This window comes from Mus caroli, unplaced genomic scaffold (assembly GCF_978045245.1).
Source record: "Mus caroli unplaced genomic scaffold, Mus_caroli_1 scaffold_5, whole genome shotgun sequence".
Classification (NCBI taxonomy): Eukaryota; Metazoa; Chordata; class Mammalia; order Rodentia; family Muridae; genus Mus; species Mus caroli.
The window spans coordinates 18,364,065-18,436,153 of NW_028227260.1; the positions used below are offsets into that span (position 1 = coordinate 18,364,065).

The window sequence follows — 72,089 nt, forward strand, 5'->3', positions numbered from 1 at the left end:
TGTACTGTACCCAATTCATTCTATGAAGCCACAGTTACTCTGATACCTAAAACACACAAATATCCAACAAAGAAAGACAACTTCAGACCAATTTCCCTTATGAATATAGATGTAAAAACAATCAATAACATCCTCGCACACCAAATCCATCAACACATCAAAATGATCATCCATCCTGAGAAAGTAGTCTTCATCTCAGGGATACAGGGATGGTTTATATTATGGAAATCCATCAATAAAATCCACTATATAAACAAACTCAAATACAAGAAGCACATGATCATCCCATTAGATGCTAAGAAAGCATTTGACAAAATCGAACACCCCTTCATGATAAAAGTCTAGGAAAGATAAGAGATTCAAGGCCCACACTAAACAAAAGAAAAGCAATAAACTGCAAACCAGTAGCCCACATCCATCTAAATGGAGAAAAACTCAAAGCAATCCCACTAAAATCAGGGACTAGGCAGGCTGCTGACTTTGTCCCTACCTATTCAATATAGTACTTTAAGTCCTAGCCAGAGCAATTCAATAAAAAAAGGAGATCAAGGGGATATAAATTGGAAAGGAAGAAGTCAAAATGCCTGGGTTTGCAGATGAGATTATAGCATACAGAAGTGATCCTGAAAATTCCACCAGAGAACTCCTAAACCTGAAAAACAGCTTCATTGCAGTAACAGGATATAAAATTAACTCAAACAAATCAGCGGCCTTTCTCTACACAAAGGATAAATGAACTGAGAAAGAAATTAGGGAAACAACACCCTTCAAAATAGTCACAAGTAATATAAAATACCTTGGTGTGGCTCTAACTAAGGAAGTGAAAGATCTGTAAGATAGGAACTTCAAGTCTCTGAAGAAAGAAATTGAAGAAGATCTCAGAAGTTGGATAGATCTCCCATGCTCATGAATTGGCAGGATTAATATAATAAAAAGGGCATCCTGCTGAAAGCAATCTACAGATTCAATGCAATCCGAATTTAAATTCCAACTGAATTTTTTCACTGAATTAGAAAGGACAATTTGAAATAGGATAGCAAAAACTATTCTCAATAATAAAAGAACATCTGGGGGAAATCACCATTCTTGACCTCAAGGTGTACTATAGAGCAATTGTGATCAAAATTGCATGATACTGGTACAGTGAAAGACAGGTAGATGAATGGAATAGAATTGAAGACCCAAAAATGAACCCACACACCTATGGTCACCTGATGTTTGACAAGGGAGCTAAAACCATCCAGGTGAAAAAAAGACAGCATTTTCAACAAATTGGGAAGGCACAACTGGCAGTTATCATGATGAAGTATGCAAATTGATCCATTCTTATTTCCTTGTACAAAGCACAAGTCTAAGTGGATCAAAGACATCCACATAAAACCAGAGTCACTGAAATTTAGAGAGGAGAAAGTGGGGAAACCCCTCAAAAATATGGGTACAGGAGAAAATATCCTAAACACAACAGGAATGGCCTGTGCTGTAAAATCAAAAATCGACAAATTGGACCTTATAAAATTGCAAATCTTCTGTAGGGCAAAAGATACTGTCAATAAGACAAAAAGGCCACCAACAGATTGAAAAAGGATCTATACCAATGTCCTGCACTTTTGTTTCTCGCCCGCAAAAAACATGCACAGAACAAAAGACCTTTCCGTGGTTACACTTTATTCATAATCGTGAGTTAGAACAAAGAAGGCTCAGAAACGTGTGTGGCTTAAATACCCTAATGTGACATGTCTTAACTAAGGCTGATAGCATCACCCTCGGTCTCTTACACCCCAGGGATTGGTTAATGCCCCAGGGGATGGACTTGTGTCTTGGGAAGTGGACTGGTGACCTTGGCGGGCTTTTGCTTCTGCACATGCACACAATGGAGCTTTAGCGCCATCTAGTGACAGCAAATGTTAGCACGGCTTCCCACCTTTCCCCCTTTTAGTTATAATAAAACAAGGCTTGTCTAGGCCTATGCAGTTACGTCCATCTACTGTGGCTCCTTGTCTTAGGTCGTTCCTCTAATATCACAGCCTTACCCGTTGTTGGAAAACCCTATCGCCACTGGGCCCCATGCCTTAGGTTGGTCTGTGCATGAGGAAAGTTGCCCGTCTTTGGATACCACAGTACTGCTTGACAGTAACTGCTAAATGACCTAGGGCGAATTCTACAAAAGAGGCCAGCCAAAAAATGAATGAGTGGGGAAATCATGCTCATCCCATCGCGTGCAATGAGGAAACCTCAGCGATGTATAAGGGCTGATCAATGATCATTGAGTCTCTCTCATTCCAGTGCAATGGATCCACAGATCCGTGGAATGTAAGAGCAGAGAGCTCAGATGCCAATCAAGTCCTGAGCATGGATAGCCAAATATCAGGAGAGGTGCCTTGCTCTATGGCAGCAAGTGCATGAGCAATTACCACCTTGTCATGTCTCTGTTGAGATCTGAGTTTGCAAACCAGCCATAGTAAAAGCACTAATCCACAACACAGGGTTGTGCCAAACAGGCCCACTCCCACCCACTCTTTAAAATGTGAGAATGCAGAAGACATCCAGGAAGAAAGTCCTTTGATTCCATCAACCAATGATAGGTCCACGCGCGTAGAATTAATCGTCATCACTGCTACACGTAGTGCCTCAAGCTTTTCATCAAATCCTTCAGGACCAGTTTCCTGTAAGAAACAAAGACAATTCTTTAGATAGATTAGCTGCACGCGTCCAATTTTCATATTGGACACTAGTAATACATAAGGCTCCTGATTTCTTATCACAGCCAAGCTGGGCCATTTGTAGCAGAATTTCCAGCCTTTCCTCCACCAGATCAATGCACTGGTTCACTATCATTAGCTCACCCTTTAATTGGGCACTGAGCACTGAATGTTGATCAATCGCCTCTGCCACAGAGGAGGACAACTGCTCGATAGTTGTGCTTGACTGGACTGATGTTGTCATAGCAATTCCAGCAGCTGTAGCTGCCACCGCACTGGCAGCCATTGCCATCACAACGGCTGCAGTGATACCAAAGTCTCGCTTTTGCCTGAGCAAAGATACGGTGGAAGGGGTCTCCAAGGGGACAGGAATCCATCGTGGAATCTTGGCAAGCATTGCACGGCTGGCCCACTTAAGGTTCCAGCATTGTGACATCCAGCAGGTTTCATTAGTACAGGATTCAAAGGAACCGTTAGAAAGAATAAACAAGAAAGGGGTGTACACACAAACTGGAGTAGGTGAATAACTAATCTGATTTATCAGGGTCTTATTAAGTCCAGTGATTTCAGTAGTAGAATTTTGATAAATGGTTCTATCAGGTAACAGAACTTGATGAAACTGAGCAAATTTTGAAATACCAGTAAAAATCGCTTTTCCAGCAGCTCCTCCTTGGAGGAAAACCAAGGGATTAAGATCTGTACAGCTACCATTAATCCCACAAAGTACCCATTTATGAAAAGGATGCATTTTAAAGTCTTGTATGAAAAGTCCCTTTTTCATAGCAAATTTCTTCTCTGGGTCATCCATCATGTTGGGAGAAAAGGAAAAGGTTTTACTCTTATCTGCCCAACGAGTGACGGAGGATTGACAATCAGACCAAGGCAGGATCAGCCCTTCATCTTCTAAGCTACAATGAGGAGCCATTTTTGGTTGATTGGGACGTTCTTTGTCTGAAAAGTTAGGTGGTAGAAATGTACCATTAACCCAAATTGCCTCCTGCCAGAAGATCCGATTTGTAAGGGTTATATCTCTGTTGGAGGTGTCTTGGGTTGTTTCCACCCAACCTCCTCGGTTCTTAATAAACATTCCCAAAGCTCGTCTGGTGAGTCTGATACAGTCTCCCAATTCATTAATTTGGAAACAGAGAGAACCTCGTTCCCTTATAGAACGTTTTTCTCCCAGGGGTGCCCAGATAGGGTCATATGGTAGGTATGGCAGGCCTAAAGTTTTATTGGTCGTAAAAAACTTGGGAAAAACAGCTGTATCATGACGGACAGGCATGGGCTTAGGGAAAGCAGACAGAATTGCCCATCTATATTCTCCAAATATACTAGGAACCCAAATCCACAGAGGCAGCACGAGGGCTAGAGGTAGTTTCCAAGGGATCCATCCCGGAGTCATCTTCAGGTGTCAGAATTCTTCGTGTCAGTTGTTCCGGCAGCCAGAATGGGTTGTCTTCTTCCTGTGGGAAAACACAAACAGCTCCCCTGGATCTTATTAATATAGGATCTGGGCCTTTCCAGAGACCAGTCAAAACATCTTTCCATTTTACCATCTCTTTTGGCCTGTCAGGCTCTGAACAGTGACGTTCAGCCGCAGTATGGCCTTGAGCATCGAGATTTAAAAAATTAAGAGTGAAGAGTGCCATAGAAACAGCTACTCTTGGTACTGGGGGTAGAGCTTCCTCAACTCCCCCCTTTTGTTTAATTAAGTAGGACTTGAGAGTGTGGTGAGCGCGTTCCACAATGCCTTGCCCTTGAGGATTATACGGAAGACCAGTCAGATGAGTCACTTCCATCTGGCGACAGAACTGTTGAAATTTTTGAGAGGTATAAGCTGGTCCATTGTCTGTCTTAAGGAGTTTGGATTTTCCCCAAGCACTCCATGCCTCGAGGCAATGTTGTATAACATGAGAGGCTTTTTCACCTGTTAAAGTTGTGGCAAACATTACACCAGAGCAGGTGTCAATAGAAACATGTAAATATTGATTTCTCCCAAAGGAGGAAATATGCGTGACATCCATTTGCCAGACCTGTAATGGCCTGATGCCATGAGGGTTTATTCCCACATGAGGGACAGGTAAAAAATTCACAGCAATTCTGACATTGAGTAACAATTTCTCTAGCTTCTTTTCTAGTTAATGTAAAGCGGTGACGTAAAGTCTCAGCTGTCACATGAAAGCGCTTATGAAATTCTTTTGCTGCTTTTGCCTGGGAAGACAGAGCAACAGCCATAACCTTAGTGGCTTTGTCTGCCAAGTCATTTCCCAGAGACGTAGGGCCAGGGAGGCCTGAATGTGCCCTGACATGAGTAATATAAACAGGGAATCTTCTATTTAATAAAACATATTGTATTTGTCGAAAAATATTGGCAACTTTGCTGGAGGGTTCTATTACTCCAGCTGTCTCAAGAATGTTGACTGCGTTAACTACATAGGAGGAATCTGATACGATGTTAAGCGGTCCTGGGAATGCCTTAAGAACCTCCAGTACCACAACTTGAGGTGAGATCTCATTATATTGCTTAGTTACTATCTCATTATTAACCACATAAGCTCCTATACCAGTTTTTGATCCATCAGTGTACACCACAATCCCATCTGTGAGTGGGTCCTTAGTTGTTACTTGTGGAAACACTATAGCCTGATTCAGGGCAAACTGTAAAATTGGATGTTTTGGATAATGGTTGTCAATCTGTCCTGAAAAGGAAGTGACTAAAACTGCCCAATCATCAGATGTAGCTGCCAAGGTCTGAACCTGTGCAGCAGTATAAGGTACAATTAGGATTTTAGGATCTTGTCCAAAATAAGTAATTGCTGCTTTTATTCCTAGAAGCACAAGTTGTGCAACTGCATTAGGATACCAATCTATTATTTTAGCAGGAGGTGCATTTAGATGAACCCATAATAAAGGTCCATTTTGCCACAAGACTGCGGTTGGCAACTGGGCTGTCTTAAAGACACACAAATCAAAAGGTTGTGACTCATCAATGCGTTGTAATTGAGCCTTTTGCAAAGCTTTTTCTACTGTCTGCAAGGCCTGATTGGCTGCAGGAGTAAGGGCCCTAGGGGAGGAGATATGAGGGTCCCCTTCAAAAATATCAAATAAAGGTTTTAACTCAGCAGAGGAAATCTTCAAAAATGGTCTCAGCCTATTTATATCTCCCAATAATTTTTGAAAATCATTTAAGGTGTGTAAATGATCTCTGCGAATCTCTAATTTTTGAGGAACAATTTTGTCAGGATAAATGAGTGACCCTAGGAAGGCTCCTATTTGAGCAACTTGCACCTTTTCAGTAGCCACCTGTAGCCCCCATTGCCCTAACGTTTTCATTAATATAGGGTATGCTTCTTGCAATAACTGTAAATTTTTATGGCAAATTAGTATGTCGTCCATATAATTTATTATAAGTATCGATGGAAAATGATTTCTAACTGACTTAAGTGCCAATTGCACATACAGTTGACACATAGTGAGGCTATTTGCCATCCCCTGAGGTAGGACCTTCCATTGGTATCTATGACCAGGTTCTAAATGATTAATGTCTGGGATGGTAAATGCAAATCTTTGCCTATCTTGAGGACATAAACGTATAGAGAAAAAAAACAATCTTTAATATCTATAATTATAATTTCCCAGTTTTTAGGTAGGGCAGAGAGCAATGGGAGCCCTCGCTGAACTGATCCAAACAGGTGCATCTGTGCATTAATTGCTCTAAGATCATGTAATAAACGCCATTTGCCAGATTTTTTCTTAATTACGAAAATAGGTGTATTCCAGGGTGAGGTAGAGGGCTCTAAATGACCTAAGCATAACTGTTCAGAGACCAGTTTTGTGGCTGCTTCTAATTTTTCAGAGGATAGATGCCATTGAGGAACCCATACAACTTCCTCTGTAAGCCATGGTATGGGCATGGAACCCTCAAGAGCTGATCCTAGAAAAAACCCAAGCCTTGTCTTCCCTTATTGCCCTCTTGAGGGATAGGTTCAAGTCTACCCTGCTCTCTTTTCCCTAATCCCTTTCCCTCTTTATAGCCCATTTTCTTCATCATTTGAACAGCTTGTGGTGAGTATTCATTAGTCAAGGTTATTCCTATTGCCTGTAAGATGTCTCTCCCCCAAAGATTAACTGGGAGTGGTAAGACATATGGAGTAAATCTTCCCGTTTGACCTTCAGGTGCCTGCCAGCTCAAGGAACGAGAGCTGATAGTGGGGCAGGACTGATATCCTAACCCTTGTAAAGAATGTGATGACTGAGTAATGGGCTAAGCTTTTGGCCACCAGTGGGAAGAGATGATACTTTTATCTGCTCCTGTATCTAGAATCCCTTTAAATTGTTTCCCTTCTATAACTAACTCTAAGGATGGCCTGGAATCAAGAGGCATTATTAAGTAAGCAGAATCATTACCAGTAGAGCCAATCTCTCTAGCAGCGTGAAGGACACCAGAGGAGGGGGAGTAACCATGTAGGCTTGGCAAGATTATTAGCTGAGCTATTTTTTCTCCTTGAGATATAGAAAAAACACCTTGAGGGCAGGAACAAAGAACTTGAAGTTCCCCCTCATAGTCTTGATTTACAACTCCAGGGTGAACAATGAGGCCTTGTAAAGCCAAGGAGGCCTGACCCAGTATTAGGCCAACACTCCCGGATGGCAGAGGCCCTTTGTAGTCAGTGGGAATGGGCTGCATCCCCATTGGGGGTGTCAGCATGAATCGAATTGTGGAACGGAGATCCACTCCTGCTGAGACTTTTGCAGCTCTGTGGACTGTAGTGTCTGTCTGTTGTGAGCTGGGATCCCATATTTTTGGGGGCCCTGAGACCTGGGGCCCAGAAACTCGTTTTTTGAATTGTCTTCACTTCTTTCTGCCTGAGGAGGTCCAGACTGAATAAGTCTGCCTTTGATGTCTCTAATTGAGACACTCACCGGCTTGATGATAACCTTTCCCACACCTAGTACACGGTCCTAGCACTTTCTTTTTTACTGGGGCCTGGCAGTCCCTTCTTATATGCCCTGGTTTGCCACAGTTATAGCAGACCTTGTGATTACTTGTATCTGAACGCCTTTGGCTCTGCAGGATGGCAGCTGCTAGCCCTGCATTAGTTAAGGGGCCTCCAAGCTCACGACATACCCTTAACCAGTCCTGCAATCCTTTACTCTTTCTGGGTGTAATCGCTGCTCTGCATTCCTGTGTGGCTTGCTCATAAATCAACTGTTCCACTAAAGGCATTGACTGTTCAGGGTCTCCAAAGATTCTGCCTGCTGCCTCTGTCATCCTAGCTACAAAGCCTGAGAATGACTCCTGGGGATTTTGTATAATTTTTGTCAAGTATCCCCCAGCCTCTCCATTTCTGGAAAGTGCTTTCCACGCCTTAATGGCAGCAGCAGAGATTTGACTGTATGCTCCCCAATCATAATTCGTCTGATTATTAACGTACTGCCCTTATCCTGTTAACAATTCATATGTCCAATTTCTCTGATCGCCTTCAGCAGTGGCATTAACTTTTACCAGCGCCTGAGAAGCATCATACCACAGCACCTTCCATTCCATGTACTGCCCCATATTAGGGAGTGCAGCCTTCACTGTTGTCTGCCAGTCTCCTGGAGTCATGGCCAAGGTCATAAATCTTTCAACTTGAGATATGATAAAATTGGCACTAACTCCGTAATTACGTACAGACTCAGCAAGTTCTTTTATACTCCACAGGTGCGTGTACATGCCCTCCATCAGCAACTTCAAAGACAGGGAATGCCTGATATAGTTTTTTCTTTTCCTCCCTTGAGAGGAAAGAATCAGAAAAATTCTCCACATAAGGTGAAGGAGTATTGAGACCAGAAGGCCTAGAGGTGGCCTGCTCTGTGTCCCCAGTAACTTTTCATTTTTTCTCTGATTTTTTCACTCGCTTTTCATCTGGATGATATCTTTCTTTTTTATAGTGAGCTGCCTCATATTCTAACTCCTCTTCCTCAGAGGAGCTAAGCTCTTCTGTTTTTAAACCATCAAGCTTCAAAGCCTCTAGTTCCTTTACCGGATAAAGGCTTTTCTTTTCCTGAACTTTCTCCTTATCTTTTTTCTCTCCCTGGGAATTTATTCCCAAATCTTACACTTCCTCGGATCCAAGGTCTTTGGAAAGGCTTTGCTTTTCACGTGCACATTTCCTTTGTTGAGCTCTTAACCTATGGTCCCGCTCCATTTCTGGCATACTGTCTTGTAATTCTTCTAATATCCCTTGTCTGGTTATTATTACTGGATGACACTTCTCATCCTCCAGGCACGATTTCACCATTTTCCATAATGCCATGGTCCCTATCTTTAATTTCCCATTCTGTTGTTCCCTAACTAAGTCTCCCTTTAATTTCTCCCAAGAGGTAGGGGTTAATGACCTTGAACACGAGTACCAAGGTGCTATACGGTCAATTTCCTTGATGAATGTCTGTAAGGTTTTTGTAGAGATTTTTATCTCACGTTGTTTTAAGACAGACTGCAACGCTGTGATCACAGAATGTGAAGTTCCCATACTGCTCCTTTATGTACAGGAGAGGCTTAAGTACAGGACAAGCACCGCGGCTCATGTACGTCCATCTGACCATGCCTAGCAGCAGTCAAAATTCAGCACCACCTCTGGTGAACGTAAGATAACACCGGGAGGTATAGGGTTACCACAGCCAGGACAAAAACAAAAGCTTTGCCGCCTTAAGGGGAGGGATTAGAGAGATTAGAGCCAAGCATGTCTCTTGGAGCTTACCTTCCACCAAGGTTCCAGTCTTCCCCGCTTGATCGGGGGGTGGGGGGGGTGGGGGTGGGGTTCTCCTCTGGCACTGCGAGATGGTTAGGCGTTTTTTCCCGGGATTTCAGCACCAATATGTCCTGCGCTTTTGTTTCTCGCCAACGAAAAACATGCACAGAACACAAGACTTTCCGTGGTTACACTTTATTCATAATCGTGAGGTAGAACAAAGAAGGCTCAGAAACGAGTGTGGCTTAAATACCCTAATGTGACATGTCTTAACTAAGGCTGATAGCATCACCCACGGTCTCATACACCCCAGGGATTGGTTAATGCCCCAGGGGATGGACTTGTGTCTTGGGAAGTGGAATGGTGACCTTGGCCGGCTTTTGCTCCTGCACATGCGCACAATGGAGCTTTAGCGCCATCTAGTGACGGCAAATGTTATTACGGCTTCCCACACACCAATCCTAAGTCTGATAGGGGATTAGTATCCAATATATACAAAGAGCTCAAGAAGCTGGACTCCAGAAATTCAAATAACCCTATTAAAAATGGGGTACACAAGAGGATTCCAAGCCATGTGAAAATTGTCCTACTTTCTAGAAAGTGGATTGTGGCCCTGCAACATCAGAAGCACAATTGGCCATTGAGTCACAAGTCCGATCTCGTCACATCTGGGAAATGGTGGGCTCTAGGAACTGAGCGGGACTCTTTGTAATACAGAGTGTGATAAATTCTGGGAACCTGTATTTTGGTTTCCTTAATAGTTTAACTGTGTAGGGTTTCTCTCCTCCCAACCCTCACCTCCACCCCCAGTCCCATCATTCCTTCAGTGAAAAGAGCTGGTCACTCTGGGAGCTGTTTCCTGCCCACTGGACCATATGGAGTCCTCACTCACCCATCCATACAGGGAGTTCCAGTGGGCATTTTTTTTCATGAAGCAATATAAATATAAAATACTTATTTTTTCAGAATTTAATGGTTTTCATGAAATCTGTTGACAACTACTTTCCCTGTCCTTATCTAAATTCTTTGTGTTTTGGATGATTTCTGCCTTGTATCCAGAGGACTAAAGATTAGCCTCGGCATTCTGATGTTCACTAAAATAGTATGTCACAGTAGGTGGTAGTGGTCTTGGTTTTCTCTGTTAGTAAGCTGTTAAATAATGTCTAGAGATACTCTTGAATGTACAGTGTTTGAATCCTGCTTTTGTTCATGTGGCTGTGTCTGATGGCAAAAGTTTTTCAGGGAATCAATGTCTAGTGTCATTAGTCCTCACTGCCCTTCCCCTTCAGTGTTGAACCCCAAACCTTCCTTTCCTTTTAAGTTAGGGGGTGAAGGGTTCAAATCAGCAGCAATCATCAACTGACCAATGGGATCTACTTAGTGGCAACTGGATTAGGCCTGATAACTCCACAGTGTGGCCATTTGGGTTCTTGTAGAGATTGTCTCAGTTTCTACTATCCCCCCCAGCAACTGCTTCCAACCTGATCCAGAGGAACCTGGAGACCCCTAGTTGGAGGTCACTGGGTCTTTATGAAGTGAAAGGGTGAGGGACCAAGGGATGTCACTGCTGTGGGAAGTCCTTGTCTCTTAAATCCAGCCTTAATATCTGACATTCCAGGAAGCACAGACCCTGCACAAAGTGGATATCATAGCAATACTGTGAAGAGTAAGTAAGGAGCATAGGTTTACCAAAGAGAATGAGATACCACATCAGGTCTGCCTGTTACACTGATCTGAGTGCACCCTTAGAAAAATGAATGTACCATAAACACAGGAGAGTTTTGGAACTTGTATGCTCACTAGCAACTTTGTGTGAATTTTTATACATGCACTGTTTATTAATTATATAAAATATAAAAATAAAAAAAATGGAGTACATAGCTAAACACAGAATTCTCAAGCGAAGAATAATGAAGGGCTGAGAAGCACTTGAACAAATGTAAAGCATCCCTAACCCTCAGGGAAATGCAAATCAATACAACCCTGAGATTCTACCTCACACCAGTCAGAATGGCTAGGATAAAAAATTCAGGTGACAGCAGATGCTGACTATGATGTGGAGAAAGAGGAACACTCCTCCATTGCTGGTGGAATTGCAAGCTTGTATAATCACTCTGGAAATCAGTCTGGTGTTTCCTCACAAAACTGGACATGGTACTACTAGTAGATCCAGTAATACCTTTCCTGGGTATAAACCCTGACATTGTCCCAACTGGGAATAAGGACACATGCTCCACTATGTTCATATCAGCCCTTATTTATAATAGCCAGAAGCTGGAAGAAACCAGATGACCCACAACAGAGGAATAGATACAGAAAATGTGGTACATTTACACAATGGAGTACTACTCAGCTATTAAAAACAATGAATTTATGAAATTATTGGGCAAATGGATGTATCTGGAGGCTATCATCCTGAGTGTGGTAACTCAATCACAAAAGAAGTCCCTTGATATGCACTCACTGAAAAGTGGATATTAGCCCAGAATCCTAGAACACCCAAAATACAACTTCCCAAACACAAGAAAATCAAGAAGGAAGACCAACTCGTGGATACTTCATTGCTCCCTAGAATAGGGAATAAAATATCCATGGAAGGAGTTGCAGAGACAAAGATTAGAGATAAGACGAAAGGATCGACCATCCAGAGACTGCCCCACCTTGGGTTCCATCCCATAATCAGCCACCAAACACAGACACTATTGCATACACCAGCAAGATTTTGCTCAAAAGACCCTGATATAGCTGTCTCCTTTAAGGCTTTTCCAGTGCCTGGCAAATACAGAAGTAGATGCTCATAGTCATCTATAGGATGGATGTCGGATGCAGGAGCTTGAGAAAGTAGATCTATACTTTCCCTATATGTGGAACAACAATATGAACTAATCAGTTACCCCAGAGCTCATGTCTCTAGCTGCATATGTAGCAGAAGAAGGCCTATTTGGCCATCATTGGGAAAAGAGGACCCTTGGTCTAGCAAACTTTATATGGCCCAGTACAAGGGAAAGCCAGGGCCAAGAAGTGGGAGTGAATGGGTAGGGGAGCAGGGGTGGAGGGTATAGGCGATATTTTGGATAGCATTTGGAATGTAAATGAAGAAAATATCCAAGAAAAAAAGAAAAAAATACAAAAAGAAAACTGATAAGCTAAAAACAAAAAACAAACAAAAAAAAACGACCCCCCCAAACAAAACAAAATTGAATCAAATCTATGAAGTCAATCCCATTCCAATGTGTGTTTCTTGTATGCATTTGAAAGATGGATGCATTTCATGTCCATACTGGAATCTGTGTCTATTTATTGAGGAATTGTGAGATATTAATTGTGATTGATTGTTAATTCCTGGTCCTTTTTGTTCCTGTTTATTTTTGTAATGATAGTATGGTGTCTTCATATGTACATGACTTTCATTCTTTCCTTCAAATTGTCTTCTCTCTCTCTCTCTCTCTCTCTCTCTCTCTCTCTCTCTCTCTCTCTCTCTCTCTCTCTCTCCTCTTCTTCTTCTTCTTCCCATTTAGATATGCAGGTGTGAACTCTTCCTGTGTTATTCATGCATGGAGTTAGTGAGAATGGTACTATAGGATTCTGGAGTAGATAATACAGGATAATTATAACCAGAAAGAATACAGAGATGCAAGTTGTTAGAACTACAGGGACCTTTTTGGATGACACACCCGGGTAAGTTTCACAAATGTTATGGGATTAACATGCAACATTTATACTAAACTCAGGGTCCAATTCAAGTAGTAGTAGTAGTAGTAGATATTATAAATAACCTTGCTTATGTGGACAGGCACCTGATATTAGATACTTCATTGCTATCGGGAAAATCTACTCCTAATATTCAGATCAGGGAACACTGATATTAGTTCACTCTTAATACTATTTTGTCATATATAACTGCCTCACTCAATCGACATTGTATAAGCTTTTATGAGCTGTAGATGATAATTAACAAAGAGACCCTCGACTGAACAACGTGGAGAACATGAGAGACTTTGAAGTATTCAGTCCTAAATGACATGTATCCATTATGCCCTTTCCTGTCATTCAGAAAACTTTGACAGTATGCACACAAGTGCACACCAGACAATGGTAGAACTAACACAAAGTACTGAACACAGTGAATCACCACTAACCTAGAAACTATTTCCAGTTTATGCTTGCTAGTAAAAAGAAAATCATTTTAACCAAAAGTACATCACTCTGTACTTCTACTGCACTCCAGGAAAGAGATCATGACAGGGATAATTGACATCACTTATTTTAAATCTCCTCAGATTTTATTTGGTATAGTTATGGATTTCCTGTTTTTTTTCCTACTATATTTAACAGTATTATATGACTTTTTATGCTTTGGTGTAATGAGTAAATTCATATATAGTTGGATGAGTATGCATGTGTGGAAATATCTTCAAATATCAAATGGGAAATCCATTATCAAGTTATGCTGTATAAGGAATCTTTCTAAATTAAAAATGAAAAATAATATTTCCAGAAACATTCTCACATATGAGAAGAGCATTAGCACCACTGGCCCTTTAAAACTATATGTCAAATCTGAGTCATAATAAGCCATTCAATTTTGGTAGACTTGGAAACATAAAACTTTTTAATGTGAGTCTCTAACACTGGGCAGTCACTAACATTTGCACTTCAATGAAAAGATAAAGGCAAGTATGAGGGAATTAAAAGTGGTCTGGGTAAGGATGGAGAAAGGAGGATATCCCATGTCTAGCCAGAGTTCCTCCTGTCCTCTGGGCAGGCAGATGCAGAAAGGCTGCAGGTCACTTTCTACTAGGTCCTGGGGGGTATCTAAGAAATTGACCCCACTCGACGGGGGATGGACAAGGGGCAGTCCCAAAAACCAGGAGGTCCCCCTGCCAACACCCTGTGCCCTGTAGTTATCGGGAAGAGGGCTGATGGAGAGATGTTATCATGCAGCAAGAGTAAGCACAGATGAACAGATAGTCTATGGTTTTAGAGCTTTAATGTAGAAAGGCAGGGGGAAAGAGCAAAGGTGGAAAGAGAGAGAGTCTGGCCATGGCTAAGAGAAGAGTAGGAGAAAAGGGAGAGAGACAGAGGAAAGGCTAGAGAGAAAGAGAGAGTAAGAGAGCTAGAGGAGAGAAGAGAGGAGAATAAGGGGAGTTAGAGATCAAGAGAGAGAGAGGAGGACCCAAACAGCACCTCTTATGGTGTGCTGTTGCTAGTTAAGTGGGGAGGTGTTTATCCTGAAGGTCATAAGCCTGGAACATTGCCTATGTGACTACTAACCATTTTTCTTTTGTGGGGATATTGGGGGGGGAGCAGTAAATTTAACAGAAGCCAGAGTTCCAGGAGACATGAGAGAACTCCTTCCTTTGCATGTAGGTGAATTATCAGCACCATGTCCCAAGATTCAGACCAAAGTTCAACCTGAAACCAGACTGTCTGTCCATAGCCATATGCCCCACAAAAGTATTTTATATGTAATTTAGTTATTAGTACTAACTGTTAATTTCATAAGACCAAGAAGACAAAAAAGGTACTTGACATAATTTTTTGTAATTTGTTAATAAAAATTTCCATATATGTACATATGAGAATATCAAGTGTGTGGAAACCATGCTTGTGTAAGAGAGCTCTTCAGCTTGTGTTTTTATACCTGTATAATTTCCTGAATATGAGTGGGTGCTGTATATTACAGGGACATAATGATCGTGCAGATCTGACTGGGGGTTTAGGCATATCAGATTGTTTAAACTCTGTGAAGTTTAAAAATGAGGCTCCAACTAATCAAAGTAGGACAGAATTGTAAAGGTTTGTGTGAGTCAGCAGTTGGTTGGTGAGACACTGTTCTGAGTTGAAATTTGTGCCTAACACAATTTCTCTTCCTAAAGGTGATTCACCTTCTTTGTTACTCCATTTCTGTTCAACATTTCCTGTTAATTCAAAGATATTTACCTTCGAAGCATCTTTCAAATGGATCAACTCATCATTTATACACGGAGGTAAAACATTACATAAGTTGGATAGTGGGTTTTAAAACGGGTCTGTATGAAAGAGATAGATCTACTCCATTGGATTCAGACATAGGCAGAACCTGATCCTTCTAGACTAGTTCATCTGTGTGGCATAACAACATTTTCCACCTTTGTCTTGTTGTAAATCAATATTCACTGTTCCTGCAGTTCACTGGCACAGATTTGCCTTGGTAAGTAAGAAGATATGAACAGGGTATTACTGAAGATACCATCAATTTAAATACTATCTCTCGCCCTTTGGTATTGAAAACTTTATATGCCCCAGTACAGGGTAATGACAGGGCCAAGAAGTGGGAGTGGGTGGGTAGGGAAGAATGGCATGGGGAGGGTATAGGGAAATTTCAGGATAGCATTTGAAATATATATAAAGAAAGTATCTTGGGAAAAAAAGAGTTGTTGTAGTCATGGTGTATCTTCATCACAATAAAACCCTAAGACACCCTGGAAAGAATCTTCCTATTGGTTAAACAATATCAATTGATCAGATTTGAAATATAAATACAAGTAACATTCTATACAATGAGAAGATTTTAGATATATACTTAGAAATATATGTGGGTGTGTATAGTTTTTGAAAAATAACATTTTATATAAATAAAGAAAATGTAGCCATCCATTTGGGAGTAAGGGGGTAATATAAATAGGAAAGGCTGGAGGGGAGAAAGAGAAGAAGGAAATTATGTAATTATTTTTTAACTTCAACTAATAAAATATAATGTTTAAAAAAAAAAAAGAAATCCTATCTTTCTGCTTTAACTTGCCAAGTGGTACAGCTACTATCTTCTCCAATTAGGGAAGCACATTCCCTAGTAAGTATTAAAGAGTGGATGCCTGGGAGGGAAGTTTTCCTAGCAACTAGATCCTGATTATAGTACCCTCAACACATATGCATGTACAGAGACAATGAAATATACCACATATCTGGTAGATACAAACATTTCCCCCTGTGGTTTTCTTTTCAAGTACCCCATGGAATGCCTTGGTTCACAGTTTTCTATGAGCATTAACAGTAACTATATCCAAAGTTTTAACATAGTACAGATCTAAATGAATTTGTGCATACATTACAAATGGAGTCTATTTTTTTCTAAAAGATAGACAAAAGATAGTCAGTATAGTATATGTACAACAATCAAATAAAGTTCATAATTGAAAATGGGCATTTGAATACATTATATTTAAATTATGTAAGTTTCAACAAGTCTTCCTGATTTGTGTGTAGAATTCAGAATTTGGCACTGAAGAATAATTTTAGGCCCTTTCACAAGAGCAGCAATCACCCTCTCACTGAGGAGTAGCTGTGGCCTAGATATTTACATATTTTGAAATTCATTGTCACTGTGCCCTTAATGAAAAATTTCTATAGCTTTTGAAAGATTTTCACATTTCAAAAAATATGCCACAAAGACGTGCAACACTGTAAAGTTTTTCCACAAAGAGTTCTGTTTGGCATGTAATTTTGATGTGTTCTTGTTTGCAAGAGTATGGTTTCATGACAATGTGTCTATCAAAGCCTGTATACATATATAAGACTATACATGTTTCATGTATGGAATTTGTACATTCATCATTATGCCATGTCAATTAGTTTTCATTTTACTTGTTCTTTCAGCACACTTCAGTTTATAATAGTCACATGACAGTCCTATAATATAATTTAGAAATGATATTTGAGCATTCCTGTATTTGATGCTTTCATGTATTTATTATATTTGTGAAGTGAATTCACAGGTGATAAACATCATATCATAGATGACAATAAAAATTTATTTTTTATACTATTAATTCCAAGGGCGAGCATTCTTAGTTAATATAAAATTACATTTTAGTAGTTGACAGATACACAAACTTTTGACACAAAATTACTTGAAGACAGTAATCCTCTGAGTGTCATGGATATCCAGGCTTCTTATACAGTTACTTGTAGTATGGTAAACACTATTTCGTGGATATGTAATTATGTGAAATCACAGACTGGGTATGAGATCTTACTGCTCCATGTAATGTGACTATAGTTGTCCCAGATTCTTTTGTGTCATTATTTGACGTTATACTTGTTTAATGTCACTTACAGATTTATCAATGAGAAGGACTGCATCTATAAGCTGAGCAGCCTCCTCAGCAGCTTAGCAGCTTTCATGCTTGAAATACTTATTGCAAGCATCTTATCCTGGCGCCTATGGGAATTTGACAGCAATGTTGTGCAGTTTGTGTCCTTTGGCCTGTGGGAAGCATATTACCCTCAGCAGTTTAACATCTCTGGAACACAAACCAAGATGCTGGTATACACCCCTATTGATTCAACTTGGAGCATTTCAACTGAATTTATGTATGCACAGAACCTGATAATATTGGCCATTTTGATGAAGCCTGTGGTTCTGCTTTTCAGTGTAATGGCCATTAAAATCAGCTGCATGAAAAACCCACTAGTGGAGATGCAGATATATTGCTACAAGATCTCTGCCTTAACTTTGTTAGCAGCATGTTCACATTTGTTTCTGTGATCTGGAACCACGTGGTAGATCTTTATGGCCAAACCACTCTGGACTTTCCATATGATTTTCCTGTTAAGAAAGAAGCTTTAAGAAGCAAACATTTGTACGTGATGTTACCAGTAGGCCTCCTTATAGCATCCATGTCACTCTTTGGTGTGATCATGTTTCTCTCTGAGATAAGCAATTTGAAACTACAGCCTCCTGTGAAGGCCAATGATGATTCCAAAATGGGCCTTCTAGATGCGTGAAGTGATGATTTTGGATTTTCAACATTTGTGAGAATGGTCTTTAAGAAGTTTCCTATTCCTACAGGAAACTCATGTCATTCTCAACTCATTCTAAATATATTTGTTCTACAGCAAGCATCAATTGATTCTCAAGCTGTGTTTATGCTTACTTCTTCCACTATATCCCTTAGCTTTTTCATTTTCAAGCTCTAAAGGCTATGATAATTTGCTCAAATTTTGCCCACAAGCAGTAGTAAGGGAATGCATATCTGTAATGCATATTGCAAAAATAAACAAGGCAAATCCCTGGTGAAATATTTTCATAAGGTAGTTAGTTGATGTTTAAGGAAAACAATGTAAACACATTCCTTTGTGGAGAAACTTCAGGTACAGAAAATACTGAGAGCCTTTTATAAACTCTTGTGGGAATCCATTAAAGAAGCACATTATGAATTATAAACATATGTGCAAGGAATTTAAATAGGTGAAATAACTCCCTACTACACATCTTATGCCTCTAATAAAACACCAGTGGACCAGAATGGGATATATTACTTTAAACCATGGGTGAATAGGGTTCCATCAATGATATGCTTCCTAAAAACAGATTATTTCAATTACATTCAAGTTTCTCTAGAGTTTTACGTAAGTATGACACTATTGGGAAGGAAATAATTTCTTAAGTAATTGAACATGAAGAAATGGAGCTCCTGCCAAATACAAGCTTCATTCCAATTAATATACATGCATATTAATGAAAATTAGACTACTTCCTATTGTCAATATCAAAGAGCTGCAAATCCTGAGAACTACAACAGGGACTTTCTAGCAGATGTATTCATATAAGAGTGTCACAAATGTTATGTGGGTAAAAAACATAATTTAAATGTATTTAAGGCCCATTCCATGAGACAGAACCTAAAACACATGCTGAAGTGGAAAGGAGGTTGAAATTTGATAAGCATAGAAAACCCCTTACATTATTTTGCTCAAGGATGATTTAAATGAAATGAATTATAAAGACATTCTGATAAACTCATAGATTAGTGCCTCCCACACATCAGAGAAGATTATTAAATAATGGTAAAAAAATAAAAGAATACCAAGAATAGACTAATTCAATTCAGTGTATCATCTCCTTATCTTTAAGTAGGCTTGGGCATCAGGGAATGGCTCTAGTGTTTAAGGTCCAGAATTCAGCAGACAAAGTCAGCATTTATCAGTGCTCAAAAATCAAGAGTGTACCAGGTGTTCCTGGTGCACCTGGACTGTTTGGAAGGAACTTACCAGGGATATGTGGACCGGGAACTATGCCTCCTGTTACAGAGATGAAACATGTTGTGTTGTTTTTAGGAAAAACCCATGCATTTATTGAGCTGCAAGCCACTTTAGGGGAGTGAAAATAGTTAAAGAACCTCAGAGAGACAATGATGTTTCATGAGTGCATCCATATTTAGTCTATCTCCATATGTGGAGATAGACTGTGGATATGTACATCTGGGGTTAATGTCAAGAAAATAAAGAACACAATAAAATGTAGTGGTGGTGTTTGGATAATTCTAGCATATATCCTTCCATCTCATTATATTTATCTATCTGCTAACAATGTGTGCTTGCAGAGCAATGTCTTGAAGTGTGATATCCTTGTATCAGTATGAGCATGGAAAAACTCAGTGGAGAAACCCAGTGAAGGAGCGTTCTTCACTAAAAGAAGGCAAGTGACAATTTGCATGGCTGTATATGGAGAAAATTTGGAGTGAATTATAAAGAAAATTTGTGCCTTAGCTATGAAATGAATTTGTGAAGATGGTACTCGTAGGCTTGGTTACAGGAATGACAGAGAATGATGTTGTAAGAGCTTTCTTGTCAAGGAGCCTAGACTGGGTAAAGTAGGAATGGCTATAGTGTGTGAATTTATGTTAAGTTATTGCAGCTCATGATCAGATCTCTGTATCACCTTTTCCTACATAGTGATGCTAGACCAGGCATACATCATAGAGGAATGCTTATTTTCATGGGGGAATTAATCATGAGGGATCTAGCTATATAGGACCTAGGCAATTGGCAGTGAGAATGAATCTAAAATTGATGTTTCCCTTTAAATTATCTGGAAAATTATGGCAAAAAAAATGAATAAGGTCTAGGTTGGCCTGAAGGTAGAGAGGTCAAAATCCTAGGCTTCGCAGATCTAGAATGATGTTAGTGGGGATGTTCCAGGAATGATACAAGGCAAAGAGGTTGTGAGAGCTACAAATCCCGAAATCAAAATGAGAAGTTTGAGATAGCACCAGCAAGACTAATTCTGAAGGCATTCTCCAGGAAATAAAAAAACAGTATGTGTCTTTGCTGACCAGACCTAAGAATGAGAATGAGTGTATTGGCAGCAAAAACTCAATGTTCTTTGAAAATAGGAAAGAAAAATTAATATATGAATTGTGCAAACCAAGTGAAACATTTTAGGGATTTGTGTGTGTCTGTGGGGGGTTGTTTGCCTGCTGGTTTGTGTTTATATGTGAGGTTATGTTTCCAATGACCATTCAGTTCAGTGGTGATTCATCAGGGATAGTTGATATTCTCTGTGCATCCAGATATTAATTGAAAATTGGAAATACAACATGTGTGCTTTCTTTAGGTTACTCACAGCAAAAAATTATTTCAGTAATTCTATGGCCATAGAAAAGTCTTGGCATGATGGGGATGGTGCAGTCATACAAGGATTTCGAAAGCTTCCCAGACAAAGCAGTGTTAAAGACTTGCAAACACTGCTAGAAAGTAAACAATAGGAAAGATATGAAAGGTTTTCTTTGTAAGAACAACATGAAAACTGTTGCAGTAGGATAATGACCACAAGTATGACTTGGAGTGCAGTCATGAGGCTATAGGTTGGCATAATCTGTTAGCAACTAGGCAAAAACAAGAGAATATCTGGCTACAAATGGATAAAGTTTCATTAAAGGGTTGACTTAGCTGAGTTAGCTCTTGGAGAGTAGATAAGGCACTGGCGGAAATATGGGGGATCCCAGGGAAATTTTGATTAACAATGTGTTTATTAAGAAGAAGTCTTGAGAATAGAAAAATTGCACAGTTCTATAAATATTAAAAAGTTCAGTAAGTATTAAAAAGAGAACATTAGGAAATTAAATCTACAAATATGGACAATGTGGAGGTCTAGGGGAAACACAAAAATCCCTTAAAGAGCTACAGGAAAACACAACCAAACAGGTGATAGAATTGAACAAAACCAACAAAGGCCTAAGAAGAGAAGTAGAAACAATAAAGAAAACCCAAAGTTAAACAACTCTGGAGATAGAAACCCTAGGAAAGAAATCAAGAACCATAGATAGGAGCATCAGCAACGGAATACAAGAGATGGAAGAGAGAATCTCAGATGAAGAAGATTCCATAGAGAACAAGGGCACAACAATAAAAGAAAATTCAAAATGAAACAAGATCCTAACTCAAAACATCCAGGGAATTCAGGGCACAATGAGAAGACCAAAAAAGCGTAAAATAGGAGTAGATAGGAATGAAGATTTTCAACACAAAGGGCCAGCAAATACCTTCAACAAAACTATAAAAGAAAACTTCCCCAACCTAAAGAATGAGATTCCCATGAACATACAAGAAGCCTACAGAACTCGAAATAGTTTGGACCAGAAAAGAAATTCCTCTTGACACATAATAATCAAAACAACAAATGCACTAAATAAAGATAGAATAGTAAAAGCAGTAAAGGGAAAAGGTCAAGTAACATATAAAGGTAGACCTATTAGAATTGCACCAGACTTCTCACCAGAGACTATAAAAGCCAGAAGATTCTGGACAGATGCTATACAGACCCTAAGAGAACACAAATGCCAACGAAGACTACTATACCCAGCAAAACTCTCAATTACCATAGATGGAAAAACCAAAGTATTCCATGTCAAAACCAAATACACAAAATATCTTTCCATGAATCCAGCCAGTCAAAGGATAATAAAAGGAAAACACCAACACAAGGGTAGAAACTATACCCTAGAAAAATCAAGAAAATAATACTTCAACAAACCTAAAAGAAGACAGCCGCAAGAACAGAATCCCAGCTTTAACAACAAAAATAACAGGAAACAATAATTAGTTTTCTTTAATTTCTCTTAACATCAATGGATTCAATTACCGAATAAAAAGACACAGACTAACAGACTGGCTACACAAACTGCAACCAACATTTTGCTACTTACAGGAAACCCACCTCAGGGAAAAAGAGAGACACTACCTCAGAGTGAAAGGTTGGAAAACAATTTTCCAAGCAAATGGTCTGAAGAAACAAGTTGGGATAGCCATTCTATTGAATAAAATTGACTTTTAAACCAAAGTCACCAAAAAAGACAGGGAGGGGCACTTCATACTCCTCAAAGTTAATATCTACAAAGATGAACTCTCAATTCTGAATAATTGTGCTCCAAATACAAGGGAAGCCACATTCATTAAAGGAACTTTAGTAAAGCTCAAAGCACACATTGCACCTCACACAGTAATAGTAGGAGATTTCAACACCCACTGTCACCAATGGACAGATCCTGGAAACAGAAACTAAACAGAGACACATGGACACTAACAGAAGTCATGAAACACATGGATTTAATAGGTACCTGCAGAACATTTTATCATAAAACAGAATGATATATCTTCTTCTCCCTGCCACATGTTATATCCTCCAAAATTGACCATATAATTGGTCATAAAACAGGTCTCCACAGATACAAAAATATTGAAATTATCCCATGCATCCTATCACATCACCACGGACTAAGGCTGATCTTCAATAACAACATAAGTAATAGAAAGCCAACATTCACGTAGAAACTGTACAACACTCTACTCAAAGATTCCTTGGTTAAGGATGACATAAAGAAAGAAATTAAAGACTTTTTTATAGTTTAATGAAAATGAAGCCACAACATTCCAAAATTTATGGAACACAGTGAAGGCAGTCCTAAGAGGAAAACTCATAGTCCTAAGTGCCAAAAAAAAAAAACTACAGAGAGCATACACTAGCAGTCTGACAGCACACCTAGAAGCTCTAGAACTAAAGTAAGCAAATTCACTTAAGAGAAGTAGAAAGCAGTAGATAATCAAACTCACGGCTGAAATAAAGGAAGTGGAAACAAAAAGACCTATTCAAAGAAACAACCAAACCAGGAGCTGGGTCTTTGAGAAAATCAACAAGATAAATAAACCCTTAGCCAGATCTACTAGAGGGCACAGGGACAGTATCCTAATTAACAAAATCAGAAGTGAAAAAGTAGATATAAGAACAGAACCTGAGGAAATCCAAAATATTATAAGATCCTACTACAAAAGCCTATACTCAACAAAAGTACAAACTCTGAGTGAAATGGACAACTTCCAAAACAAATACAAGTTACCAAAGTTTAATCAGGATCAGATTAATAGAAGCAGTCATCAATCGTCTCCCAGCCAAAAAAAAAAAAAAAAAACTCAGGACCAGATGGGTTTAGTGCAGAGTTCTATCAGAACCTCAAAGAACACCTAATTCCAACTCTTCTCAAGCTATTCCACAAAATAGAAACAGAATGAACTCTACCCAATTCATTCTATGAAGCCACAGTTACTCTGATACCTAAAACACACAAAGATCCAACAAAGAAAGACAAATTCAGACCAATTTCCCTTATGAATATAGATGTAAAAACAATCAATAACATCCTCGCACACCAAATCCATCAACACATCAAAATGATAATCCATCCTGAGAAAGTAGTCTTCATCTCAGGGATGCAGGGATGGTTTATTATATGGAAATCCATCAATAAAATCCACTATATAAACAAACTCAAAGACAAAAAACACATGATCATCCCATTAGATGCTGAGAAAACATTTGACAAAATCCAACACCCCTTCATGATAAAAGTCTTGGAAAGATAAGGGATTCAGGGCCCATACCTAAACAAAGTAAAAGCAATATACAGCAAACCAGTAGCCCATATCAAACTAAATGGAGGAAAACTCAAAGCAATCACACTAAAATCAGGGACTAGGTAGGCTGCTGACTTTCTTCCTACCTATTCAATATAGTACTGGAAATCCTAGCCAGAGCAATTCGACGACAAAATGGGATCAAAGGGATACAAATTGGAAAGGAAGAAATTAAAATGCCTGGGTTTGCAGATGAGATGATAGTATATAGAAGTGATCCTGAAAATTCCACCAGAGAACTCCTAAACCTGATAAACAGCTTCCTTGCAGTAACAGGATATAAAATTAACTCAAACTAATCAGTGGCCTTTCTATACACAAAGCATAAATGAGCTGGAAAGAAATAAGGGAAACAACACCCTTCACAGTATTCACAAGTAATATAGAATACCTTGGTATGACTCTAACTAAGGAAGTAAAAGATCTGTAAGATAGGAACTTCAAGTCTCTGAAGAAAGAAATTGAAGAAGATCTCAGAAGTTGGATAGATCTCCCATGCTCATGCATTGGCAGGATTAATATAATAAAAAGGTCATCCTGCTGAAAGCAATCTACAGATTCAATGCAATCCGAATTTAAATTCCAACTGAATTTTTTCACTGAATTAGAAAGGGTAATTTGAATATTCATCTGGAGTAACAAAGAACCTAGGATAGCAAAAACTATTCTTAGTAATAAATGAACATCTGGGGGAATCACCATTCTTGACCTCAAGCTGTACTATAGAGCAATTGTGATCAAAACTGAATGTTACTGGTACAGTGATGGACAGGTAGATGAATGGAATAGAATTGAAGACCCAAAAATAAACCCACACACACATGGTCACCTGATGTTTGACAATGGAGTTAAAACCATCCAGGTGAAAAAAGACAGCATTTTCAACAAATTGGGAAGGCACAACTGGCGGTTATCGTGTAGAAGAATGCAAATTGATCCATTCTTATTTCCTTGTACAAAGCTCAAGTCTAAGTGGATCAAAGACCTCCACATAAAACCAGAGACACTGAAATTTAGAGAGGAGAAAGTGGGGAAAACCCTCAAAAATATGGGTACAGGAGAATATTTCCTAAACAGAACAGGAATGGCCTGTGCTGTAAAATCAAGAATCAACAAATGGGAACTTATAAAATTGCAAATCTTCTGTAGGGCAAAAGATACTGTCAATAAGACAAAAAGGCCACCAACAAATTGGGAAAGAATTTTTACCAATCCTAAATCTGATAGGGGACTGTTATCCAATATATACAAAGAGCTCAAGAAGCTGGACTCCAGAAATTCAAATAACCCTATTAAAAAATGGGGTACTGAGCTAAACATAGAATTCTCAACCTAGGAATAATGAAGGGCTGAGAAGACCTTGAATAATGCAAAACACCCTTAATCATCAGGGAAATGCAAATCAATACAACCCTGAGATTCTACCTCACACCAGTCAGAATGGCCAGGATAAAAAATTCAGGTGACAGCAGATGCTGACTATGATGTCCAGAAATAGGAACACTCCTCCATTGCTCATGGAATTGCAAGCTTGTATAACCACTCTGGAAATCAGTCTGGTGTTTCCTCACAAAACTGGACATGGTACTACCAGTAGATCCAGTAATACCTTTCCTGGGTATATACCCTGAAGTTGTCCCAACTGGTAATAAGGACACATGCTCCGCTATGCTCATATCAGCCCTACTTATAATGGCCAGAAGCTGGAAGAACCCAGATGACCCACAACAGAGGAATAGATACAGAATATGTGGTAAATTTACACAATGGAGTATTACTCAGCTATTAAGAACAATGAATTTATGAAATTATTGTGCAAATGGATGTATCTGGAGACTATCATCCTGAGTGTGGTAACTCAATCACAAAAGAAGTCATTTGATATGCACTCACTGATAAGTGGATATTATCCCAGAATCCTAGAACACTCTAGATACAACTTCCAAAACACAAGAAAATCAAGAAGGAACACCAACTCATGGATACTTCATTCCTCCCTAGTATAGGAAATAAAATATCCATGGAAGGAGTTGCAGAGACAAAGATTAGAGATAAGACTAAAGGATCAACCATCCAGAGACAGCTCCACCTTGGGTTCCATCCCACAATCAACCAGCAAATGCAGACACTATTGCATACACCAGCAAGTTTTTGCTGAAAAGATCCTGATATAGCTGTCTCCTTTAAGGCTTTTCCAGTGCCTGGCAAATACAGAAGTAGATGCTCATAGTCATCTATAGGATGGATGTAGGATATAGGAGCTTGAGATAGTACACAAGAGCTGAAGTGGTCTGCAAACCTATAGGTGGAAGAACAATATGAACTAATCAGTAACCCCAGAGCTCATGACTCTAGCTATATATGTAGCAGAAGAAGGCCTAGTTGGCCATCTTTGGGAAAAGAGGACCCTTGGTCTAGCAAACTTTATATGCCCCAGTACAGGGGAAAGCCAGGGCCAAGAAGTGGGAGTGAGTGGGTAGGGGAGCAGGGGTGGAGGGTATAGGGGACATTTGGTATAGCATTTGGAATGTAAATGAAGAAAATACCCAAGGAAAAAAAAGAAAAAAAAAGAGAAAAAGAAAACAGATTAGCTAAAAAAAAAGACCCCCACAAAACAAAACAAAAAAAAATTGAATCAAATCTTTGAAGTCAATCCCATTCCAATGTGTGTTTCTTGTGTGCATTTGAAAGATGGATGCATTTCATAACCATACTGGAATCTGTATCTATTTATTGAGGAATAGAGAGATATTAATTGCGATTGATTGTTAATTCCTGGTCCTTTTTGTTGCTGTTTATTTTTGTAATGATAGTATGGTGTCTTCATATGTATATGACTTTCATTCTTTCCTTCAAATTGTCTTCTCTCTCTCTCTCTCTCTCTCTCTCTCTCTCTCTCTCTCTCTCTCTCTCTCTCTCTCTCTCTCTCTCCTCTTCCCATTTAGATATGCAGGTGTGAACTCTTCCTGTGTTTTTCATGCATGTAGTTAGTGAGAATGGTACTTTAAGATTCTGGAGTAGTTAATGCAAGATAATTATAACCAGCAAAAACACAGAGATACAAGTTCTTAGAACTACAGGGACCTGTTTGGATGATACATCCATGTAAGTTTCACAAATGTTATGGGTTTAACATCCAACATTTATAATAAACTCAGTATCCAATTCAAGTAGTAGTAGATATTATAAAAAACCTTGCTTATGTGGACAGGCACCTGATATTAGATACTTCATTGCTATAGGGAAAAAATCTACTCCTAATATTCAGATTAGGGAAAATTGATATTAGTTCAGTCTTAATACTCTTTTGTCATATATAACTGCCTCACTCAATCGACATTGTATAAGCTTTTATGAGGGGTAGATGACAATTAACAAAGAGAACCTCGACTGAACAATGTGGAGAATATGAGAGACTTTGATGTATTCAGGCCTAAATCTCATGTATCCATTATGACCTTTCCTGTCATTCAGAAAACTTTGACAGTATGCAAACAAGTGCACACCAGACAATGGTAGAACTAACACAATGTACTGAACACAGTGAATCACCACTAACCTAGAAGCTATTTCCAGTTTATGCTTGCTAGAAAAAAGAAAATCATTTTAACCAATAGTACATCACTCTGTACATCTACTGCACTCCAGGAAAGAGATCATGACAGGAATTAGTGACATCATTTATTTTAAATCTCCTCAGATTTTATTTGGTATAGTTATGGATTTCCTGTTTTTTCCTTCTATAATTAACTGTATTATAAGACTTTTTATGCTTTGGTGTAATGAGTAAATTCATATATAGTTGGATGAGTATGCAGATGTGGAAGGATCTTCAAATATCAAATGGGAAATCCATTATCAAGTTATGCTGTATAAGGAATCTTTCTAAATTAAAAATGAAAAAAAATATTTCCAGAAACATTCTAACATATGAGAAGAGCATTAGCATCACTGGCCCTTTAAGACTATATGTTAAATCTGAGTAGTAATGAGCCATTCAATTTTGGTAGTCTTGGGAACATAAAACTTTTTAATGTGAGTCTCTAACACTGGGCAGACACTAACATTTGCAGTTCAATGAAAAGATAAAGGCAAGTATGTGGGAACTAAAAGTGGTCTGGGTAAGGAAGGGGAAGGGAGGATATCCCATGTCTAGCCATAGTTCTTCCTGTCCTCTGGGAAGGCAGATGCAAGAAGGCTGCCAGTTGCTTTCTACTAGGTTGTGCAGATCTGACTGGAGGTTTAGGCATATCAGATTGTTTAAACTCTGTGAAATTGAAAAATGAGGCTCCAACTAATCAAAGTAGGACCGAATTGTAAAGGTTTGTGTGAGTCAGCAGTTGGTTGGTGAGACACTGTTCTGAGTTGAAATTTCTGCCTAACACAATTTCTCTTCCTAAAGGTGATTCACCTTCTTTGTGACTCCATTTTTGTTCAACATTTCCTGTTAATTCAAAGATATTTACCTTCGAAGCATCTTTCAAATGGATCAACTCATCGTTGATACATGGAGGTAAAACATTAAATAAGTTGGATAGGAGGTTTTAAAATGGGTCTGTATGAAAGAGATGAATCTATTCCATGGGATTCAGACATAGGCAGAACCTCATCCTTCTAGACTAGTTCATCTCTGTTGCATAACAACACTTTCCACCTTTGTCTGGTTGTAAATCAATATTCACTGTTCCTGCAGTTCACTGGCACAGATTTGCCTTGGTAAGTAAGAAGATTTGAACAGGGTATTACTGAAGATGCCACCAATTAAAATCCTATCTCTGGCCCCTTGATATTGAAAATTTTATATGCCCCAGTACAGGGTAATGCCAGGGCCAAGAAGTAGGAGTGGGTGGGTAGGGATGCATGGCATGGGGAGGGTATAGGGAAATTTAAGGATAGGATTTGAAATGTATATAAAGAAAATATCTTAAAAAATAAAGAGTTGTTGTAGTCATGGTGTCTCTTCATCGCAGTAAAACCCTAAGAAACCCTGGAAAGATTCTTACTATTGGTTAAACAATGTCTATTGATCAGATTTGAAATATAAATACAAGTAACATAGTATGAACTGAGAAGATTGTAGATATATTCTTAGATATATATGTGTGTGTGTATAGTTATAGAATATTACTTTTATATAAATAAAAAAGGTAGCCATCCATTTGGGAGTAAGGGGGTAATATACATAGGAACGGTTGGAGGGAAGAAAGGGAAGAAGGAAATTATGTAATTATATTTTAACTTCAACTAATAAAATGTTTTTAATATTTTTTAAAAATTCCTATCTCTCTGCTATAACTTGTCAAATGGTACAGCTACTGTCCTCTCCAAATAGGGATGCAAATTCCCTAGTAAGTATCAAAGAGTGGGTGCCTGGGAGGGAAGTTTTCCTAGCAACTAGATCCTGATTATAGTACCCTCAACACATCTGCATGTACAGTGAAAATGAAATATACCACATATCTGGTAGATACAAACATTTCCCCCTGTGGTTTTCTTTTCAAGTATCCCATGGAATCCCTTGGTTCACAGTTTTGTATGAGCATTAACACTAAGTATGTCCAAAGTTTTAACTTAGTACAGATCTACATGAATTCGTGCATACATTACAAATGGAGTCTATTTTTTGCTAAAAGATAGACAAAAGATAGTCAGTATAGTATATGTGCAACAATCAAATAAAGTTTATAACCTGAAAATGGGCTTTTGAATCCATTATATTTAAATTATGTAAGTTTCAACAAGTCTTCTTCATTTGTGTGTAGATTTCAGACTTTGGCACTGAAGAATGATTTTAGGCCCTTTCACAAGAGCAGCAATCACCCTCTCACTGAGGAGTAGCTGTGGCCGAGATATTTACATATATTGAAATTCATTGTCACTGTGACCTTAATTAAAAATTTGTATACTTTTGAAAGATTTTCACATTCCAAAATTATATGCTGCACAGACATGCAACACTGTTAGTTTTTTGTACATAGAGTTCCTTTTGGCATGTAATTTTGATGTGTTCCTGTTTGCATGTGTATGGGTGCATGACAGTGTGTCTATCAAAGCCTGTATAAATATATAAGAGTATACGTGTTTCATGTATGGAATTTGTACATTATCATTATGACATGTCAATAGGTTTTCATTTTCCTTATTCTTTCAGCACACTTCAGTTTATAATAGTCACATGAGAGTCCTATAATGTAATTTAGAAATGATATTTGAGCATTCTTGTATTTGTTGTTTTCATGTATTTATTATATTTGTGAATTGAATTCACAGATGATAAACATCACATCATAGATGACAATAAAAACTTATTTTTTATACTATTAATTCCAAGGTTGAGCATTCTTAGTTAATATAAAATTACATTTTAGTAGTTGACAGATACACAAAATTTTGTCACAAAATTACTTGAAGACAGTAATCATCTGATTGTCATGGATTTCCAGGCTTCTTATACAGTTACTTTTAGTATGGTAAACACTAATTCATGGAAATGTAATTATGTGAAATCACAGACTGGGTATGAGATCTTACTGCTCCATGTAATATGATTATTGTTGTCCCAGATTCTTTTGTGTCATTATTTGACTTTATACTTGTTTAATGTCACCTACAGATTTATCAATGAAAAGGACTGCATCTACAAGCTGAGCCGTCTCTTTTGCAGCTTAGCAGCTTTCATGCTTGAAATACTTATTGCAAGCACCTTATCCTGGCGCCTATGGGAATTTGACAGCAATGTTGTGCAGTTTGTGTCCTTTGGCCTGTGGGAAGCATATTACCCTCAGCAGTTTAACATCTCTGGAAAACTAACCAAGATGCTGGTATACACCCCTATTGATTCAACTTGGAACATTTCAACTGAATTTATGTATGCACAGAACCTGATAATATCGGCCATTTTGATGAAGCCTGTGGTTCTGCTTTTCAGTGTAATGGCCATTAAAATCAGCTGCATGAAAAACCCACTAGTGGAGATGCAGATATATTTCTACAAGATCTCTGCCTTAACTTTGTCTGTTAGCAGCATGTTCACATTTGTTTCTGTGATCTGGAACCACGTGGTAGATCTTTATGGCCAAACCACTCTGGACTTTCCATATGATTTTCCTGTTAAGAAAGAAGCTTTAAGAAGCAAACATTTGACTTTGGTGTTACCAGTAGGCCTCCTTATATCCACCATGTCACTCTTTGGTGTGATCATGTTTCTCTCTGAGATAAGCAATTTGAAACTACAGCGTCCTGTGAAGGCCAATGATGATTCCAAAATGGGCCTTCTAGATGCGTGAAGTGATAAGTTTTGGATTTTCAACATTTCTGAGAATGGTCTTTTAAGAAGTTTCCTATTCCTATAGGGAACTCATGTTGTTCTCAACTCATTCTAAATAAATTTGTTCTATTGCAAGCATCAATTGATTCTCAAGCTGTGTTTATGCTTACTTCTTCCACTATATCCCTTAGCTTTTTCATTTTCAAGCTCTAAAGGCTATGATAATTTGCACAAATTTTGCCTACAAGCAGTACTAAGGGAATGCATATCTGTAATCCATATTGCAAAAATAAACAAGGCAAATCCCTGGTGAAATATTTTCATAAGGTAGTTAGTTGATGCTTAAGGAAACAATATAATCACATTCCTTTGTGGAGAATCTCAAGGTACAGAAAATACTGAGAGCCTTTTATAAACTCTTGTGGGAATCCATTAAGGAAGCACATTATGAATTATGAACATATATGCAAGGAATTTAAATGGGTGAAATTACTCCCTACTACACATCTTATGCCTCTAATAAAGCACCAGTGGACCAGAATGGGATATATTACTTTAAACCATGGGTCAATAGGGTTCCATAAAAGATATGCTTCCTGAAAAAAGACTGTTCCAATTCCATTCAAGATTCTCTACAATTTTATGTAAGTATGACACTATTGGGAAGGAAAATATTTCTTAAGTAATTGAACATGAAGAAATGGAGCTCCTGCCAAATACAAGCTTCATTCCTATTGATATACATGCATATTGATGAAAATTAGACTACTTCCTATTGTCGATATCAAAAAGCCGCAAATCCTGAGCACTACAGCAGGCTCTTTCTAGCAGATGTATTCATATAAGAGTGTCACAAATGTTATGTGGGTAAATGGATTTAAGACCCATTCCATGAGGCAGAACCTAAAACATAAGCTGAAGTGGAAAGGAGGTTGAAATTTGATAGACATAGAAAATCCCTTACATTATTCTGCTCAAGGATTATTTAAATGAAATGAATTATAAGACATTCTGATAAACTCATAGATTAGTGCCTCCCACACATCATAGAAGATTATTAAATATTGTTTAAAAAAAGAATACCAAGAAGAGACCAATTCAGTGCATCATCTCCTTATCTTTAAGTAGACTTCGGCATCAGGGAATGGCTCTAGTGTTTAAGGTCCAGAATTCAGCAGACAAAGCCTGCATTTATCTGTGCTCAAAAATCAAGAGTGTACCAGTTGTTCCTGGTGCACCTGGGCTGTTTTGAAGGAACTTACCAAGGATATGTGGACCGGGAACTATGCCTCCTGTTACAGAGATGAAACATGTTGTGTTGTTTTTAGGAAAAACCAATGCATTGTGCTGCAAGACTCTTTGGGGGAGTGAAAGTAGTTACTGAACCTCAGAGAGACAATGATGTTTCATGAGTGCATCCATATTTAGGTCCTTAACTGTGGAGATACAAAATGGATATATACATCTGGGGTTAATGTCAAGAAAATAAAGAACACAATAAAATGTAGTGGTGGTGTTTGGATAATTCTAGCATATATCCTTCCATCTCATTATATTTATCTATCTGCTAACAATGTGTGCTTGCAGAGCAATGTCTTGAAGTGTGATATCCTTGTATCAGTATGAGCATGGGAAAATTAAGTGGAGAAACCCAGTGAAGGAGCGTTCTTCACTATAGGCAGGCAAGTGACAATTTGCATGGCTGTATATGGAGAAAATTTGGAGTGAATTATTAAGAAAATTTGTGCCTTAGCTATGAAATGAATTTGTGAACATGGTACTCGTAGGCTTGGTTACAGGAATGACAGAGAATGTTGCTAGAGATTTCTTGTCAAGGAGCCTAGAATGGGTAAAGTAGGAATGGCTCTAGTGTGTGAATTTATGTTAAATTATTTGCAGTTCATGATCAGATCTGTGTATCACCTGTTCCTACATAGTGATGCTAGACCATGCATATATCATAGAGGAATGCTTATTTTCATTGGGGAATTAACCATGAGGGATCTATCTATATAGAACCTAGGCAATTGGCAATGCAAATGAATCTAAAATTGATGTTTCCCTTTAAATTATCTGGAAAATTATGGCAAAAAATGAATAAGGTCTCGAATGGCCCGAAGGTAGAGAGTTCAAAATCCTAGGCTGCACAGTCCTAGAATGACCCTCGTCGGAATGTTCTGGGCATGATACAAGGCAAAGAGGTTGTGAGAGCTACATATCCAGAAATCAAAATGAGAAGTTTGAGTTAGCACCAGCAAGATTGATTCTGAAGGCATTCTCTAGGAAAAAAAAAAAAAGTTATGTGAATTTGCTGACCAGAGCTAAGACTTGTGGGAAGGCACATGTGCCATTGCAGGGTGGTGCTGGCTCCCGCTGGCCACCATGCTTACATAGGCAGTAAAGTTTTTTTGCCAAGATGAGGTTTTGAGAATTAACCAAAATTAACCAATCAGATGAGAGACAACTTAACCAATCAGATGAAAGACAAGTTAACCAATCAGATGAGAGAGAAGTTAACCAATCAGATGTAGGCATGCAATTGAGGTGGTAAACATAACCCAAGCACAACCAATCTGGGTGTGAGACAAGCCTTTCCTAGGCCTATATAAACAGCACCAGTTCTGGGCTTTTGGTCTCTTCATCTCTGCAATCAAGCTCTCCCAATAAACGTGTGCAGAACTATCCTGTTGCAGTGTCGTTCTTGCTGGTGAGTCAGGGCGCGCACAAGCAGTGGTGCTAAAAACCAGGGAAAAGAAACATCTTCAGGCATGAGCGAAGACCCTCTGCTACAGGGAGGATTCAGAACTGCATCGCAGGGAAGGAGCAGTTAATAAAGTGTTCCCATAAAACAGGCTGCTGAGAAGGATCCGGCGTGGATTCAGAACTCTTCAGCTGAGGAACAGTGGTACCAGTAAGTCTCCCAAATTGATCGCCGGGTTAAAAGGAGATAAAAAGGAAAAGAAAAGGGAGGAAAAATAAAAGGAATCAGTGATAAAGAAAAGGAAATAGTGAAGAAAAGGAAAGGGGAAAGGAAAGAAAAGAAGGAAAGAAAGGATTGAGACAATAAGTTTCCCGGCTTTGGGACAAGTTAAGGTTCATGAGTTATGCTTTTTCCTCCCATTGACCCTTTGTGGGTAGGTCTGATAGTTTTGGTCTTGTTTGTTCTGATATATGGACTCTGTTACTGTTTGAAACTGTGTGTAGAGGCAGTCAAGACAGGTCAGAAAATCCTTACAGAGCAACAAGAGAGTATGTCGGAAGAGGAGAAGGGCTTAAAAAGAAAAAAAGAAAAAGAAAGGAGACACAGTGTTATCAGGTGGACAGAAAGGACAAAATAAAAGAGCCGAGGCAGAGGAGGAATGCGAATTAGCTTCTGCACCCCCTCCCTCTGCCTCCTCAGCAGCCACCTATAGGAGGACCTTCTATCTGGAGGTTTGGAGAGAGGTTAGATTCTCCTTGCTTGGATGTCCTATTTTCACCTACCAAGCAGGGCTGGCTGCCACAGTTTTGATGGTGCAAACAAAAGAAATAACCTGCTATAATTGTGGACAAACAGGTCATATGCAAAAGCAGTGTACAAAGGGTAGAAAGAGTAGGTTTGAAAAGACAGTACCAGGCATTTGCCCAAAATGTGGGAAAGGAAGACATTGGGCAAATGAATGTAGATCAGTCAGAGATATAAAAGGAAGGCCAATACCTCAGTTTAAAGTACAACAGCCAAAAAACGGAATGAGGGGCCCTGTCTCCAGGGCCCCCAAATGTATGGGGCATTTCGGACCACAGTGTCTATGAGGCCACCCAGAGACCGAGGAGAGCCACTCCGGGTTCAGCAGGATTGTACATCTGTGCCACCTCCAGAGTAATTCTTATACCTATTTCATCAGATTTTAGAGGTCCCTTACCAAAGGATACAGTAGGCCTACTGTTGGGTAGTTCCCCTTCTGCTTTGAAAGGATTGATGATGCTTTCCAGAGTTATAGACTTAGATTATGAGGGACAAGTTAAGATTATGTCTTCTGCACCCGGAGGTATCATAGCCATTTCTCCTGGAGATCGCATTGCTCAATTGCTGATTCTTCCTAGTTTGCATAACATGTTCCCTAGTAGCCAGGATTCCTGAGGAGATAAGGGACTTGGTTCTACAGGAACTAATGTGGCATACATATCTTTAGATTTGGATAATCATCCCACTTTACAATTACAAATAGAAGGAAAAGCCTTTCAAGGTATAATGGATACAGGAGCAGATAAAAGCATTATAACCAGTAATTGGTGTCTTGATTCTTGGCCTGTTAATCAATCATCACATAGCTTACAAGGATTAGGATATGAGGCTACCCCAACTATAAGTGCAAAATCCTTACAATGGAAAAATAAAGAAGGAAGGACAGGGCTTTTTCAACCTTATGTACTCCCTTTACCTGTAAACTTATGGGGAAGAGATGTGTTGTCAGCCATGAACTTTATATTGACTAACGATTACTCTCAGAAAAGCAAGGAAATGATGAAAGGAATGGGATATATACCTGGACTAGGTCTTGGAAAAAACATACAAGGTAGAATTTCACCAGTTAAAGCCACAGATAAAGCAGATAAGAAAGGGCTGGGTTTTTTCTAGGGGCCACTGAGGAGCCTTTGCCCATTCCGTGGCATACGGAGGACACGGTGTGGATGCCTCAGTGGCCTTTACCCTCTGAGAAGTTAAAAGCAGCTAAAGAATTAGTACAATTACAATTAGACCTGGGACATGTGGAACCCACACAATCACCCTGGAATACCCCTATTTTTGCTGTAAAGAAAAAGTCAGGTAAATGGAGATTGTTACATGACCTAAGAGCCAATAATGCACAAATGCAAGTTATAGGTCCTGTACAAAGAGGACTCTCCCTACTCTCAGCTCTATCTAAGGATTGGAGAATTATAGTAGTAGATATTAAAGATTGTTTCTTTTCCATTCCATTGAATAAGAAAGATCAACCTAGATTTGCATTTACCCTGCCTTCTATTAATCATATGGAGCCTGATAAAAGGTATCAATGGTGGGTATTACCACAAGGAATGGCAAATAGCCCTACCATATGCCAGTTATACGTAGGAAAAGCTTTGCAACCAGTTAGAGATGGTTTCCCCTCCTTAAAAATTTGTCACTATATGGATGATATTGTGAGTTGTGGACCTGAAGAAGAAATTATACAGCAAGCTTATGGCTTGCTTAATGAAACTTTAAAAAAATAATGGCTTGATTACTGCACCAGAAAAAGTACAGCAGTCTAATGTTAGCTATTTTTTAGGAGCCACTATTACTTTACGGTGTGTCACCCCACAAAAGATTAGTATAAGAAAAGATCATCTAAAGACATTAAATGATTTTCAAAAATTATTAGGAGATGTAAATTGGATTAGACCTTATATAAGGATGCCTACTTCAGAATTAAAACCTTTATTTCAAATTTTAGAAGGAGAATCACATTCTCCTCATTGAGACAATTAACACCTGAGACTTCTGATGTTCTTAGGAAGGTGGAAAGAGCTATCCAAAAAGCACAGTTAAATCGTATAAATGAGCAAGAACCTTTGTACCTATGCATATTAAGAACCATAAATTTGCCAACTGCTGTGTTATGGCAAGATGGTCCTTTAGTATGGATACATCCACATATATCCCCCAATAAGACTATAGAGCATTATCCCACCATGGTGGCAAATATGGCCCATAAACATATAAAAAGTTCAATTACTCACTTTGGAAAAATGCCTGATACCATAATTGTTCCCTATATTGCCGCACAAATGCAAATGTTGTGTGCGACTATAGATGAATGGGCCATTCTTAGATGCAGTTATTCTGGTTTAATTTATAATCATTATCCTAAACATCCTTTATTACATTTTATGCTATTGCATCCAGTGATATATCCAAAGGTAACGGCTAATACTCCTATAAAGGGAGCCATTGATATTTATACCTATGGATCCAAAATGGGAATTGGAAGTTATGTGACAAATGAAAAGGCTGTAAGGTTGCAATTTATACCAGGAGCCCCTCAATTAGTAGAATGATTGGTGGTTTTAGAAGTCTTTAAAAGATTTCTTATGCCCATAAATATTATCTCTGATTCTGTTTATGTGGTTAATGCTGTACTAGCATTAGAGAGAGACTGCCGGAAATTTTAAGCAGTCTAGTTCAGTATCTGAAATTTTGATGAAAATACAAGATTGTATTTTGATGCGTGAGCACCCCTTTTATATTCAACATATTAGAGCACATACATCATTACCTGGACCTATGGTTAAGGGAAATGTAATTGCTGATTCAGCCACCAGAGATATGGTTTTCCTATCACAAAGCTCTATAGACAGTGCTAAGAATTTTCATCAACTTTATCATGTCCCTGCTTCCACATTACGACAAAAGTTTAAACTCACATGAACAGAAGCTCGAGATATTGTCCTACAGTGTGGTAGATGTGTAGAATTTATTAATGCACCTTACCTGGGCGTTAATCCTCGTGAATTGGGACCCCCAGATGTTTAGCAAATGGACATCACGCATATCCCAGCTTTTGGGAAATTACAATATGTACATGTGTCCATCGATACCAGTTCTGGTGTCTTACATGCCTCTCCATTGACAGGGGGAAAAGCGGTTCATGTCATATCCCACTGCTTGGAGGCTTGGGCTGCATGGGGCAAGCCCTTAGTGCTAAAGACAGATAATGGTCCTGCGTATACTTCTTCTAAATTTAGCCAATTTTGCAAACAAATGCAAGTGAAACATATTACTGGGTTGCCCTATAATCCACAGGGTCAAGGCATCATTGAGAGAGCCCATCGTACTTTGAAACAATATTTGCAAAAACAAAAAGGGGGGATAGAAGCTATGACGCCAAAGATGGCTCTATCCCTTACAATATTTACTCTTAATTTTTTAAAATTGGATGATGCTGGAAGATCACCAGCCGAAAGACACGGACAATGGCCTCAATCGCCTAATGAAATGGTCAAATGGAAAAATGTCCTTGATAATAAATGGTATGGCCCGGATCCTATATTAATCAGAGCCCGGGGAGCTATTTGTGTTTTTCTGCAGGGTGAAGAAAATCCACTTTGGGTTCCGACACGACTGACAAGGACCATGAAAGATCAAGATGAATCCCAAGATGATCCTGCTATTCTTACACCTGATGATTGAGACCGGGATAAGTATACCTTTGTGGGCCATAATAAGATCATGGCCAGTACCTTTACCCTCATAACCATAACCTTCATACTCTCAATAACCATAGATGGAGAAACCAAAGTATTCCATGTCAAAACCAAATTCACAAAATATCTTTCCATGAATCCAAACCTTCAAAGGATAATAAAAGGAAAACACCAACACAAGAGTAGAAACTATACCCTTGAAAAAGCAAGAAAATAATACTTCAACAAACCTAAAAAGAAGACAGCTGCAAGAACAGATTCCCAGCTTTAACAACAAAAATAACAGGAAGCAACAATTAGTTTTCTTTAATTTCTCTTAACATCAATGGACTCAATTACCCAATAAAAAGAGATAGACAAACAGACTGGCTACACAAACAGGAACCAACATTTTGCTGCTTACAGGAAACCCACCTCAGGGAAAAAGACAGACACTACCTCAGAGTGAAAGGTTGGAAAACAATTTTCCAAGCAAATGGTCTGAAGAAACAAGCTAGAGTAGCCATTCTATAGAATAAAATTGACTTTTAAACCAAAGTCATCAAAAAAGACAGGGAGGGGCACTTCATACTCCTCAAAGTTAATATCTACAAAGATGAACTCTCAATGCTGAATATCTGTGCTCCAAATACAAGGGAAGCCACATTCTTTAAAGAAACTTTAGTAAAGCTCAAAGCACACATTGCACCTCACACAATAATAGTAGGAGACTTCAACACCCCACTGTCACCAATGGACAGATCCTGGAAACAGAAACTAAACAGAGACACATGGACACTAACAAAAGTCATGAAACAAATGGATTTAATAGTTACATACAGAACATTTTATCATAAAACAAAATGATATACCTTCTTCTCCCTGCTACATGATACATCCTCCAAAATTGACCATAAAATTGGTCACAAAACAGGCCTCCACAGATACAAAAATATTGAAATTATCCCATGCATCCTATCACATCACCATGGACTAAGGCTGATCTTCAATAACAACATAAGTAATAGAATGCCAACATTCATGTAGAAACTGAACAACACTCTACTCAATGATTCCTTTGTTAAGGATGACATAAAGAAAGAAATTAAAGACTTTTTTATAGTTTAATGAAAAAGAAGCCACAGCATTCCAAAACTTATGGAACACAGTGAAGGCAGTCCTAAGAGGAAAACTCATAGCCCTAAGTGCAAAAAAAAAAACAAAAAAAAAACCTACAGAGAGCATACACTAGCAGTCTGACAGCACACCTAGAAGCTCTAGTCCTAAACAAAGCAGATTCACCCAACAGGAGTAAAAGGCAAGAAATATTCAAACTCAGGGCTGAAATCAACCAAGTGGAAACAAAAGACCTATTCAAAGAAAAAAGCATACCAGGAGCTCTGTCTTTGGGAAAATCAACAAGATAGATAAACCCTTAGCCAGACTAACTAGATGGCACAGGGACAGTATCCTAATTAACAAAATCAGAAATGAAAAAGTAGACCTAACAACAGAAACTGAGGAAATTCAAAATATCAGATCCTACTGCAATGGGCTATACTCAACAAAAGTAGAAAACCTGAGTGAAATGGACAACTTCTTAGAAAAATACAAGGTGCCAAAATTTAATCAGGATCAGATTACAAGAAGCAGTCATCAATAGTCTCCCAGCCAATAAAAAACAAAGCTCAGGACCAGATGGGTTTAGTGCAGAGTTCTATCAGAACCTCAAAGAACACCTAATTCCAACTCTTCTCAAGCTATTCCACAAAATAGAAACAGAATGTACTCTACCTAATTCATTCTATGAAGCCACAGTTACTCTGATACCTAAAACACACAAAGATCCAACAAAGAAAGACCATTTCAGACCAATTTCCCTTATGAATATCGATGCAAAAGCTCAATAATATCTTCGCACACCAAATCCAAGAACACATCAAAATGATCATCCATCCTGAGAAAGTAGGCTTCATCTCAGGGATGCAGGGATGGTTTATTATATGGAAATCCATCAATATAATCCACTATATAAACAAACTTAAAAACAAAAATCACATGATCATCCCATTAGATGCTGAGAATGCATTTGACAAAATCCAACACTCCTTCATGATAAAAGTCTTTGAAAGATAAGGGATTCAAGGCCCATACCTAAACATAATAAAAGCAATATACAGCAAACCAGTAGCCAACGTCAAACTAAATGGAGGAAATCTTGAAGCAATCCCACTAAAATCAGGGACTGGACAAGCTGCAGACTTTCTCCCTACCTATTCAATATAGTACTTGGAATCCTAGCCAGAGCAATTAGACAACAAAAGGGGATCAAGGGGATACAAATTGGAAAGGAAGACATCAAAATGTCAGTGTTTGCTGATGAGATGATAGTATATAGAAGTGATCCTGAAAATTCCACCAGAGAACTCCTAAACCTGATAAACAATTTCAGCGCAGTAGCTGGATATAAAATTAACTCAAACAAATCAGTGGCCTTTCTCTACACAAAGGATAAATGGGCTGAGAAAGAAATTAAGAAAACAACACCCTTCACAATAGTCACAAGTAATATAACATACCTTGGTGTGACTCTAACCAAGGAAGTGAAAGATCTGTAAGACACGAACTTCAAGTCTCTGAAGAAACAAATTGAAGAAGATCTCAGTAGTTGGACAGATCTCACATGTTCATGGATTGGCTGGATTAATATAATAAAAAGGGCTATTCTGCTGAAAGCAATCTATAGATTTAATGCAATCCCCATTTAAAGTCCAAATGAATATTTCACTGAATTAGAAAGGGCTATTTGAATATTCATCTGGAGTAACAAAAACCTAGGATAGCAAAAACTATTCTCAAAAATAAAAGAACCTCTGGGGGAATCACCATTCTTGACCTCAAGCTGTACTATAGAGCAATTGTGATCAAAACCGCTTGGTACCGGTACAGTGACAGACAGGTAGATGAATGGAATAGAATTGAACACCCAAAAATGAACCCACATACCTATGGTCACCTGATGTTTGACAAGGGAGCTAAAACCATCCAGGTGAAAAAAGACAGCATTTTCAACAAATTGGGAAGGCACAACTGGCAGTTATCATGTAGAAGAATGCAAATTGATCCATTCTTACTTCCTTGTAAAAAGCTCAAGTCTAAGTGGATCAAAGACCTCCATATAAAACCAGACACACTGAAATTTATAGAAGAGAAAGTGGGGAAAACCCTCAAAGATATGGGTACAGCCTGTGCTGTAAGATCAAGAATCAACAAATGGGACCTTATAAAATTGCAAAGCTTCTGTAGGGCAAAAGATACTGTCAATAAGACAAAAAAAAAAAAGCCACCAAGAGATTGGGAAAGAATTTTTACCAATCCTAAATCTGATAAGGGACTAATATCCAATATATACAAATAACTCAAGAAGCTGGACTCCTGAAATTCAAATAACCATATTAAAAATGGGGTACATAGCTAGACATAGAATTCTCAACCGAGGAATAATGAAGGGCTGAGAAGCACTTGAAAAAATGTACAACATCCTTAATCATCAGGGAAATGCAAATCAATACAACCCTGAGATTCTACCTCACACCAGTCAGAATGGATAAGATAAAAAAATTCAAGTGACAGCAGATGCTGGTGAGGATGTGCAAAAAGAGGAACACTCCTCCATTGCTGGTGGGATTGCAAATTTGTACAACCACTCTGATAGTCAGTCTGGCTGTTCCTCAGAAAATTGGACATAGTACTACTGGAAGATTTAGCCATACCTCTGATTGGCATATACCCAGAAGATGTTCCAACTGCTAATAAGAACACATGTTCTCCACTATGTTCATAGCAGCATTATTTATAATAGCCAGAAGCTGGAAAGAACCCAGATGTCCCTCACAGATAAATGAATACAGAAAACATGGTACATTTTCAAAATGCAGTACTACTCAGCTTTTAAAACAATGAATTTATGAAATTCTTGGGCAAATGGATGGATCTGGAGGATATCATCCTGAGTGAGTTAACCCAATCACAAAAGATGTCATTAGATATACAGTCACTGATAAGTGGATATTAGCCCAGAAACTTAGCATACCTAAGATATAATTTTCAAAACACAAGAAAATCAAGAAGGAAGACCAGAGTGTGGACACTTCATTTTTCCTTAGAATCGGGAACAAAATACCCATGAAAAGAGTTACAGAGACAAAGTTTGGAGCTAAGACAAAAGGATGGACTATCCAGAGACTACACCACTCAGGGATCCATCCCATAATCTGCCACCAAACCCAGACACTATTGCATATGCCAGCAAGATTTTTCTGAAGGGACCCTGATATAGCTGTCTGGTATGAGGCCATGCCAATGCCTGGGAAATACAGAAGTGGATGCTCACAGTCATCTATAGGATGGAACACAGGGCCCCCAATGGAGAAGCTAGAGAAAGCAGCCAAGGAGTTGAAGGAGTCTGCAACGCTATGGGTGGAACAACAATATGTACTATCCAGTGCCCCTCAGAGTTCGTGTCTCTAACTGCATAGGTAGCAGAAGATGGTTTAGTTGGCCATCATTGGGAAGAGAGGCCTCTAGGTCTTGCAAACTTTATATGCCCCAGTACAGGGAAACGCCAGAGCCAAGAAGTGGAAGTAGGTGGGTAGGGGAGCAGGGCGGGGAGGGGGAGGGTATGGGGAACTTTCAGGATAGCATTTGAAATGTAAATAAAGAAAATATATAATAAAAAAATGAATAAAAAAAACACATTCACATGCCCCTGGCCATCCAACACTCTACAAAAACACAGTTTTCAAGCCTACTGCTAGCCTGAACTCTACAGAACCACATAATCACATACCAATGCCATGCTGTTCTTAAAGAAACACACATTCTATGGCCTTCTGCATACTACACTCTACAGAAACATACATTCATATTCAAAATGCCATGCCTGCACTCTAGAGAAAAACAAATTCACAAGCCAAATGCTATCCTACACTCTAAAAAAACACATTCACTTGCCCACTGCTTTCCTTCACTATACAGAAACACACATTCACATGCACACTTGATAGAGCAAAATGCAAAAACACACACTCGCATGCCCACTGTTATCCTACACTCTACAGAAACATACATTCACAAGCCCACTGCTATCCTGCATTTTATAGAAACACACATTCACATGCCCACTGCATACTGTACTGCAGAGAAACAAGCATTCACATATCCACTGCATATAGAAACACAACTTCAAAGACTACTACATGCTACAATCTACAGTGATACACATTTCCATGTGCACTGCCATTTAACACTCTATATTAACACACATTACCATGCCATTGACATCCTGCACTCTTCAGAAAGAGGCAAACACATGCCCACTACCATCCCCCACACTACTGAAAAATACATTCACATGCCCAATGCTATCCTCCACTCTAGAGAACCAAATATTTACAAACCCACTGATATCCTAAAGTCTACCAAAACACACAATCACATGAAACTGACAAATTGCAATCTACAGAAACACAAATTCACATGTATCCAAATCACTTCACCATACAGACACCCACATTCATATGCCATTTCATACTCTATTCTACAGATATAAACATTCACAAACACAATGCAAAATGCATTCTAAAAAACACACATTCACACACCCACTAAATACTACACACTGCAGAAATACGCATTCACATGACCACTGCCATGAATGTACTCTACAGAAACACATATGTCCATGCCCAATGCTATCATGCACTCTTCAGAAACACACATTCACATGCCCACTGCATAGTGCACTCAATAGAAATACACATTCACATACACACTGCCATCCTGCATTCTACAGGAACATACATTCACATGCCCACTGCTATCCTGCACTCTAAATAAACACAAAATTACATGCAAACTGCTATACTGCACTCTACTGAAAAACACATTTACATGCCCACTGCCATGCATACACTATAGGGAAACACACATTCCCAGGCCCACCGCTATCTTAAAATCTACAGAAACACACAATCACATACACAATGCTATCCAGCACTCTACAGACACACACATTTATATGACCACTGCTTAGTGCACTCAATAGAAACACACATTCACATACACCGTTCCATCTGTGTTCTACAGAAACACACACTATCGTGCCCACTGATATCCTGCACTGTAGAGAAACATACATACACATGCTTCTGACATACTGCACTCTGGAAACAAACCTTCAAAGGTCCAACTCATACTACACTTTAGAAATACACATTCTCATGTCCTCTGACATTCAACAATCTATATAAACACATATTACCATGCCATTGCCATACTGAACTCTACAGAAACAAATAATCACAACCCCACTGCCATCCTGCATTCTACAGAAACACACTTTCACAGCGACACTATTATCCTACACTTTACAGAAACAGACATTCACATGCCCACTGCATACTGCACTCTACAGAATCAGACATTCACATGACCACTGCCTTCCTACAATCTACAGAAACACCCATTCACATACCAACTTCCATCATGCAATCTACAGAAACACACATACATATGAACACTGCTATCCTGCACTCTATATAAACACAAAATCACATTCCATCTGTGATTCGGCACTCTACAGAAAAACACATTCACATGAACACTGCATACTACATTCTACAAAAACAAACATGTGCCCACTGCATACATCACTATACAAAATCAAACATTCACATTCCCAGTGCATACTGTACTCTTCAAAAACACACATTAACATTCCCATTGCCTAATGAAGTCTGCAGAAACACTCACATGCCAACTGCTAGACTGCACTGTACAGAGACATACAAACACATGCCTCCTGCATAATGCATTCTGTAGAAACACATCTTCACAGTCCCACCTCATACTACAACTGACAGAAATATACATTCCCATGCCCACAGACATACAACATGCTTCATAAACATACATTACCAGGCAACTGCTATACTGAACTCTACAGAAACACATAATCACATGCCCACTGCCATCCTGCATTCTACAGAAGGACACATTCACATGCTTGTGGCCATGCATACAATATGCAGAAACACTCATTCATAGTCCCACGTTTATCCTACACTCTACAGAAACACACATTCACATGGCTACTGCTGTGGGGAATTGGGCTATGCACAGACAGGCTGGTCTCCAGTCGATCTGTGGTCTGAACCCCAAAGGGTGATAATTTACCTAAAGGACACGGTAGGCATTCCTTCACGCTACTGGAACTCTGGCTCCTGCCTATGTTACTGCCCCCCACATCCCCCAAAAGAGAAACATGGCTAGAAGTCATGTAGGCAATGGCCCAAGCTTCTGACCTTCAGGCTAAACTCCTCCCCAGTTACCTAGCAACAGTAAAGACCATAAAAAGGGCTGTTCAGCCCCTGCTTGCTCTATTACTTGTCTCTCTCTTACTACTTACCCCTCACTCTCACCCCTCCTTCTCTCTTTGTCTTCTCTCATCTCTCCTCTCAGTCTTCTCCTCTCCTCTCTCCTTTCCTCTCCTCTCCTATATCCCTCTTACTCTAGTTCCAGCCTTTCTTCTCTCTATTCTACCTTCTCTCTTTACCCCTGCCTTCCTATAATAAAGCTTGAAAACCATAGAGAGTCTCTGCTCATCAAGATCTGCTGCACTCACTCTCACTGGTGTTGGGAACCTCTCTTCCCTCATCCTTTTCTCCCATAACCCCCTGTGACTTTGGCAAAGTAGAACTGGGGCTCCCCGGGGCTTTAGCAAAGTAGCCCAGGGATCCCAGGTAGGGCTGCTCCTTAGCCCCCCTGCCCCCAAAGAGTGGGTCAAAGGCTTGGATGCCCACCTGGGGATGAGTGGAAAGTGATGGCAGCTCTCCCACACCTGACTGACCAGAGAATAGGTGGAATTCTGGCAGGGTGTGGGTCTTCCCCTTCCCCCTCTTCCTCAGGGCCCACCTTTTTATTTCCCAACACACTGCATACTGCACTCCAGAGAAACAAGCATTCACATTTCCACTGCATAGTATACTCTACAGAAACACACCTTGACAGGTCCACTGCATACCACATTCTACTGACACATTCCCATGCCCACTGCCATTTAACACTCTACATAAACACACTTTACTGAGATCCTGCAATCTTCAGAAACAGATAAACATATGCCCACTACAATCCCAAACACTTCCAAGCACACATTCACATGCTCAGGACTGCTATCCTCCACTCTACAGAAATAAACATTCACAGACCCACTGATATCCTAAAGTCTACAGAAACACAATTACATGCCCTCTATTCTATTGCACAATACAGAAACAAATAATCACATGCCCACTGCTATCATGCACAGTACAGAAACAAAATCACAGGCCAAACTGACAAACTGCAATCTACAGAAACATAAATTCACGTTTCCCCTGCACACTTCACTCTACAGACACATATATTCACATACCCACCTCATACTACACTCCACAATAATACACATTCTCATGACTGACATTCAACACTCTTCATAAACACACATTGCCATGACACTGTCTTCCTGCACTCTATAGAAACACATAAATTCATACCCACTGCCATCCTACACACAACAGCAACTCACATTCATATGTTTACTCCTATCCTACACTACACAGAAATACACATTCATATGCCCAGTGACATACAAGCAATATGCAAAAATATATTCACAGGCCCACTGCTATTCTAATCTCAACAGAAACACAGAATCACATGTTCCCTGCTATCCTGCACTCTACAGAACTACACATTGCCATGCCCACTGTCATCCTGCACTCTACAGAAACACAAACTCACATGCCCCTGCATACTTCACTCAACAGACATACACATTCACATGCACACTGAATACTGCACTCTATAGAAATACACGTTCACATGCCCACTGCATACTGCACTCAAGAGAAACACACATTCACATACCCACAGCCATCCTGTATTCTACAGAAACACACGTTCACATGCCAACTGCATACCACACTCTTTTGCATCACACATTCACATGTGCCCTGCATGCTGCACTCTACAAGAAGATACATTCATATGCCCACTGCATACTGCAATCTACAGAAACACAAACTTACATGCCCACTGCATACTGCACCCTAGAGAATCACACATTCACATTCACACTCCATATGCACGTTACAGAAACACATATTCACATGGTCACTGCCTACTGCACTCCCAAGCAATCAAATGCCCACTGAATACTACACTATACAGAAACACAACTTCACAGACCCATTGCATATTACACTCTATAGAAATACACATTACCATGCTACTGCCATTCGACATGACATAAACACACATTACCATGCCACTGACATTTGACACTCTGTAGAAAAACAAACAAACATGTCCAGTGCCATCCTGCACACTAGAGAAACACATATTCACATGCCCACTGTTATCCTGCACACTACAGAAACACACATTCACATGCCCATGGCCTTGCAGGCACTATACAGAAACACACATTCTCAGGTCTAGTGCTATCCTAAACTCTACAAAAATACATAATCCCATGCCCATTTAGATTCTGCACTCTAAAGAAACACAAAATCACATATCCCATGCATATTGCAGTCTCCAGAAACACACATTCACATACCCACTGCCATACTGCATTCTCAATAGACACCCATTCACATACCAACTGCCATCATGCAATCCACAGAAATACACATTTACAGACCCACTGCTAACCTGCACTCTACATAAACACAAAATCACATGCCAACTGCTATTGTTCACTCTAAAGAAAAACACATTCACATGAACACTGTATACTGCATCTACAAAAACAAACACTGACATGCCCACTGTATACATCACTATACAGAATCAAAATTCACATACCCAGTGCATACTGCACTATACAAAAACATGCATTCACATGCCCACTGCCTACTGAAGTCTACAGAAACACTCACATGCCCACTGCTAGACTGCACTATAAGGAGACATAAAAACACATGCCTCCTGCATATTGTATTCTGTAGAAAACACATTCACAGGCCCACTTCATACTACAATTGACAGAAAAACACATTCCAAAGCACACTGACATTCAACATTATACAAAAACACACATTACCAAGCCACTGCCATACCGAACTCTACAGAAACACATAATCACATGCCCACTGCCATCCTGCATTTTACAGGACATATTCACATGCCTGCTGTCATGCATGCAATAGCCATTAACACACATTCATAGTCCCACGTTTATCCTACACTCTACAGAAACACACATTCACATGCCCATTGCTATTTTGCACTCTACCGAAACATATTCACATGCCCACTGCATACTGCACTCTATAGAAACACACCTTCATAGGCCCACTGCATACTACACTCTACACTCAACAGTGACACATTCCTATGCTCACTGTCACTTAACACTCTACATAAACACACATTACCATGCCACTGACATCCTGCACTCTTCAGAAACATGTAAACACATGCCCACTGCCTACCTATGCACTTCCAAAACACACTTTCACTTGCCCACTGCTATCCTCCACTCTACAGAACCAAACATTAACAGACCCACTGATACCCTAAAGTCTACAGAAACACCCAATCACATGCCCTCTATTCTCTTGAACTCTACTGAAACACACAATCACATGTGCACTGCTATCCTGCACTCTACATAAACACACAATCACAGGCCAACTGACAAACTGCAATATACAGAAACACAAATTAACATGCCCCCTGCACATTTCACTCTACAGAAACCCACATTCACATGCCCACTGAATACTGTACTCTATAGAAACACACATTCACAGGCCTACTGATGTCCTAAATGTACAGAAACACACAATCACATTCCCTCTGCTAATCTGTACTCTACAGAAACAGAAATTCACAAACACCCTGCATATCTCACACGACAGACACACACATTCACATGCTCATTGCATACTGCATTCTACAGGAACACTCGCATAGACTCTGCTATCATGAACTCTATGGAAACACATTCACATGCTGACTGCTATCATAAATTCTACAGAAACACATATTCACATACCCACTGCTACACTGCACTCTACAGAAATACACATTCACATTTACACTGCATCCTGCACTGTATATAAACACACATTCACATGCCCCCTGCCATCCAACACTCTAGAGAAACAAACTTTCCCATGACCACTGCTATCCTGCACTCTACAGAACCACATAATCACATGCTAGTGCCATGCTGCACTCTAAAAAAAGAAATACACTCACTGGCCCACTGCATACTACACTCTACAGAAACACACATTCACATTCCAAATGCCATGCTTGCACTTTATAGAAAAACATATTCACAGGCCCACTGCTATCCTACACTCTACAAAACGCACGTTTACATACCCAATGCATATCCCATCCCCTGGGATTCAGTTATTCGTGGGTGCGCGGAGGACCACAAACCTGGAAGGAAATGGGAGGAAGGGAAGGAGAGGCAGGGACCAAGCAAATTTGTCAAGGTCTTGTTTATTAGGCTGAGGTGCCTTGTTTTAAAGCATACATCACGGGGAATAGGGAGGGGTCAAGGGGGAATTTTACAAAGAACAAAGAAGTGGGCATCTGATGACATGAGGGCCGAAGTCAGGCGCCAGGCAGTGGGCACTCTGCATCTTATCTCCAGAACATAGACTCTCCTTGACAGCCATGAGTATCAGGCCTGGCTCAGGTGAAACTCATGTCCTTGGATGGCATGGGAGTTCAGGAAGAGATAGGGAAGAGGGGACTATAATTCAGCTTTTACAGCCTCAGGTGCAAAGAAGGAAATAGGGAGGAGGGAGTGATAACCATCTCCTAGCAAGAGGCCTTTTGGCCTGTTAGGGAGATTGTGAAGGGCTCACTTTCTCATGGGAAATGTATACTGCACTCTATAGAAACACACTAATATGCCCACTTCATAGTGAAAAATACAGAAACACATAATCACATGCCCACTGCTATCATGCACTCTTCAGAAACACACATTCACATGCCCACTGCATACTTCACTCTACAGAATCACACATTCATATGACCACTGCATATTGATGTCTACATAAACACACAATCACAGGCCCACTACTATCCTGCACTCTACAGAAACATACAATCACATGCCCAGTGCATACTGCACTCTATAGAAACACCCCCTCACAGGGCCACTATATACTACATGCTACATAAATAAACATTCCTTTGCCCACTGCCATTTAACACCCTACATAAAAACATACTTCCATGCCCCTGACATCTTGCACTCTACAGAAACACATAATCACATACCTACTGCCATCCTGCACACTACAGAAACACACATTCACATGCCCACTGCCATGCATGCACTCTACAGAAATACACAATCACAGGCCATTGCTATCCTAAACTCTACAGAAACACACAATCATGTGCCCTCTACTAACCTGCCTTCTACATAAACACAAATTCACATGCCTCCTTCATATCTCACTGTACAGACACACATATTCACATGCCCACTGCATACTGTACTCTACAGAAACACACATTAACATGCCCAATGTATACTGTACTCTAGAGAAACACACATTCACATGCCCTCTGCATACTGTACTCTACAGAAACACACATTTCACATACTCACTGCTATCCTGCACTCTAGAGAAACACACATTCACATGCTGTCTGCTATCCTACACTCTACTACAGCACCCATTCACATAACCACTGCCATACTGCACTCTGCAGAAACAGACATTCATGTGCCCACTACCAGTCATGCCCTCTACAAAAACACACAATAACAGGCCTACTGCCATCCCTGCACTCTACTGAAACACACATTAACATGCCCACTGCTTTCCCTGAACTCTACAGAAATATACATTCACAGGTCCACTGCTATTTGACACTCTACAGAAACACACATTTACATGCCCACTGATACTGGGCATTCTAGAGAAACACACAATCACATTCCCACTGTCACCATGGACTCTACAAAAACACAATTACATGCCCATTGCATATTGCACTATACAAAAACACACAAGCATATGCTGACTGCTAACGTGCCCTCTATGTAAACACAAAATCATATGCCAACCTCTATCCTGAACTCTACAAAAACACACATTAATGTGCCCACTGCATACTGCAATCTACAAAAACACACATTTACATGCCCACTACTATCCCTGCCCTCTACAAAATCACACATTCACAGGTCCACTGCTATCCTACACTCTACAGAAACACACATTCACATGCACACTGCTATTGGGCCCTCCACAGAAACACACAATCACATGCTCACTAAATATTGCACTACACAGCAAAACGCAATCACATACTGGTTGCTATTTTGCACTCTATATAAACATAAAATCACATGCCACCTGTTATCCTGAACTCTACAGAAACACACATTCACATCCCCGAGCATATTGCACATACCCACTGTATGGGTACAAATACTCTACAAATACACACATTCAAATGCCCACTGCATACTGACATCTACAAAAACACACACTCACATGTCCACTGCCTTTCCTGGCCTTTTAATGGACCTAAACTCACACACACCCTGGCCCAATCTGCCATCCTTAAGTACTTGTACCTATGGGCCCACTGCCCCATTTTTATTATGCAGTCACCTGTATGCATAGTCCCACTGTAACCCATATATCTTGTTCAGGACCTGCCCTCAAATGCCCACTGCCAACCTATATTGGCACAGACACTCACACTGCAACCTGCAATATCTATCGTGGGAGCACACACCCTCATGAGGAAACTGTTTTCCTGTCCTCAGAAGGAGCATGAACTCACAGGCCAGCTCCCTCTTTGGCTTCTGCAGGCACTTGCAGCTATGTGTTAATGAAATCCTGCTCTCTGCATATAGCTGGACTTCAGACCCACTTGCCCTCTCTTTCCTCTGCAGTCACCTGCCCCCTGCCCTTTTGTGGCCTCTATGGGTAGCTACATGTCCATGCCCAAAGCCTCTTGCTAATTTCTGCAGGCACTTGCACTCACATATTCAGTGACCTCTGACCTCTGCATGCACCTGCACTCACTCTCCCACTGCACTTCTCTGCACTCTACAGATACCAGCACTCACATACACAATGACTGTTCTGTGCAGGCATCTGCACTAACAGGTCAACTGCCAACATCAGATCTTGAGGTTTAACTACCTTCACATTCATATTGAGTTCCTGGCAATCCTGGCACCTATGTTCACATGCCCACTGCCCTTCAGGAATCTGCAAGCACATGCCCTCACATCCCACAACTCCACTCAGCCTTCTCAGCGGGATACTGTACTCCAATGTCCACTGAATCCCTGGCACCTACAGGAACCAACAGTCACATGCATGCTGTTCCACAATGCCCACTGCCCAACTAAGGGCTCTACTTGCACATGCAGTAACATTCTCTCTGCCCTTTACTGGCTGCTCCAATCATCTGAATTCACATACCCATTTCTTGCCTGGACTCTGCAGGCACCTGCTCTCACAGGCACACTGACACTCTCTGCCATCTGCAGGCAGCTGCAGGCACAGGCCCTGACTGACCTCTGAAATAACTCTGACCATTCCTATGTTCCCTGACAACCTTTTGTCTATGACCATGCCTACACTGACTTTTCCACTGCCCCATCTGCCTTCTACAGGCACCTGCAGTCACATGTACATTGCCGTATTTGTCTCCCCCAGGCATATGTACTCACAGGCCCTCTACCACTTTCTGGCTCTGTGGGTACCTGTAATCCAAAGGCCACTGCCTCTTTCTAGCTTCTCCTGTTACCTTCACTCACGTACCACACTGCACTCTCTGGCCTAACCAGGTGCTTGGACCAACATGCCCACAAGCCCCTTGCCCCTCCAGGCACATATACACTCACATATACTTCTCCTCCTCATATGCCTGCGCATGCAACTGCATATGACCTTGTACCCTTCTGGCCTCTCCAGGCTCATATCCTAATTCTCAGAAGATCACCTACGCCTATACACTCACAGGCCCATTGTACTTCCTGGTCTCTCCAGGCACCAGCAGTCACATACACAATGACTGGCCTGTGCAGGAATCTGAACTAACATGTCCATGGCCTTGCTACCATCTGCAGGCATTTGCACTTATGTACCAAATAACCACATTCTGCTCTTTGCAGGTACCTCATTCACATGCACACTGCCCCCTTGTGGCAATAGCAGGAGGCTGCATTTACAAAATTTGCCTCTCTCTGGCATCTACAGGTACCTTCATTCCCATGACCAATGTCAACCCCACTTCTCCATGCAAAATCACACACCCATTGCCCCCCAAGGCCTGTGCACTCACCTACACACATCGGCCCATTTCACCAGACACCCCCAATCACATACACAGTGATTATCTGGCCTGTGCAGGAATCTGCATTAGCATATTCACTGCCCACCTATGTCTTATTGCTAGCTACACTCACATGTCTCTCCTCTCTTGGCATCCAAAGGAACATGTCCACTGCCCTCCTCTGGTCCTAGCCTGCAATTTAGTCACCTGCATATTTCCCCTCTCTAGCCTTTGTTCACAAACCCAACCTCCCACTGGGGAACCCTGCAGGCACCTGCACTCATGCTCACTGCATTCTTTGTCCTCTGAGGATACCTGCACTCACATACCCAATGTGCCCCCATGCACTCTGCTGCTACCTACACTCACATGTCCACTGCCTGACTCTTGTCTCTCTAGGCACCAGAACTCACTTGTCCACTGCATATATCTGGCTCCTGAAAGCATGGGCTCTCATATTCCCATTCTCCTCTGCCATCTGCTGGCACTGCACTCACATAACCATTGAAATCCTCTATCCTCAGAGGACACCTGCACTCTCATGCCAACTGTCCCTGTCTGTATTCTGCTGACACCTGCCCTCACATGAACTCTGCCCCCTTTCCTCTGCAGGGACAAACACTCACATAACCACCACCCCAAAATGGCCTCTGCATGCATCTACCGTCACTTGCCAAATTCACCTCTCTAGCCTCTCCATAAACAAGCATTCACAAACCCAATGACTATATGGCCTGTGCAGGAATCTGCTCTAACATGCCCACTGCCTACATCTGCTCCTGGTGTTTAGCTGCACTTGCATGCACACTGCTCTCCCAGAATCTGCAGGCACACCTGCACTGACATGTCCACTGCCCTCCTGGCTTCTGCAGTACATGCACTCACATTCCTGCTGTTCCCCTTAGCACTCTGCAGGCTCCTCCACACACATGCAAACTGCTTCCAAGGTATCGACAATCACATGCAGTCACATGCTCAAGATCTTATGTTTGCCTCTGCAGGTAACTGTATACTCACACCTGAACCCAGTATACACCTCTGCTCTTGGCATGCATCTGCACTCACTGTCAGCTTGTCCTCTGCAGGAACATGTAGTCTCAAGCTCACTGCCACTCTCTGGCATCTTGGTGCATCTGCACTTGTCTGCAGACAACTGTACTCACATGCCTAGTGCTACTCTCTGGACTCTCCACACATCTGAACTTGTCTCTGAGAACAACTGTACTCACATGCCCACTGCCACTCTCTGGCCTGTACATTTACATGCATTGACATGCCCAATGTGATCCTCTGGCAATGGAGAGACCTGCAGCCATAAGCTCATTATGCCATCTTTCCCTTGCAGGCACCTGCATATACATGACCCCACATCTCTCTCACATCTGCCCTCAATTGCACTTACATGAGCATTGCACCCTTAACTCAGCAAGGATGTACACTCACATACCCATTGCCCTCTATGGCCACTGCACAAAACTACATTCAACTGATGATTGTATCTATGGGACATCTGTACACACTGGGATGCACACACCTATGCCTGCCTGGCCTGTGCAGCAATCTGCATTGATATTTATCCTGCCTATCTCTTGTCTTGCTGTGAGCTACATTCACATTCCCTCTGTTTTCATAGCATATGATAGCACCTGCACACATGCATGCCCACCAACTTCCTGCCACATGCAGGAATGGACAATCCCATTCCCACTGCTCCAGATAGGTATAGGAAGGCTGCAGCACACACAGGTGCAGTGCATGCCTGGCATGCACATGTACCTGCAGTCCCATGCATACAATCTGCCTGGCCTATCCAAGCACTTGCACTGAAATGCCTAGTACCCCATGCTGGCCTCGGAATGCAACTACACTGACATGCCCACTGTCCTTCCGTGGCTGCTCCTGTCACCAGCTGTCTTAGTCAGGGTTTCTATTCCTGCACAAACATCAAGACCAAGAAGCAAGTTGGGGAGGAAAGGGTTTATTCGGCTTACACTTCCATACTGCTGTTCATCACCAAAGGAAGTCAGGACTGGAACTCAAGCAGGTCAGAAAGCAGGAGCTGATGCAGAGGCCATGGAGGGATGTTCTTTACTGGCTTGCCTCCCCTGGCTTGCTCAGCCTGCTCTCTTATAGAATCCAAGACTACCAGCCCAGAGATGGCACCACCCACAAGGGGCCTTTCCCCCATGATCACTAATTGAGAAAAATGCCTTACAGTTGGAGCTCATGGAGGAATTTCCTCAACTGAAGCTCCGTTCTCTGTGATAAGGCCAGCTGTGTCAAGTTGACACAAAATTAGCCAGTACACCAGCATAATATGCCCACTTCTTGCCTGGGTACCTTAAGAGCCTAAGCTAACATGCTCACTGCCACACTCTGACCTCTGTAGGCACCATAACTCACATGCCTCCTCTCTGCTTGGGCTCTGAAGGAACCTCTACTCACATACTTTTTCCTATCCTCTGGTCTATGCCCAGAGCTGCACTCACATATACACTTCCAGGCTGTATTTTGCACAGTAGCATTCCACCTTCCACATCTGAACTCTGTAGGCACCTACACTCATGGGCAAACCGCTAACCCACCTCTGCAGGAACATGAAATCCCAGGACCACTTGGCATCTTTCCCTGGCTGGCAGACACACATTCACGCCCACTGTCCTTCTCTGGCCTCTAGAGGCCGCTACACACCCATGCCCACAGCCACTTGGTGCTCTCTGCAGGCACTGGAACTCACATACTCAATGGCCCTCTGGCCTCTGCATGCCCCTGCCCTCATTTTCCCTCTGCAACTCTCTGCCCTCTAGAGGCAACTGTATCACATACCCAACTCTGCCCCTCTTGAGACAACTTCAATCACATACCCAATGACTGCCTGGCCTATGCAGAAATCTTCACTAACATGGCCACTGCCCACAACTCTTCCTGCTGCTTAGGTGCACTGCATGAACACTGCTCTCCTGACATCTGGTGGAATGTGCAAGAGCATTCCCAAGGATCCAATCAGCCCTCTCAAGGCTCCTGCATTTGCATCATTACTGCATCCCTGGCACTTGCAGGAACTTGCAATCACATGTTTAATGCCTTCCTTCACCTCTACATGCACCTGCACTCTCATGCCCAATGCACAACTCTGGTTTCTGCAGGCATCCACACCTACATACCCATTGCACCACTCCTCTCTGCAGGAACCTGTACTCTTGTGCCTACTACCCCTCTGTGGCCTCAGCTGCACAAAAACTGGCTCTCACTGGAACCTTCAGGCAAAAGCACTAATGCTCACTGCCCCATCTGTCTTCTGCAGACAAATGTATTCACATACTCTGTCTTTCCCTGTTTATATAACTGCACGACATGCACACTGGACCAATCTGTCCTATGCAAGCCCCTGGACTTACATGCTCACTGGTATCCTGTTATCTGCAGGAACCTACAATGACTGCTCTTGCCTCTGCAGGGTCCTGAACTCACATGCACACTGCCCACACTACACTCCCCTGTTCCCCATGATACTACTCTCTGCAAACCCTGTGCTCACATGGCCACTGCCCTAATCTGCTCTCTGCAGGCGACTGTAGTTACAGGCAGACCATCCCTGACCTCTGCAGGGACCGGGACTCATGGGCAAACTGCTATCCTGTCCTCAGCAGGAACTAGTACTCACAATCCCACTACTGTCCTCTGTCCTCTGCAGTTATTTATATTCACCTGTCCACTCACAACTGGTCCCTGCAGGCATCTGCATTCACATGACTGTTGTCCTTCTCTGTCTTCTGCAGACATTTATACTCATATGCATACAACCCTACTCTCCATTTATAGGTATCTGAACTCACAAGCCCACTGCCCACCTCTTTCCCCTGTAGCCATGAGCACTCACCTTACCTGTGCCCCCATTTGGCTTCTACAGACACCTGCAATCACATTACTACTGAAATCTATCCTCAGATGGCACCTGTACTCTCATGCCCACAGCCCACCTGTGTTCTGCAGACAGTTGGAATCACATGACCACAGCCTCCTTAAATCTGCTCACTCATACCATAGGCCCCCTTTGCCTCTACACTCACAGGCCCATTGCAGCCATCTGGCCTGTCCAGGAATCAGCATTCACATACACAATGACTACCTGTGCTGTGCAGGAATCTGCACTAACATGTACACTGACCACATGTGTCTTAAAACATTGCTGCGCTAACATGTACACTGCTCTGCTGGCATTCACAGGTGTGTGCACTCACATATGCACTGTTTCACTTACCTGTTGAGGACCTGAGCACAAATGCCCACTGCCCATCTGGCATATGCACACACCTGCCCTACCATAGCCATTGCCTTTACATTGCCTCTACAGGCACCCGCACTGTCATGCCCACTGCCCTCCTCTGCCCTATGCAGGAATCTGCACTGACATGTTCACAGCCCACTCCTGGTCTTGACACTTAGACACACCCATGCATTCTACCATCCTGACATCTGCAGGAATCTGCCCTCACATGTCCACTGCATGCTTGGCTCCTGAGAAGTATGTGTACAATCATGGCCCCTGGGTACCCTGGCCTCTGCATGCACATACACTCACACACCCAATGCCACACTCTGCTCTCCACATGTCCTTCACTCACATGCCTGCTCACCCCCTCTGCCCTCAGCAAGCATCTGTGTTCACACACCCACATCCATGGCCTCTCTCTGGTCTCAGCAGGTACCTGCATTCTCATACAAAGTGAGACCATTGCAGGCACCTCCTTTGACATGCTCATTGCACAACTCTCCCCTCAGCAGGCAGCTCTATTCCATTGCCCACTAACCCTATATGTCTTCTGCAGACACCTACTCTGAAATGCCATTGGTCCACCTCTACTCCAGGCACACACCTCTACTCACTTGTCCTGGGCCCCCATCTGTCTTCTGCAGGCTCCTCCATTCTCTTTCCCCCTGCTATCATGTCCTCTACAGGAACCTGCACACACATACTCACTGTTCATCTCTGCTCACCATGGAAATGTGCACTCACATGCCCACTGACCCATTGTGCCCTCCTTGGGTACCTGTGTTAATATAGCCATTGCACCATCTGTACCATGTAGGCACCTCTACTCTCATGTCCCCTGTACCCAGCCTTCCTGTGCAGGCACCTTCAGTCACATACAAACTGCCCCCTTCTGACATCTCAGATACATGCACCCACGGTCAGTAAAACAGTACCCATCTGTCTCCTGAAGGCAGGCACCTGCATCCACAAGTCAACTGTCATGCTTGTCTCTCGAGGCACTTATACTTACATGCACACTGCCAGTCTGTCCTCTGCAAGGACAGGCACTCATACACATGAAGCTTCCCTTTGTCCTCTAAAGTCATCTGCTCTCACATGCCCACTGCCCACATCTGTTCCTGGCTTTTGCTGTGCTTACATGTCCACTCTTCTCCTGAATGGACACTTGTGCTGACATGAACACTACCCCGCAGGCATCCATAGGAATGTGCATTCACATGCCCACTGCTCCAACTCACCTTCTGAAAGCTCCTGCCCTCACATCCCCACTACATTCCTGGCATGTGCAGTCACCTTCTGTCACATGCCCACTGCCTGCCTATCCTCTGCAGGAATAGGGCACTCTATGATTTATGGGCACTCACATCCCCAGTGGCACCCTCTGTACCCTGAAGGCACATGCACATACATCCCTACTACCTCTTTCCTCTGCAAACAATGCACTCACATAATCCACTGCACTTCACTGGCCTCTACAGGCGACTACATGCGCATGCCCTGAGCCTCTTGCTGGTCACTGAAGGCACTTGCACTCACATGCTCAATGACCTCTGGCCCCTGCATACTCCTGCACTTATTCTTCCACTGCATGTCTCCACACTCTAGAGACACCTGCATTCACATACCAATGACTTTCTGGTCTCTGCAGGAATCTGCAGTAACATGTCCACTGCCCACAACTGGTGCACACTGATCTGGCATTTCTGGTATTCCCACTTTTATTCCCACTGCCTTTCTGTAATCTACAACCACATGCCATCAAATCCCAGAGCTCCACTTAGCCCTCTGAAGCCTCTTTCATTCCAGTGCCCACTTCATCCCTAGCATCTACTGGCACCAGCAGTCACATGCCCACTGCCTCTCTCTTGACTGTGCAGAATCCTGCAATCTCATGTCCAATGCCCACCTCTGGTTTCTGCAGTTATCTGCAATCACATGCCCACAGCCTTAGTCAGGGTTTATATTCCTGCACAAAATATCATGACCAAGAAGCAAGATAGGGAGGAAAGGTTTATTCACCTTACACTTCTACACTGCTGTTCATCACCAAGGGAAGTCAGGACAGGAACTCACACAGGGCAGGAACGTGGAGGCAGAAGTTGATGCAGAGTCCACAGAGGGTGCTGCTTACTGGCTTGCTTCCTCTGACTTACTCAGCCTGCTTTCTAATGGAACCCAGGAGACTTACCAGCCCAGGGATGGCACCACACACAATGGACTCAGGCATACCCCATGATCACAAATTGAGAAATTGCCTTACAGCTGAATCTCATGGAAGCATTTCCTCAATGGAGGCTCCTTTCTCTGTGATAACTCCAACATGTATCAAGTTGACAAACAAAGCCATCCACTACACTTATTTTGATGTCTACATGTGCCTGAAATCACATTCCCACTGCTTCATTCTGCCATCTGAATGTACCTGCACTCATATGTGCACTGACACATTATTCTCTCTGCATGTTCCTGGACTCATACACCATTGCCTACCTCTGCTCTCTGCACTCACATGACCCCTGCCCAACTCTGTCCCCTGCAATTACCTGCACGCTCATGCCCACTGTCTCATTCTGCTCTCTGCATGAACCTGTAATCACATGCCCACTGCTTACCTCTGCTCTCTGCAGGTGTTTGTACCCACATAAATCATGGCACCTCTGTGTCTTCAACAGGCAGCTGCAGTCTCATGCCCAATTCCACTCTCTGACTTCTGTAGGCACCTGCACTCACAGTGTAACCTCCCACATATCACATCTGCATGCTCTCTGCATCCCTGGCATCTACATGCACCTGCATCCACATTGCCAGCACATGCTTTGCCTAGGAAAGGCACCTGAGCACACATGGCCACTAACCACCCTGGAGTCTTCATGTACTGACCTTCAGATACCCACTGACCCCCCACCCATCTTCTGCAGACACAAGCATTCACATGCCAGATGTCACCCTCAGGCTACTGCAGGGACCTTTACTCACAGGTCCACTGCCCTTCTCTGTCCCCTGCAGACACCCACAAACAAGTGCTCCTTGGCTCTTTCTGGTTCCTGCAGGCACCTATAATCCTACTCCCATTGCCATGTTCTGTAACATACAGTCAACAGCACTCACATGCTCACTGCCCTGCCCACCCCTGCAGGCACATACAGTCACTCACTGGCCCCCATGGTTGTGCAATCTATTACCTACCCACTGCCCCTCTCTGGCTTCTCCACAAGTGTTCACATTCCAATGACTGCCTGGTTTGGACAGGTATTTGCATAAACTGCATGTCTACTACCCACATCTGATCTTGGTGCTAAGCTGCACTCACATGCATACTGGTATCCTGACACCTGCACACACACATGCCCACTGCCCATCATTTGTCTTGTGTATCCTCATGCACTCACACCACACAGCAGCCATCTGGCTTCTGCAGGACCTACAATGGTAAGTACACTGCTTCACCCTGCTCTCTGCAGGTACTTGGACTCACATGCACACTGCTTTCCTATGGCCTGTACAGGCAACTAAAGTCACATGAGCACTTCCTGTCTCTGGCTTTGCAGGCACCTGTTCACACAGTCAACCTTACACTGGGGACTTCTGCAGGCACCTGCACTCATGCCCACTGCACTTTGTCCTCTGAGGACACCTGTATCCACTGGATCCCCTCTGTCTTCTGAAGTCACATGCACTCATATGTCCAATGTCACTTTCTGCCTCTGCACACACCTGCATTCAAAGGACTACTGACCCTCTGTGGCCTCTGTCCACATGACCCACTACCCCTCTCTGTCCCATGAATATACATGTACACACATGACCACTGTCTCTCTCTGACATCTGCAGTCACATGGACTCACATGTGTGTTGCCCTATTCTATATCATGAAGACACCTGCACTCACAGACCATAGTCCCTTGTCTCTGCAGGCGCATATAATCACATACCCACTGCCTGCCTCTGTCGTCAGTATGCATCTACATCCATGTGCCCACTCCTTCTCTCTGGCCTCTCCAGACACATGTACTCACATAACCAATGACTGCCTGTCCTGTGCAGGAATCTGCACTAACATGTCCACTGCCCACATGTGTAGCTGGTCCATAGGTAAACTAATATATATATATATATATATATATATATATATATATATATATATACTGCCCACCTGGCATCAATACTAGCTTATCCACTGATCCACTTATCCCTGTGAAGGATCCTAAGCACAAATGTCCACTGCCATCTGGCACCTGCAGGCCACTGCCCACAAATGCCCCCTGCCTTCATTTTGTACAGGCACCTGCACTCTCATGCTCACTGTCTTCCCCTGGTCTCTGCAGGAATCTGCCCTCACATGCCCACTGCACTCTTGGCCCCAAGAGATACCTGCACACATATGGCCTCTGAGCCTCGGCATGCACCTGCACTCATATGACCAATGCCACACTCTGTTCTCTGCATTGTTCCTGCACTCGCATGCCTGCTCCCCTCCTCTGGTCTCAGCAGGCATCTCTGCTCACATACCTACTGCCTCTCTCTGGTCTCTGTAGGCACCTGCATTCTCATATACAATGCCCAACTCTGGCCATTACAGGCACCTGCTCTGACATGCTCATGTCTCACCTCTCCCTTCAGCAAGCACCTCTACTCATATGTCCACAGCCCCCATTTGTCTTTTGTAAGCACCTGCACTCAAGATCCCACTGCTATCCTGTCCTCTGTAGGCACCTACACCCACATGCCCACAGTCCATCCCTGCTCTCCACAGGAACACGGAGTTCCATGCCCAGTGACCCACTGTGCCCTCCATGGGTACCTCTGCTCATATGTCCACTGCCCCATCTGACTCATGTAAGCACCTCTACTTTCATGTCCCCTGTCCCCATCTGTCCTCTTCAGGAAACTTCCCTCACAGGCAAACTGACCCCTTCTGACCACTGCAGATACATGCACCCACAGTCCCACTGCCCCCATATGTCTCCTGCAGGCATCTGCACTCACATGCACACTGCCAGCCTGACCTCTACAGAGACATGCACTCATGTGCAAGAAGCTTCCCTCTGTCCCCTGAAGGCACCTGCTCTCACATGTCCACTGCCAACAATTGGTCTTAGAGTTTAGCTGTGCTCACATGTCCACCACCTTTCTGACTTCTGCAGCAATGTGTATTCCTGTTCCCATTGCTCAAAATAGCCCTCTGAAGGCTTCTCCCCTCACAGGTGCACTGCATTCCTGTAGTGCACAGGTACCAGCAGTCCCATACATACCATCTGCCTGGCCCTCCCAAGCACTTGCACTGACATGTCCACGACCCCACTCTGGCCTCTGGATGCCCCTGCACTGAGATGCCCATTGCCCTTCCCTGGCTATTCCTATCACCTGCATTCACATGACCACTTCTTGCATGGTCTCTTTAGGAACCTGAGCTAACATGCTCACTGACACCCTCTGACTTTTGCAAGCAACTGCATGTACTTGCCTTCTTCATGTTTAGCCTCTAAGGGAACCTGCACTCACAAGCTCCATGATAAGTTCTAGTATATACCCATAACTTCATTCTCATATCCACTGCCACTCTGGCTTCTGCAAGCACCTGCACTGACATGCCCAATGCCCCTCTCTGGCATCTACATGCAACTGAAGTTACATGCTAACTGCCCCCTCCAGCTTCTACAGGAAGTTCACTCTTATTCCTACTGCAGGTCTCTAGCCTATCCAGGGACCTGCACTTATCCATTGTCCCACCCCACATATACAGTGCACACACCTGAACTCACATGTCTGCTGTTCTCTAGTACTCTAGAGGCTCCAACACACCCATGTCCACCTCCCCACTCTTCCCTCTCTAGGTACCTGCACTCACATGCTCACTGCCAGCCTTGCCTCTGCAGGAATCTGCACACACATACCCACTGCCTCATTCTGCTCTCTGCATGAACCTGTAATCACATGCCCACTGCATACCTCTGTTCTCTGCAGGTATTTGTGACCAAAAATCTCATGACACCCCTGTGTCCTCACCAGGAAGCTGTAATCTCATCACCAATTCCCCTCTCTGACCTCTGTAGGCACCTGTACTCACAGAGCAACCTCCCACATATCACATCTGCAGGCTCCTGCATCACATGCCCACTGCATCCCCAGCATCTACAGGCATTTGAATGTGCATCTCTAATGTACACTTGGCCTCTGAAAGGCACCTGTGCAAACATGGCCACCCTGGACTCTGCATGAACCAACACTCACAGGTCCACTGTCACACTCTGCTGTCTGCATGTTCCTGCACTAACATACCCACTGCTTCCACCTGTCTTCTGCAGGCACCTGCATTAAATCTCCACAGGTATCCTATCCTGTACAGGAACATGTTCAATTAACCACTGCCTTCTCTGGCCTCCACACATACCACCACAGGCACGTGTCCTTACACTATCCTCTATGGGTATCTGACTTCACTTGTCCAGTGAACTGCTATTCTCTGCAGGTACATGCACTCACAACACCACTGACCATCTGAGACTGCAGGCAACTGCACTCACACTCAAACTGTTCCTCTCTGTTTCCTGGACGCACCTGCACATACATAGGCATTCTCTCTCTCTCTCTCTCTCTCTCTCTCTCTCTCTCTCTCTCTCTCTCTCTCTCTCTCTCTCTCTCTCTCTCTCTCTCTCTCTCTCTCTCTCTCTCTCCCCTCTGCAGACACATGGACTCACATGGCTGTGCCCTCTTCTGTACCCTGAACACACCTAAACTCACATACCCAGAGTCCCCTTGTCTCTGCAGGCACATATACTCACATACCTACTGCCTACCTCTGGCCTCAGCATGCACCTGTATCCATGTGTCCACTGCACCTCTCTGACCTCCCCAGACACCTGTACTCACATAACCAATGATTGCCTGTCCTGTGTAGAAATCTACACTAACATGTCCACTGCCCAACTTGTGTCTTAACCACAGCTGCACTAAAATGCCTGCTGCCCTGCTGGCATCTGCAAGCATGGGCCTTCACATACCCAGTGAAGAGAGCCTCACTCTGCTCTCTACAAGTACCTGCACTCACGTGTGCACTCCCCTCCTCTGCCCTCAGCAGGCATCTGGACTCACATACCCACAGCTTCTCACTGACATCGGCAGACCCATCTGCTCATATTGCCCACTTCTTCTCTCTGGCCTCTGCAGGCTTCAGAACTCACACACACTGCCCCTACCTCTGGTGTCAGTAGGAATGTGCACTCACATGTCCCTTACATTCTTGGACCCTGAGAGGTATCTGCACACACATGGGCACCATGACTTCTACACACACATACTCAATGCCACACTCTGCTCTCTGCATGTTCATGCACTCCCCTTCTCTGTCCTCAACAGGCATCTGTGCTTACATACCCACTGCGTCTCACTTGCATGCTAACATCACCACAATGCCCTCACCAGTTACCTCTACTAACATGCCCACTGCACTCATCTGACTTTTGCACACACCTGCATTCACATGACCATTGCTCCCTTGACAGCAGGCAAATACAGTCACGTACCCATTGCCCATCATCGGACTCTAACACAAACCTTACCTTTCCTGTTCATTGTACTTCTCTGACTTCTCCAGGCACTGCATTCACATACACAGGACTGCTGTCCTGTTCAGGAATCTGCACTAACATTTCCTCTGTCCAAGTGTGCTATTGGCACTTACATACACTCACATGCTCACTGCTCCCCTCTGGCCTCAGCAGGCTCCTGTATTCACATGCATACTGCCCCCATCTGTCTCCTTCAGGCACCTGCACTCACATGAACATTGTCCACTTCTATAGCCTGCAGGCAGCAACCCTTGTTGCTTCTGTCTCTGACCAGCAGAAAAGAGCGACAACACAGCATTCTTCTCAAAGCAGTTTATTCAGGAAACTTTCAACATGCATGCAGGAAAAAAAAAATCTTCCTCCTTCTTTCCTCCCTGCCCCCAATCGCAATACCTTATATAACCCCTCAACCATGCCCCATCAGCCCAGTCCGCGTAACAGCAGTCCATTAGCCAGAATCATCACTCATCATATAGTCCGATCTTGCATCATGGTGCACCTATGTGGTTCTCACGATGGACGTGGCTTATTTTCAGGTGTATGAGGAAGTCAGGTGCAAGTCATAAGACTTGGCTGCAGTCCCGGGCGCCATCTTGGGACTGCTGCCACACCAGCTCCTCACAAGCCCTCACATGACAACAGCCCCTTCTCAACCTCTGCATGCACAGGAAGACACATTCCCAAGGCCCCCAAAAGCTTCTGCACTCACCTACACTCACCTGCCAACTGCACCTCTCTAGCCTCTCCAGACAACTTTAATTAGATACACATGACTGCCTGGCCTGTGCAAGAATCCACATTAACATGTACGCTCCCCATCTCTGGTCTCCTTGCTAATTGTACTCACAAACCCACTGCCCTGTTGGCAGCTGGTGGCACATGAACTGGCATGCCCACTGCCTTCATAGCATCAGCAAGTACATGCATTCAAATACCCACTGCGCCAGTCTGCTCTCTGAAGGCTGCTGCACTCAAATGCACACAATATTCCACTAACATCAGAAGGCACCTGCAGTCACAGGCCCACTGACCCCTGGCATCAACAGGCACATGCCTACCTCTGGTCTCTGCAGAAATCTGAACCTACATGTCCACAAACACCATAAACCCTGCAGGCACCTGCACTCACATGCCCATTGCTTTTTCCTGGCATCTACAGGTAGTTCTTCTCCCATGCCCATTGCCCTACTCAGTTCCCTCTGCATGTTTCTATACCCACATACCCACTGCCCTTCTCTGGCCTCAAGAGGGACCTGTACTCACATGACCACTGTCTCTCTCATGCATTTCCCTGCACCTTCATTGACATGTAAAGCACACCCTTAGGGCTTCTGCATTCACATGCACACTGCTATCATCTAATCTGCTAGAGAAATGTACACTTATGACCACTGCCTTCCCTTGTCTCTGCATGACCCTGCACTCAGACACTGGCCATATCTGCCCTCAGTAAGTACCTGTACCCTCATGGACACTGCCCACACAGGACCCTGTAGGCATCTTCATTCACAGTCTAACTGCACCCTTGTGATCTCAGCAAGAACCTGCTCTCAAGGACCCCCATGTATCTTCTCCAGGCACATGCACACACATGCTCACTGCCAGCATGTCCTATGAAGAAGACTGCACTCACATGTACAGAACCACCATCTGGTCTCTGCAGGCACCTGCACTCACATGCCTTCAACCCTTCTCTGGCCTCTACAGATAGCTATACGTCTATGTGCAATGCCTCTTGCTAGATTCTCAAGCCACTTGAAGACAAATGCAATTTACCCCACTCTAGCCCCTGCAGGCTTGTGCACACAAATGCCACTGCCTCTCTCTGACCTCTGAAGATATCCACACTCTTATACCCATTGCCTACTCTGCTCTCTGAAGGTATGTGGAATCACATGCCCAATGAAGCCATCTGGCCAAGAAGGAAACTACACTCACAGGCCCATGCCTACTTCTTGCTTCTGTAGGATTCTGTACTCACAGACCAACCTCTCACTTCTGACCTCTGGAGGCAAATACACTGCTATCCTGTCCTCAGCAGGAAAGGGAACCCATAGGCCCATCTCTGGCCTCTGCAGGCTCCTTTAGTTACATGTGTACTGGCACCCTGATCCCTGCATATACTTGTGCTCACAGGACCTTTGGCCCTCTCTGACCTCTGCAGGCATCTGTACTTATATATCTATTGAAATCCTTGTCTCTACAGAAACAAGTACCTTCATGTCAATTGAAACTTTGTACTCTTCTGGTACTGGGGTACACATGGCAACCAGACCTTTCTGACATGTGCAGGTGCATACACTCATACCCACTGTCATCTATGCCTCTTCCCTCACCTCTACCCTCATCTGCCAATTATACCTCTCTGGTGCTCTATACACTTTCAGTCACATACACAATGACTGCCAGATGTAGACAGGAATTTGAACTAACTTATCAAGACTTAGTCTTGAAGAGAAATGGCAGTCCCATGTCCAAAGCCTCCCTTTGTCTCTACCAGCACCTGCACTCTCATGCCCAATGCCCACCTATGACCTTTGCAGGCACCTGCACTCACATATGCACTGAACACCTGGCCTTTGTGTAAATGTAGCTGCTCACTAACTTGCCCTCTGCAAGCATGTACACTCACATGCCCAGTGCTCTGTTCTGCTCTCTGTGGGTACTTGCACTCACAATGACCACTGCATGCCTGTGGTCTCAGTATGGAGCTGGTCACACATGCCCACTGTGTTACCCTGACTTCTGCAGGCCCCTGAATTCACATGCCCACTTTTATTGTTTCCTCTGTATGTCCCCCATCCAACTCTGCTCTCTAGGGGTACTTGGACTCACATGCCCACTGCTGCCCCCCACTCTGAAGCACAGCAGGCCCCTATACTCACATGTGCACAGCTTCTCTCTGGCATCTGCAGGTCAGTGCCCTTATATGGGCAGTTCCCCTCTGTCCTGGATAGGGCCCTGCATTCACATATCTACTGCCCCATCTTGCCTCTGCATGTCTCTATACTCACATGCTCACTGCCTTCCCTAGACTCTGCAGGGACCTCCACTCACAAACAAACTGACCTACTCTGCCCTCTGCAGGCACCTGTACCCACATGCCCACTTCTGCCCTCTGCCCTCTGTGGACATCTGCACCTATATGTCCATGGCACCCTGGTCTCTACAGACACAAGAACTCACAGGCCTGCTGCCCATCTCTGGTCTGTACAGAAAGCTATGCACCCATGCACACTGTAACAATCTGCTCTCTGCATGTTCCTGCACTAACATGCTCATTAGCCTCTTCCATATGCTGCAGCAACCTGCAATTACATGACCACAGCCATGCTTACCTCTGTAGGCATCTACACTCACATACCATCTGACTCACTCTGCTTACTGCATGTAACTGACCTCATATAACTTTTGCCTCCTGTGGCCTCAGCGGGTACCTGTGCTCACATATTCACTGACTCATATGTCCCTTGGCCCCTTATCTGTGCTGGCAATACTCACCTGACATTTGCTTCTGTGACCTGTCCAGAGATTCACAAACCCAATGGTTTCCTAGACTGTGTAGGAAGCTGCATTGACATTACTATTACCCATATTTGTCTGTTTGCTAACTACACTCACATATCGCTTAACTTCTTGGGATCTGATGTCATGTTCACTTACATGCTCACCACCTTCCTGGCATCTACAGTGATGAACTGTCATATCCCCACTGCTCCAATAATCCTTCCAAAATATGTGAGGCTCAAAGGCGCATGGAAAGGCTGGTATATGCAGGTACCTGCAATCCCATGCATACCGTCTGCCTGGCCTTCCCAAGCACTTGCACTGACATGCCCACTACCCTATTCTAGTCTCTGGATGCCCCTGCACACATATGCCCACTGCCCTTCCCTGGCTACTCCTGTCACCTGCATTCACATGGCTACTTCTTGCCTGGACTTTCAGAACCTGCACTCATATGATCACTGACACACTCTGACATCTGCAGGCACATGCCTCCTCCATACCTGGCTTCTGAAGGAACCCGCACTCACATGCTCCCTGGGAACCTCTGCTCTATATCCACATTACTATTCACATGTCCACTGCCACTGTGGACTCTGCAGACACCTGCTTGCACTTGCCTTCTCCCTGCCTGGCCACTGTAAGAACCTCTACTCAAAAGCTCCCTGCCATTTCTGGTTCTGCAGTCATCGGCTGCCACCACCGTGCTCTGCAGGCACATACACTCACCTGACAATTACACCTCTTTGGAACTCCATATACCTCCAGTCACATACACAATGAGTGCCTGGTCTGTGCAAGAATCTGAACTAACATATCTACTGCCCACCCCTGCTTTCTTGCTAGCTACACACATAAACCCACTACCTTCCTGACATCTTATGGCACACCACTCACATGCTTATTGCCTACATGGCATCAGCAGACATGTGGACTCAAATACCCACATCTACAGTTAGCTCTGTAGGCAGCAGCACTCAAACATGCGATGCTCCACTGGCATCAGAAGGCACCTGAAGTCACATGGCCACTTCCCCCTGGCATCAACAGGCATATGCGATCACATGCACACTGCTTCCTGGAACCCACATGCCCACCCCAGTCCTCTGCAGAGAATTTGAACCTACGTGCCCACTCACACCCTGGGATCTACAAGTACATGGACTCCCAGTCACACTGCCCCAGTCTGGTCTCTGCGGGAAACTGCACTTACATACTCAGAGAACCCCTATGTCTCTGCGGTTACTCACACTTGACAAGTACACATCTCTGGTCTCTTCACATACCTGCATGCATACAGCCAACGACTGCCTGACTGTGCAGGAATCTAAGATATCCTGTCCACTGCCCAGATCTTGTGGTGATGCTCAGCTCCATTCACACCCACACTGATCTCCTGGCATTTCTACCACTTGCACTCACATGCCCACAGCCATTCTGGAATCTGCAGCCACAGGCTACTACATGTCCCAGAGTTCCACTTAGCCCTCTGAAGGTTCTTCCACTCAAATGCCCACTGCCTCTCTCTCGCATGGCCAGTGCCCACCTCTAGCTTCTGCAGTCATCTGCATTTGTATGCTCACTGCCCCATACTGATCATTCCATGTACCTGAAATCACACATCCCCTGATTCATTCTGCTCTGAGTGTGCCTGCACTCACGGGTGTACTGCACACTTCTGCTCTCTACATGCACGTGCATTCACATGCCCACTGTACATTTCCTTCTTCGTATACATGTAATCACATGCTCAGTGCCCACCTCTGCTCTCTGCATTTACCTGCACTCACATGCCACTGTTCATTATGATCACTACATGTATCTATAACCATATGCACACTGCCCCCCTCTACTCTCTGCAGGTTTCTGTACTCACACAACCCACTGCACCTCTGTGTCCTCAGCAGGCAACTCTTCTCACATGTCCAATTCCCCTCTGACAGAGCTCTGGTAGGCATCTGCCTTCCCAGTGCAACCTCCTATCACATCTGCAGACACCTGCACTTACATGCACACTACCACTCTTCGGCCTCTATAGGCACTTGTATTCCAGTGTTCACTTCCTCTGTCTGGCATCTACACTTACCTGTATTCACATGCCAAATGACATCCTCTGACCTCTTCAGGTACTTGAACCAATATACCCACAAGCCCCTTGCCTCTGCAGGGACACACACACACACTTCACCTCCTCTGCCCCATGGATGCACATGAATTCACATGCCAACTGCTCCAATTAGCCCCCTGAAGGCTCCTGAAGTAACAGGCACACTGCATCTATATGCCACTGCCAGCCTGTCCTCTGCAGAGACATGCATTTTCAAGCCTACTGCCACTCTCTAGCTTCTCCACACATCTGTACTTCTCTCTGCAGACAAATGTTCTCACATGAACACTGCCACTTTCTGGCCTCTACATTTACATGCAAACACATACCCAATGCCACTCTCTGGACACTCAGGCACCTGCACACACAGAACCCCAGTAACCCTTCTGTCCCCTGCCTCCACCTGCACTTACATGACCATTGCCCCCTTAATTCCCTTAACTCCCCATTCTTCTAGGACTATCATGCTATTCTGCTCTCTGCATCTTCCTACATTTAAATCATTACTGCATCCCTGGCAAATGCAGGAACCTGCACTCACATGTCTACTGTCTCCCTTCACCTGTACATACACCTGTACTCTTATGCCCAATGCATAACTCTGGCCTCTGTGGTCATCTGTACCT

The 72,089-nt window shown here is 42.4% G+C and overlaps 1 protein-coding gene and 1 pseudogene across 2 annotated transcripts; both read left to right on the forward strand.

Annotated features, from left to right (window-relative positions):
• Positions 1–15,394: 15,394 nt before the first annotated feature.
• LOC110303543 (uncharacterized) lies at positions 15,395–18,199 on the forward strand (annotated as a pseudogene).
• Positions 18,200–28,647: 10,448 nt separating this feature from the next.
• Positions 28,648–31,449, forward strand: LOC110303542 (uncharacterized). 2 transcript variants are annotated; one of them, XM_085837550.1, is made up of 2 exons: positions 28,648–28,676; positions 30,765–31,449. In XM_085837550.1, exons 1-2 carry the CDS (start codon positions 28,648–28,650, stop codon positions 31,447–31,449), a joined length of 714 nt encoding a protein of 237 aa, XP_085693676.1. The 2 variants fall into 2 exon arrangements, with proteins under 2 accessions (XP_085693676.1, XP_085693677.1); XM_085837551.1 differs by having other exon boundaries at positions 30,777–31,449.
• The last annotated feature ends 40,640 nt before the right edge of the window (positions 31,450–72,089 follow it).

Excerpts from the sequence above, each read along its gene's own strand:
- LOC110303542 (XM_085837550.1), top strand. The coding sequence starts at position 28,648 with ATGGATCAACTCATCGTTGATACATGGAG. Across the intron at positions 28,677-30,764 it reads CTCATCGTTGATACATGGAG|TGTCACCTACAGATTTATCA; the intron begins GTAAAACATTAA and ends ATACTTGTTTAA.